This window comes from Trichosurus vulpecula, chromosome 4, assembly GCF_011100635.1.
Source record: "Trichosurus vulpecula isolate mTriVul1 chromosome 4, mTriVul1.pri, whole genome shotgun sequence".
Classification (NCBI taxonomy): domain Eukaryota; kingdom Metazoa; phylum Chordata; class Mammalia; order Diprotodontia; family Phalangeridae; genus Trichosurus; species Trichosurus vulpecula.
Genome location: NC_050576.1, coordinates 89991583 through 90063671, shown reverse-complemented (window position 1 = coordinate 90063671; position 72089 = coordinate 89991583).

The following is a 72089-nucleotide window of genomic DNA, read 5'->3' as shown; positions in this document are numbered from 1 at the left end:
TGTCTTAGTACCAATGGAGTAATCAATCTAGAATAGCACCAACAACAGTGTCCAAGGGATAGGCACTGGGTAAACAGATAAAAATGAAAAGTGCCTGGATTCTAGCTTTGGTTTTGTTGCTTGCTAATTATACAGCGTTGGGCAAGTCACTTAAAATACCTCCATTTTCTAATCTAATATATAAAGTTCCAAGGTTGGACTATATGACCTCTTAGGTCCCTTTCAACTTCAAATCCATGATTCTCACAAAAAACTATCAACTTGATTGACCTCTGATATCCCTTACAGCTTTAACTATATAATCCCATGAAAAGCCATTTGTGATTTTGTGAAAAAAAAGGCATATCCACAAGGAGCTTACATCCTCCTAAGTGATACAGCATGTAAGAATACAAATAAATGCAGAATAATTGGGAGAGAGAGAGGGAGGGAGGGACTGAGGGAGAGAGACACTGACAATTAGGGAAGTTAGAGAAATTTTCATTGAGCTGAGCCATGAAAGAAATAAAAGATTCTTAAGTGTCAGCGTCAGTTAAGTCAACAAGCATTTAAGATTAAGCATATACTATGGGCCGGACCCTGTGCTAAGCATTAAAGATACAGAGAAAGGAGAAAGTCCCTGTCCTCAAGGAGCTCATGGTCTAAAGGTGGAGACGATATTCAAATAATTATGTGCAAGCATATGCAGAAATCACATTTAAATGACAGAAAGAGTTGTCTTTATTTTATTCTAGAGACAGCAGGAACCCCTATTGATTGATGAGCAAGGGAGCAACTTGGTCACACCTGGGCTTATTATATAAACTTTAGAGATTATGTATCCTCACCTTTTCATTTGATAGCTGATGAAGGTGAAGATGGAATAGAATGGAGAGAAAAGAGTTGGAGGGCCTGAACTAGGTCAGTAGATGTAAGAATAATGGACAAACAGGAGAGATTTTGTAGATTGATTGGATGTGTGGGATGAGTAATCAAGTAGTCTAGGGTTACATAGAAGTTCTATATAATATAGGATAAGTTTCTGCATCGATGAGAGTTGAATAGGCTAGGTAGGCATGGATGGCTTGCATCCATGGATTATTGGGGTGGATTCCCAGATTGATGAAATCATAGATTCACATGACTATTGCATAAGATAAGCATGTTCAACTAAATGATTTCTGAGATTCCCACCATCTTTGAGATTTCGAGTTAGGTGGATCATAGATTTAGAAGTAGAAGTAGAAGAGATCTTGGAAGTCATCTAGGCCAAGCCCTCTCATTTACAAATGAGGAAATTGAGTGCCAGGGAGGTAGAGTTCATATTTTTTCTTACTTCACAACTTAACTGAAGGATAATCCTATATTGGCCATAAAAGTATTGTAAAAGGAGTCTTTATGGTTTTTGCATCTCTCCTCCCCTCTCCCCATCTCTGTTTCTCTGTCTCTCTCTGTCTCTGTCTGTCTCTGTCTCTCTTTCTCTGTTTCTCTCTCTGTCTCTCTCTCATCTCAGTTTCTCTCCTTCTTCTATTCCCTCTACCCCAAGTGGAAATTCCTTCTACGGATGAAGATTAGAAATTGATCTCTATTACAGTATTAGAGGTTTCCTGGAAAACACTGAGAGAGTTAAGTGACTTGTCATACAACTAGTATATCAATGGTAGAGCTTGAACTCAGGTTTTTCTGAATCCAAGTCCAGCTTTCCCTATCCACCATGCTATGCTACATCTATATTAATATTAAAACATCTAGGTGCCTCTAATTCCCTCTGGGCATGGATATTTTACTGTATGGGGAACAATTAATAGGAAGGGACAGAAAAGAGAAATGGAATGTGATGTGTGAGGAGATAACAAGGAGCTGCATAATAGGATATAGGAAGAGGAGTCACATGAGAGATAAAAAGGGTAGAAGGGGGCCAGGTTGTTAAAAGTGTTTTGTTAAACCAAGGTCTTTATATTTGATCTTGAAGCCAATTGAAAATCATTGAAGTTTATTGAGTAGTGGGTAGTATGTGCATACCTACACTTTACAAAAGTCACTCTGAGAGGAGGATGGATGTAGGGGTATTGGCAGTAAGATTCTATTTCATAAATAGGAAAGGATACATTTAAGAGACATTGGGAAAGATGAGTTCATTTAGTGACTAAAGTTGTGCATATTCTTATAACTAATACACCTCTGAATTACCTTTACTATTATAATTAAATTAAATGAATTTGTATTTTTGAAAGACTACCAAATTCCCTACTTATTTTTAAGCATGAGTTATTAAATACCATGTTTTGTGATGAAAACATTTCTGCTAAGGGTATATCAAAAGAATGCTTTTCTCTCTCTTCACAGAACTGCCCTGTACCATGCTTAGGAACATTAGGGAATATTCTAATTGCCACTGTCTTCTAAAACACCAATATTTTGTCATCTGTCAGAGGCAAGATGTTAGATTATACAATCTTCTTTCTCCCTCCTGGATACTTATTTTATGAATTCAAGGATATCATATGGAACATTTACAAAATTTTCCATGGCTATTATGTACCTTTCCCAGTTGAGGAATACTATAGGTTAAAAAAAAAGAGAGAACAAAGACAAATTAGACTGTACAAAGGAACTCCTTTCTGCAGTGTTATTTTTGGATCTTTCTTTGGATTTACTTCTCTTATTCACAATAATAATATTGCATTACCCAATGCAGCATGGTATGATGGACAGAATTCTGGGCTTAGAAGAAACAAGACCTGGGTTCAAATCCATTCTGTGACTTTAAGGTCACCCAGGGTAAGTTATTTTTGCCTCTGTGCATCTCGGCTCCCTTGGACCTAGTCTAGAAAATCATGGAAGTGTTATTATCCTTTTGCTGAAGGGGATTCCTCCAGTAGCAATAGTCACAGATCCTTAAAATGTTTCCATATGTGTAAGGGATCTGATCAAGCTCAGAAAATAAAAAAGGAAGAAAAAAATCACAGAGAAAATATTTTATTCTAAAGGTCAAGTTTGTCTTAGTATGGTTATTGTTATAGGGTGTTTGTATATTTGTAATCTGGAAAGAAAGGGAGTGACCTGGTCCAATTGAACATTTTTCAACCCTCCATCCTCTAATTTGCATAGTTATTCATATAGTATATGAAGGCACCCACGGCTCATTATGAGTAATGGCATTACAGTGAATAAAGATGAAAGCAATAAGGATCTGCTTTTTATTATTAAGTGTCAACAGTGTTTTTTTAATGCTCAGTGCCCAAAGTTGTAATTAGAGAACAGCAAGGATAAGGATGACTTCCTATTATGGGCTAGATTTTCATCACTATGCCTGGGGATTACAAAAGCCTCTGTTCACATAACTTTCTACCATTTCTGATAAAAACGCAGCCCTGGCATCAAATCATTATGAGTTTATTAGGCACTTGTCATAACAACACTAATTATAAATTAGTTCATTTTGATTCTCAAGAATAGAAGAGGTAATTCTATCAATGCTTCCATTAGGTGATGGACAGTTATAATGAGCTATATTTTCTTTTAAAAAAAAAAACCAAGGTGCATTGTGCTTTCATCTCTTAAAGTAATGTTAAGATATTTAGCTTCTTAGAAAATAGAGTTAAATAATAGGTATCTATAGTCAGTAGGATGAAACAATTTCTCTGTATGAATATTTGATGTGCTTTTTACTCATTAACTTTAATAATTATTTTAGAGATGTCAAGCCAAAGCATTATAATTCAAATATTAGGATTTTTTATTTCATAAATTTAGGAAAGAGAACATATATATGTATATAAGCACATATACATATATGTTATACTGTCACTCTGAATATATAGTCACAGGACCTGAATTTAAAACCCATATCTGTCATCCTTATCTCTGTGACATTGGGTAAGCCATTAAAACTGTGTGTACTTTGGTTTTCTTATCTGTTAAATATAGGGAAGAGTGGATGTGGTGACCTCTACAGACTTTTCCAGCTCTATATCTGTGATCTTATGATATTTAATTGGATACTTTAGAGTCACAACAATACTGTCCATTATAAAAGCATTTTCCTTTCAAAACTACAGACTGCAAAGTTTATATGTTGTTGCTCATATAACCAGCTCCCATGGATTCAATTGTCATCATTGTGCTGGCAATTCTCAAATTTATTTGTCCAGCTCTCACCTCTCTACTGAACTCCAGTGGCTTCTCCAACTGTTTATTCATCGCAAATTAGATGTACTATAGACATTTAAGACTCACCACATCCAAAATTAAACTTATCTTTCCCTAAAATAACCTTACTTAGGCTTGCAACCTAGTTATCTAATCTTTGACTCCCAACCCGCTAATCTTCCCTATCCAAACATTTTCAAGTCTTGCTGTTTCTACCTTTGTAATATCTCTGACATATACTCTCTTTATTCTTTTGACTCTGTTTTCACCCTGGTGCAGCTCTTCATCACCTCACAACTAAACTATTACAATAACTTATTTGGACTCCCTGCAGTGTCTCTCCTCAAATCAGTCCAAATGGACTTTGCTGTCAAAACAATCTTCCCAAATTGTAAAACTGTGTCCCTCACCTCTTTAATCAACTTCAATAGCTCTCTTTTGCCTCCAGGAACAAATATAAAATATCTTCTTTCATTTTTAAATCCTTTCCTAACCTGCCCTTCTCCTACTTTTCCAGTCTTCTTATACTTTACTCTCCTCCATATAATGTCATCCAGGAAGACTGGCCTCCTTGATATTCTTCACATACTCCACTCCATCTCCCAAATCTGAGCATTTTCTCTGGCTGTCTGCCATGCCTGGAATGTTCTCCCTGCTCATCTCCATCCCGTGGCTTCCCTGGCTTCCTTCATCTCTCAGCCACTGTCTCTTCTGCAAGAAACCTTGGTTTTCCTTAAACTTGAGGCCTTCCCTCTGAGACTGCACTCAAGTAATCTTGTATATATCTGATTTGTATATAGTGGTTTGCACATTCCTTTCCCCATTAGATTGCAGGCAGAGGTTTTTTATTCTGCCTTTCTTTGTATCCCTAGTGCTTAGCACAAGGTCTGACACAGAGTAGAGACTTAATAAATGCTTGTTGACTTGACTTAGCATCAAGATGTAGTGACACTTATCTTCAAATACAGGTAGAGCTCTTGAGGGAAAAGAATTAGACATTTTTATTTTTGACCTCAAGGGGAAGATTTATTATGCTAAGGGCAAAAATTACTAAAGACTTCGACAGTGAAGGGACTGTTTTCATAAATTGAAAGTAACAGCTTCAAAAAAAGAAACACAAATTTGAGACATGGACAACTTTTTAAGAAGATGGTATCTGTGAATAGGATTTAGGTTCATTGACCATGGCTTAAAGTATAGAAATGGCAGACTCCTGGTCGTGAGTGGAGAGTGACTAACAAGGGCTTTTAAGAATGCATAGCATTTTTCTGGAGTTTTGCAAATCTAATCAAAAGGGATTTAAACTCAAAAGAAAGGAAAGGGGGAAATGTCTATGTACATTCACAAAGGGGGCAGCTAGGTGGTACAATAGAGAGAGTGCTGGGCCTAGAGTGAGGAAGATTCAGTTTTCTGAGCTGAAATATGGCCTCAAACACTTGCTATCTATAGGACCCTGGGCAAGTCACCTAATGCTGTCTACCTCAGTTCCTCATCAGTAAAATGAGCTTGAGAAGCAAATGGCAAACCATTCTAGTATCTCTGCCAAGAAAATCCTGAATGGGCTTACAGAGAGTCACACACAACTGAAAAAATGACTCACCAACAATAACAACAACGATAAAATGTTCACCGATGACACAAATTGTAGCTACAGAATAGAAAAAAATAGTAAGGATTCCCAGAAATAAACAGATGATGAAATTCATGGGGGGAAATGAAAGCAATGAAATTTATAGCCTTAGGTATCTACATACCAATACACAATATATGGAAAACAAGAAAGGTGACCTAGCCATCTTAACGAAGAGGTGAATTTGACCTCATCAATCACACTAAGACTTAATAGAATGAAGTATATTACTTGAATATGTCCCTGGAAATGCATAATTTATTTTAAAAGAAGGCTTAAGTGTGAAGTGTTGTATTACATAGCAAGTATCACATAACACTGTATAATAAGAAGCTATATTGACGTAAAGAGACACAGGAACTATAGTAGAAGCATATTGGCGACAGATCTAAAGAATACAAAGAGTCATGACAAGATTTTCATGATATGATACAGAACATACTTCAGATCCAATAGAACAATATATACAATGACAATAATAATGCAAATGCAAAATAAAATAGCCACAAAACAATCAAAAGTGAATACTTTAAAATTACAAAGAACTAGTGTGGTCCTAGAAGAGGTATGAGACAACACCTGTCTCTACCCAATTCCTTTGCCAAGATGGGGGTTCTGCTGCTCTGGGTAAAATGCATACATTTATATATTGTAGATGTATTGATGAATTTTGCTGATTCTTCTCTTTATCTCTCTCTTATCTCTCTATTTAAACATACATTGTTATAATGGATGGATTTCTAAGAGGGAAAGAGGGGAGAAAAATTGGTAGAAATTTTGGTGAGGTAAAGAAAGATGTCAATAAAAACAGAAGGAATGTCAGACTAAAACACAAACAGGGCAGCTTCAGAATCACATATTGAATGTATTATATATTTAAAAGAAAAGCAAGTTGTATGTAATAGAGATCTGCAGGTTTATGCACAACTCTCTTCTCTTATACCATATATATGGAAATGCTCATTTCACTTTCAGTAAGTTTAGGATTCAAAAATACACTTTTCTGGAAAAGAAAAGCAAGAAATCATATGGCTTGCTGTCATGGAGTGAGAAATATAAATCAAAAATCTATAAGAATAAAAAGTCATCTGTTTGAAAAGAATAAATAATTGAAGTTTGAGAAACATGAGAAGTCTGTTAGAGAAACATTATATAATATGGATGGATCATTTCAATAATCTAATCCAGAATCCATTGCATTTCTGTCAAAACCAGAGTTCATAGTTAATAATTTTAGTTACCTTACTGATAATTTGATACTAAACTGTTTAAAATCAGTGAGCAGGTCTTCTATACTGAGGCTGGTTTTTTTAAGGGAAATAATTACTGGAATCAAAATCATGGGAATTTTGGTGGGAAATAACTACTCTGAGAATTGTGAAAAGAAGAAAGAAACATTGGGAACAATCTGACATGAATCCTAGAGTCAGTTTAGCACATTGCAAAGAGCTTTGGCATATTTTAGGAATGGAATAAAATTCTATAAGGGAAATCAGCCTTAAAGAGTTTAAAAATCTGTCAGGAATGACATTCTAAAGACAGAAAAGAAATAATTTTGATGAAATGGAAAAGAGGGAATTGTCTAAAGAGATGAATGTAGCAGAGTAGGCAACTCATCAATCAACTTAGATTCAAAAAAACAACAAATACAAAAGATGGAAACAAGGTTTGGTGATAAAAGATTAATACAGAAACCTCACATTATTTTCTACTAAAAATAGTGTCAGGAATGCTAAAGCTCATTCTGAGCTAAGGTTAAAAAGCACAGTATAAAAGAGGGTACATTTTACCTATATGTGCAAAAAGAGGAGGATGAACGAAGGGATATGACCTCTGCTCAGATAGATAGAACATTGATAATAGATGGTAGAAAGAAAACATGTGCTCGACTGCTATTATGAGATTGTTTTCTCTGCCAATGAAGACAGTCTTTGGATGAGCACTGAATCAAAATGGATGAGAGAAAAGAAATATTAAGCAGAGTAAGAAAGCACTTAACCGCCCTTGATGGCTGCGTGTCCAAGCCCCAAAGTGGGGTACATTATGGAGTACTCAAAGAATTCTCAATGACTTTTGAAAGGCTAGAGAACAGGAGGAGGGGGAACTGAGAAAAGTCTAATGGTCTGGGGAAGGTCTAATGGTCTGATTTTTAAAAAAGTAATATAATGATAATGGAGCCTGCCAAATCTAGAACAGTGAACTTGGCTTTGATTGTTGGCAAAATTTTAGAACAGATTATTAAGTAATTAAATACTTTTAATAGAAGCTGAATATGAAGATTTCATAGAGGAATGGAAAGACATATAAACTAATACAAAATGAAGTAAGTAAAACTATGAAGGCAATACACAAAATAATTACCAAAAATATAAAAAGAAAGCCAACAACAAAAATAAACCAAATGTTCCATGAGTTTAAGGACCAATATCAGGCCTACAAGAACATTGAGCAAGTGCCTCCTTCCTTGCAGAGGTATGGGACTATGGTTAAAGAAGTTTGTATATAACCACACACGGTTGACGTGTTGGTTAGTTTTGCTGAACTGCTTTTTCCCCCTCTATAAAAAAAATATTGAAGGATGACATGTCACATAGGCAAGTGGAAGGTTTCAATCAGAAATGAAAGCGATAAAAGTTTTCAATCAAAATAGGATTATTAAAAATAATGGATCTAAGTGTAAAATTTCCCACATATTCAAAAAAGCAATTTCACAAATTCAAGATTAAAGAGATATTTTTTATATAAAATTCAGGTTTTAGGTGATAGAGATAATTTGAATGAATGATACTTATGACAGTCAAAAAGCTAATGTAATTTAAGGTTATACTAAGGGAGCAGTTTGAGGTTACTCTTAACATCTGCCTGCTCTGCTTCTCATCAGTGGTTGATGCTGCTAGAAGTCACACAGTTATACTGAATGTGTATATCACAATTTATGCTGTCTAACCTCAACTGGCCACTCACTGAAACACAGGAGCGCTTTGATTCCCCCCTAACTGATTATTTCTCTCACTCTTCTCAAAACTTATTCCAACATTTCTCTTCCTTCCTCAAGCCTTTGACACCTCCCTTATCCTTTTCCTCTCAAATAAGGACCTCACCTTTTACTTTACTGAAAAATATGGAAACCATTTGATGTGACCTTCCTCTTTTCCAATTTTCATCATCTCAACTCCTTAAAGTCACTTCATATGTTCTATTCCTTTCACTCAGTCTCTGACAAAGATGTGGCTCTTCTTTACATAGGCCAACCACTATACATGTATACTTGATTCCATCCCCTCTCATCTTCAATAGAAGATTGCATCTTTAATAATCCCCTTTCTTCCATTAATCTTCAAACTTTTTGTATTTTTTTCCTTACTACTACAAACATGTCTAAGATGCTGCATCCTAAAAAAATTAATTCACTACATTAACCTATCCTCTCAAGATATTATCCTGTATTTCTCTTCCCTTTCTCAGACAAATGACTACATTCATTGCCTCTACTTTCTTTCCTCTCACACCCTACCTAATTGTGTAATCTGGTTTCCAAACCCATTACTCAAATGAAACTGCTCTCTCCAAAGTTACCACTAAACTCTTAATTATCAAAATTGATGGTATTTTCTAAATCCTCATCTTTCTTAAACAATCTGATGCATTTGACACTGTTGTCTACCTTTCCTTCTGGATGACCTCTCCTCTTTGTTTTTTTTCCCATCAAACTCCTATTTTTTTTTCCTGCCTGTCTCCAACTTGATTACTTCTCACACACCTTTGCTGGTTCATTTTGCTTATACCCTCTCACTCCCTCTCTCCATAACACCATCATGTCCCATACGTTGAATTGCCATTGCTACACTGTTAAATTACAGAATCACCCCCGCACACACACACAACTCCAGTTTCTCCCCTGAGCATCCCCACATCCCCAATTACCTATTAAATATATATCCTTCTGAATAACCCCAAAGCATCATAAACTTAACATATTCAAAACTGAACACAGCTTCTTTCCTTTAAAACTCTCCATTCTTCCAAACGTTCCTATTTTTGTCAGACATTGCAACTCTTCCAATCCCCCAGGTTTGTAACCATGATGTTATCCTTGGTTCCTCACTCTCAGTCACCCAACATATCTAATCAGCTGCCAAATCTTGTTGCTTTCACCTCCTTTCCGTCTCTCACACTTGACCACTTCTCTTTACTAACACCTATCACCTTAGTTTAAACGCTCACTACCTCTCACTTAGATTATCCTAATAGTCTCCTAATTGGTCTCCTTGTCTTAAATCTCTCTACTCCAGTCCATCGTACACACTACTGTCAAAGCAGTTTTCCTTAAATGCAGATCTGACTACGTGATTACCCTACTCAATCAACTCCAGTGAATGCCTAATGCTTCTAGGATGAAGTATAAACTCTGTTGTTTAGTTTTTAAGGCTCTTTACAACCTGGTCCCAATCTATCTTTCTGGTTTGATTGGACATGATTCCTCTTGTCACACTATGCAAATAAGTCAAACTGCCTGGCTGACTTTTTTTTCACACAAGACAATCTTTTCCTTTCAGTGCCATTGACTGGCCACCCCTCATGCCTATGATACACTCTTACCTTTACTTCATGGACTCTCTCTCTTCTTTTATGCTATACTTTAAGCACTTCTTGTGTGAATCCTTTTGAGATCCCCCAAATGCTAGTGTGCTCCTATCCATAGTACTTTGCATCTAATTTCTTTGTTGGTATTTAAATCCGTTGACCTCCTTGTCTTTTTATGTAACATGTATGCTTGTGTGTATATTTGTGGTTTCCTTCACTAGATGTAAGCTTCCTATAGGTCAGATTGCTTTATTCTGTGTACTTATTAAACAAGCACATGTGCTTGGCACATAGTAGGTGCTTGATAAATGTTGTTAGTTGATTTATTCGTGGAACTAGAGAGATTACACTGTACTCTGGCTTTGTCTGTATACATCTTTACTGTTGTCACTTCTGGGCAATATATTTAAGGAGAATGATAAGCTAGAGAGATCTCAGAGGTTATCAGTATGGTGAAAAGTCTTGAGATTATGTCACATGGGGATTGGTTGAAGAAACTGTGGATGCTTAGCTTAGAGAACAGAAAATTAAGGTCACGAATGATATCATTTAATATCTGACAAGCTGTAACATGGGAGAATGGTTAGATTTGTTTATTCCATTTCTCTCCAGAAAGAAGGAATAATATGGGACTGTACCAGAGGACAGAGGTCACTTTAAAGAAAAGGTAGATTTAGGTTTGACTTAAGGGAAAAGTTCCTAACAAACAGTTTTCCCAAAGGAGAATGGGCTGTCTCAGAGACAGGTAGGTGGCACATTGTAGAGTGCTGGACTTTGAGTAAGGAAGACCTAAGTTTGAGTCCTGTCTCTTATACTTACTAGCTGTGTGACTCGGGACACTTAACTTATATACCTCAATTTCCTCATTTGGAAAATGGGGATGATTATAGCTTTCCAGGGTTATGAAAATCAAATGAGATGACATGTAAAAAGCTTTACAAATTTTAAAGTGGTATGTAAATGATAGTTGCTATTATCACTATTATAATTAATGGGTTGTCTCTTATTGGAAGTCTTAAAGTAAAGCCTGAGTATCACCTCAGGTATATGGTAAAGGAAATCCTTGTTCACTTGGTGATTAGATTAAATAGCAACTGATTTCCTTCCAATTCTGCACTTCTCTGAACTAACATCCTGCTTAGAAGTTACAGAGAGGCATATTCTAGCTTAGACATTTACATGGCACAGTAGATAGTGTGCTGGGCCTGGAGTCAGGATGACTCTTCATGGTTTCAAATCTGTCCTCAGACCCTTACTAGCTGTATGACCCTGGGTAAGTCACTTAACCCTGTTTGCCTCAGTTCCCTCATATGTAAAATGAACTGGAGAAGGAAATGGCAAACCATTCTAGTATCTTTGTCAAGAAAAACCCAAATTGGGTCACAGAGAGTCAGACATGTCTGACCTGACTGATGATACTGCAGCTTGCTTCAAAGAGAAACTTCATAACTGTTGTTGTCTCAAGTTAAAATGGATTACCTTGAAAAATATGAGTTCCCTGTCACTGAAGACTGAAACACTTTAAGTGGAGCCCACATAAACAATTTTGAGGGATTTATAGAGTTTCATATCATGGTATATGTGTTGGGCTCTAAGTATATTAGACATGGGCAGGGGAGTATTGGAGTCAGCTTGTAAAAGTAGACATAAATTTTGTGTGAGCATTTCCACCTCAGAAATCAGTAGATGCTACAAATTAGGGCTTTTTTTTGATTGCCTAGACTTGAGAAAAACTTAGTAATGGATATTAAAATAAAAAATGTATTGTGCACTTTCAGATAACTGATTGTTAGACATTTACTGGAACATCCCCTCAGCCATAAAAGATGATCTCTGAGGTCTCTTTCAACTCTGTGATTTTGTGGGTCTGTGAAAAAGTGGGATCACGATATCATCGGATTTAGAGTGTGAAAGGATCTTATAGACCTTTCAGTATACTCCTTCATTCTACAGATGTGCAAACAGAGGCCCAGAGAGATCAAAGTATCTTCTCCTGGTTATATGGCTGGGAAATAATTTCCTGATTTTTGAGACACAAATTAAATAATCTACAATCTACAATCCTGCCCCAACAGACAAACTGCTAGTTTTGAGACAATTAAGTAGTAGTAGACATAGTGCGGACCTTGAAGTTAGAAAGACCTAAGTTAGAATACTGCTGCCAATATTTATCAGTTGTGGGATCCTGGAAAAATCTCTTAATCTCTCTCAGGATCAGTTTTCTCATCTGTAAAATGGGGTTAAAATTATTAGCAACCTCACAAGGTTGTTGTGAAGATAAAATTTTATAACATATATACATATACATGGATATATGCATATATATTTTCCTTTAGAAATCTTATCTCTTTATAAATGTTAAATATTATTATTTCTGCTTTTCTACCACTGAACTACTAATTTCCATCTTTGTTATTTAACTCTCTTGTGGCTCTAATGATAAAGATTTCTGATTTGGAATAGGAATTGTGGCTTGAGAAACTTACAGGATAGACATTCTGTGTCACTTTTCAAATCACACCATTCAGGGATGGTTGCTTCTACTGCCTACACACTGGGCAAGCTTTGTGCAAAAGCAATTAGCAGACATTATTAACAATGTTACCATGAGAATGCTATGGTCTTTTGATTTATTTTCAAATCGAATGGAAAAAAGTATTCTTAATAACCCCCAAAGTATACTTGACATTTATGAATTTAATGAGTTGTTTTTTCAGATAACGTAATCTTTTTTGTTCACTAGCGGGTTTGCAGTTGGTAACCACAATTCACAATGCCCTCAAACAGAATAGATACCAGAAATAAGAAGGAAAAACAATTGTTCATATATAACTACATATATTTCATATAAGTAAAAATAAGTGAATACCATGCAGAATGATTGATTTTGTCTTATTTATATAATAAAGGAATAATAAAATAAATTGGTGAAAAAACAGTTGAAAACCATGTGATTTTATGGGAAATAATGGCTTGCTTCAGAATAATCTCTTCAGAACACAATTTACCTTTGTTAGAAATTATAAAATTACATTAGAAATTATTTTAAGTGTTAAGTTGAGTCAAATCACAAATTTAAATATACAGTTAAATTAGAAATTTCAAGAAATAACTTTGAATCCTTCCCAATCCTGTGCACACCCACATAAACACACAAAATAAAATACCGTAGCTGATGCTAATATATCTTCCAATCTTAGAATATGTGATTTAGGTATGTCTCAACATTTTTTTGACCTCAATTCTCATCTTTTTTAAAAGATGAGATTCAGTGAGCTCATTTCTAAAACCCTATTAGCTCAATTGTTTTCTGAATCTATGTCTCTATATCCTTTATTTCATGATGGAAAAAGGATTTCTTTGTCAATCTTAATATTTTATAATGTCATGTCAGAGACTACTTGGAAGCGTCTCAGAATTCTGACATCCTATGACAACATATTGTCTGCAAATCTTTTCAAGTGTATAGGCAGCAGAAGTTTTCTTTTTTATGATATAGGTAACTCTTCCAAACTCGGAGGGTTTGATGAATTGGTTATAATATTTGGCTTTTTATATTTCAAATGTCATCATGTTGAGTCTTTGTAGCAAATTCATTTATATTACATGCCTTAAATCTCTTTTTATACTCACACAAATGCAGTGCAGAAAAAATCTCTTTCCTTCTCACACTCTTGATTACTTGCTTGTTGGTAAAAATAGATGGAGGACTCTCTAGTTCTTTTAGTTGAGTTGATAAAAGCTGGAACTTTCTTTATTTTGTCGTCCTGTCATATATTCTTCTCACCTACATAAGCTTCATATTGCAGCATTAACTTGCAGGTCAAGATTAATATTCAAACACCGTGGATTCCATTCCATATTAATTTTTTTTTTGTTTAAGGACTATATATCTAAAGGTTTAATGTAAGCAAAGGAGTAATGAACTGGAAAGAAAAATACACCCAGTCAGTCCACTCTCTTTTTGATGTCTGTGTGGTTGAAGGTTATTGCTAGAATCCTTGGATGCTCACATTATGAAGTCACCTGCCATGTGATATGGAAATGTGTTTTCGGCCTGAACCTTATGCAAATCTTTACTTTGTAACTACACTATATGGACTGAGGTTATTTGAAAAAAAAAACAACAACTTTTTTTTTTCCAAAGGCATCATTTGCCTGACTTCAATATGCCATAAATCCATTTGCATAAGGAAGTGAACATGTATTTTCCACCTATGTAGATTATATCCCTCAGTTTCCATACCCTCAAGACCCAAATGGAAAGACTAGAAAATATTGTACTTAAAATAAGATGGGATGCTGTTTTCTGTAATTTACACATAATCAAGAGCTAATTATTACTGCATAAGCACCATCCATAGCAATACATTAACATTCTCATTCTATCTACCAAGACCCTGAACAAGATTGTGGCCATATGTTTTAGAGGAAATAAGTGCCTACTCAAGGGAAAACGTGCGTCCATGACTTAATCCATTTAAAATTCTTATATTTAGTGGCATCCCACTGGCATCATTGAAGACAATAAGTCTGGTAACCTTCTGCCAATTTGGAATTTTAAACTTTGAGGTAGAAATGCTAAATAATTAGCTACATTTTTCTCTTATCTACCCACAAATGTGATACAATAAGTCAGGCATTGTGTCACCTGAATTTATACACAAATTATCTGTATTTTGTTGTATTATATTTGTAATTATGATTTAGTATATTAAATGCATATAAGTATTTAAAATGTATATGTCTAAACGCTGAAAATGCTTAAATTATTCTTTAACAGAAAGTATTTGTACTAATAATACAATTAAGTTATCAGCATATACTTATGACTCATTATCCACGAGCTTATTTTTGGTAATTCCTATATCCTCAGAGCTATCTGTGAAGTGGAAAGCAAAAGAGCAGGGCCTCAAGAGAAGTACCCAGTTTAGTCTTGCTGAAAATGTGGCCTTATTTTTTCCTCTACAAGGAAGTGCTTATTAAGCACCTAGGATGTAGAAGTCAAAAATAAAAGCCAATTCAATGGAATGAACTATGCCATCTATAGAAGCATTATAGATGAGTGTTAAGTAATGTAACCAGGTCACCTTTATTGGGAATAAACCTAGGGGAGACTGAATAGCTCAAGATATTTTATGTTCATAAGGAGGATAAAGTTGCATTTTTATAGAACTTAATGTTATTATTTACATATATAGTATAATTATTTTATATTAATTTTGGAAATGTTTGTGAAGTATTTTGTTACCCTTATGATGAAAATACCCTTCACCTGGGGAGTCATTGGTGATGAACTTCATTTGTTACTGTAGCTTTTTTGCCCTATAATTATTTCACTGACCTTTTAAGTGATGTCTTTTGAAAATCTCCTTTCAGAGCAGAGCAACTAGGATAGTGAAAAGCTTTGAGATCCTGTAATGAAAGGATTATTTGAAAGAAATGGGAATATTTATCTTAGAGAAAGAAGGCTTGGGGAAGCAGGAAATGATAATTGTATTTAAGTGTTTCAAGTCTGTCAAATTGAAAGGGTAATGGATTTGTTCGACTTTGTCCCACAAATCAGAACTAGAAATAATGGCTGGTAGATTCAAAGACAGCATTTCCAAATAATTAGTTACATTTTTTCTCTTATGTACCCACAAATGAAATGCTGTAATTCAGGCAGACATTATATTAAGTGTAGATTTGAGTTAAGGAAAAACTTCTTAACAATTAGAACTATTTAAAAGTTCAATGAGCTATCTGGGGAGGTAGAGTCTTCCCCATTCTCTGAATGTTTTCCAGCAAAGGCTGAATGACCAACCACTTATCAAGTTTGTAATTGCTTTAAGAAGACATAGAATCAAAAGTGAATGAGCTCAGGAGTGAGGGGAACTGGGTCCATAGCTTACCTGGGTAACTGGTCAAGTTACTGGTTATGGCTAGTCTTCTATTTCTTCACTTAATAAAACAAAAGGGAGGAACCAGATGGCCTTTGAAGCTCCTTTCAACTTTCCTGCTACAACTCTGGATGTTCACTGAGGATCCTTATGATTATGTGATTCTAATTCTAGCTGTTTTAAAAGGCCATCATATTCTATATGATCTGAGCTTCAACTGCTCCTCCCTCTGGGATTTTTTTACAAAGTTACTATACCTCTAAGAAAGAGGGAAGGTAATCTTGACAGTATAAATGCCATTATGGAAGAAAGTCTGTGTGTGGCCCCAAGAGAGGAATGACAGAACACCATTCCTTAAAATACCTGAACAGTAAACTGTCAGGGAAAAAGTCTGTGAGAAACTTGAACTTGTACCTTTAATAGCCCCTGGAGGACAAGTCTATGTGCAATTATGGGTTAACTGCCATCATTAGGGAGTGTCTGTTCAAGTCACTGAGAAAGGATGAATAAAATTGTCATTCTTGAGGATACTCATAGTTGACTAACACTGGAAAAGTATGTGAAAGATATGGGTCATTAACTGCCTGTGGAGAAGACATTCTGTGGATAATTCCTGAGGGGAACTGACTAAGTTTAACTTTCTTTCATTCCTTATGAGAATTGAATTGAAATAAATTTTATTTTGTGAAAAAGTAAACTGACATTTATGAGGAGCATTGAGCAAAATGTTATTCTGAGAGACACTTAGTTAATTATATTCTGAAGAGAACTGATTTGTTGGACTATGGTTCTAGTGTTTTGAAGGAGTTGGCAGTTGATGATGGGTGAGAGGAATGCTAATTAGCAATTTCTTCTCTCCTCTGCTTTCCCATAGCAAAGAAATGACTTTGACTGTGATTCCTATCCTAGCCATCATGTTAAATCAGTCAGCCGATCAATCAACAAGCATTTATTAAGCAACTGCCACGTGACAGACACTATGTTTGGCATTGGAGATCCGAGTTCCAAGTACAAGGAATGAAAGCATATGTTTATGTATGTGTGTGTATATGTATGTATATGCATGTGTATTTGTACACACATACATATATACATATATGATATAGATATTTATATATACATTCACACATACATACATATATACTTTTGTGTATGTATGGGTGTGTTTGTGTGTGTTCGTGTGTGCATGTGTGTGTGTGTGTGAGAGAGAGAGAGAGAGAGAGAGAGAGAGAGAGAGAGAGAGAGAGAGAGAGACTGACTCCCTATTAGAATTTAAGCTTCTTATGAATAGGAATTCTTTCATTTTATATATGTCTCTTTAGAAATATAGAGACATATATAGACATATATGTATGCATATATGTGCATTTATATGTATACATGCAGCACAAATATTAGATAAACATAAACTTATATAAAATAGTTAGTACAAGATAGTTTGAGACAGAGGGCACTAGCAGTTGGCAAGCCTGGGGTGGGTCAAGAAAGGCTTTTTGTGCAAGATGATATCTGAGCTGTGTCTTAAAGGAAGGTCTCTGTGAGGTAGAAGTAAGAAGAGTCCCTAGGTATGTGGAGCATCCATATTCTTCTATAATTCTCTCTTATTGGGTCCAGTTAATAAACAATATGGCCATTATCAGTGATTTATAGTTAATCCTAAAAGTTCAGGGTTTGAGATAGAGAAAGGAAACTTAACTATGAGAAAAAATTTATCCGTGTTTTTATTAACATGAGGTCTCAGAGAAAATTTGTTAATGAAATATTTTCAAATTTGAAATCATTTCCAAGGTAATTTCTGAAAATATCTATTCAATTGCCTTTAAACACTATAAGAGTAAAATCATGTATAACATAATGTGCCAATAGCACACTAGGGTATCAGGATTTGGAGTGTTTGTCCACTTGAGGGGGATCATTCATTTCTGGATATCCTCAAACAGATTTCTACATGTGGGATCTTAAGTATTAGATTGCTACATGCAATTATTTCAATTCTGCCACACCTATAAAGTCATTACTACATAAAAGGATATTATCTCTAAATGCATCCTAATTTTTTGGCCTTCCTTCCCAATCTTAGAAATATTTTTAGAGCAATGAAACTTAGGAAATAAATTTAGAAATCTATATTACAATACAAATTGGAAGTAAATATGTGAACCTGAACCTAAAACCAAATAAAAATTTAAAAGTATAGGTATCAAAGGCAAGTAAGAATTTCATATGGGCCAAAAGTTTGATTTAGGTTAAATAATACAAAAATATTGTCCCAAAAAAGAGGAGCCTAAAAGCAGTGTATTCTTGCACAAGATAATAAGAGATGGAGAAAACAGGCATCAATTCATAGAAAAAAATAGTAAAATATTAGGAACCTAGGCAATAATCAGTTAGACTATAAAAATGTCCCAGAAATAAGGATGATATATATTATGACAGAGGATTTGACAATGGAAATGTCCAATGTGGAATTGATAGAATTATACTTTCTGTAGATGTTGTAATCTCAAAACATCATTTTTCAGAGTTTGTTGGAAAAAAGTCCAGGAAAGAAAAAAGATAGAGATTGGAATCTCCACAGAGGTATAGTTTACCCAGGGCTATAAGCATTGCGAGGAAAATTATAAGGATAAATGTATGTAGCAATGTATGTGGAAAAACTCTGAGTTCCTTGGAAGATAAGTCATATAACAACATAATATAATGCTGTTTCTTACTGAGAATGCAGAAGGTAGAAAAATCCTTACATGAACGAACATGTTCAGAATTTAGAATGATATGAAATATGTTGAAAACAGAAAGCCTGTAAGTGTAAGCAGAAATGTAGGATCTATCACTTTTAAAGACTTCTTTTAATAAATATAATGTTCTTATTGGAGCTGCTTTTATTTTTTAAGTTGAGTAGTTATTTTTAATGCTCATATGTATGAAAATGTTATTTAGTTCTGAAATTTTTAAGTAATGAAGTAGAAATTGTTCAAGAAAGGAGAGGAAAGATTGTGTAGTGGAGAGAAGGTAGTCTTAGAGTCAGGAAGACCAGGCTTCAAAACCTGCCACTGATAAACCAGAAAAGTGATTGTAAACCAGTTACCTAAACTCACACTAATCTTGGCACCCAACACTACAAATTACAGACAAATTATAAACCTCCACAGGTGGGAGCATTTTAAATATCAGGAATTTCCTACAGAGAAGAAATTAGAGATATAAAATATAAAAAAAAGAAAAGATGGTAAAATTGAAAAAAAAAGCATAAAGTCTAAATTATTGTGGAAAATGTATATGTGCCTGTGTGCATAAAAGAGGAACTATACGTATGTGTACATGCAACCAAAAAAGCTGATAGATATATATTATTGTAACTTATTTTTATCGCAAACTCAAGCAACTGTTTTAAGGGAGGAAATTTTTCAGAGCAATCTGGAAAGGGGCTGGACAGGGTATGTGGAAGAGATAATAGCAGGAAAGAGTAATTATGACTGCCTTTGGATATCAAAAAGGAAATTAGCCTTTGCAACCTAGAGAGCACCCTGTGGAGATGCTGATTAAATGTTTAGGTCTTAACAAACAATGTAAATAACTACATGGTGACTTGGTCAAACTAATGTCTTTGAAACAAACCAGAACTCAATATTTTGCACATTTCTTAAATATGTCATCAGTAAAGTTCTGGACTGAATTGGTGTAACTCTCAAAAAGGATTGCTGTTATAATTATATATGATTATTACTTTATATCTCTATAGAAATAGATGATAAATTAGGCAATTATTTATCTCAATGATGGTGGTTCTGTGTGTGTTTTTTTTAATTTAATAGCGAGAATAATGAATCTTATATGAGTCAGCTGTGGAACTTTCAGAAAAAAAATATGAACCCAAAGAACAACTTTACAATTACAAGAATATTAAAATGCTAGGCATTTGGGTGGTATCATGGATAGAACCCTGAGCCTCTAGGCAAGAAGACCTGAATTCAGTTCTGCTGTTAGGCACTCACTAGAAGAATGACCCTGGGCAAGTCAACTAATGTCTGACTGCCTCAGTTTCATTGTTGTGCAGTTTGTACAATAAAAGCACCCACTTCCTGGGTTGTTGGGAGAATTAAATTAGACATTTGTAAAAATGCTTTGCAAACCTTAAAAGTGCTATATGATGGTAGATATTACAATTATCATCATTATTTTATTATGTGTTTGATCTTTATGTAGGAAGAGGAATAACAGGTTGCTGCTGCTGCTGTTGCTGCTGTAATCGGCATTTCACTTTAGCGAGCTGCACTTCCAATGGCACTCTAGCAAATGTAAAAACTAGTAGAAGTTTCACAAGATAACAGATAAAAGACATCATGGCTCTTAGTTCCTGAAGAGATGACCAGATTCTTTATCTTTCACTAGATCTCTCTATCTACTTATTTATCTGATATTATATTTGTAAAGCACTCAGAATGATGTCTAACACATAGTAGATGCTATAAAAATGTTAGCTATTATCATTATCTGTTCATCATGCATTCATGTATTTACCTATCTATCTATGTATCTATCATCTCTTTATCAGTGATTTATTTGTTTAACAATCTATTGTTTTTGAACACTGTACTGGGGTCACCCCAGAGATTCACTTTAGGCTATTATCTGATCCTGGTAGGTGAATTTACACTTCTTTTTGGACTTTTGAAGTATAGGAAAGTGTTTGCTATATTAAGACTCTCTGCCTAGATGTATTTTGCTTTGTTGAGGTCATGCAACCCTCTTAAGAAGTATATGTATATGTAGTCTAGGAAGCAAGTTTTCAAAAATACCAATACTGGAAAATGCTCTGAATTTCCCTGAAGATATAATTCACTAAAAGAAAAATAAATAAGGATGACTTAATTAAAGATGTAAGAGAAGATATTTATTTTTTTAAAAAGGATTGGAGTTGATGGAATGCTACCTACCATTAATTTACAATTCAAAAATTAAGAAAGAAACCCCACATCCTAATTGTCTTATAGTTACAAGAGTATATTCTTAATCTTTTTCAAACCACAATAATGTATGTCCCATTAATGTAGGATAATTCTGTAGAAAAAGGAAAGTTTATGTGTTTATTACTAATAACAAGGAGTTGTATATTTTGTGGGGTTTTATGCCTGTATACTCACAATAGCTTTACTTGGTTTTGGCAGTCAAAGAACTATTAATTAAATTAAATAAATTAAATGGGGTCTTATAATGTGGTTATTTAGATCACAACTCTCTGTTTGAGGGCAACTAGGTGCACAGTTGATAGAGTGCCAGGCTTGGAGTCAGGAAGACTCATCTTCCTGAGTTGAAATCTAGTCTCAGACACTTACTATCTGTGTGACTCTGGTCAAGTCCCTTAACCCTGTCTGCCTCGGTTTCCTCATCTGTAAAATGAGCTGGAGAAGGAAATGCCAAAACCACTCCAGTATCTTAGCCAAGAAAACCTGAAATCGGGTCACATAGAGTCTGATGTGACAGAAAAATGACTGAACAACATCTATTTTTTAAAAAAAATCCTATTAATATCTAGCACCCATTGAGTCATATCAATCATTTTCTGAAGGATCATTTCATTTGTCATGTTGTTTTAATTTTCCTTTAATTAAGGAACACCATAAAGGTTACCAGCTAATATTCGCTCCTTAAGGGAATAGTGACAATTCTGATTTTACAATCCAAAATTAAAGTTTTTCCCAGTGAGTTAATTTTTCCTTCCTTTTTTCTGTTTGACCAATAGATGTCAGTGGTTGACTATATTCATGAAATGTATTATGCTGCATTTCATCTTATACTATTTTTAAAAGGCCATGTCATAAAGAAGTTTTCCACTTTTGTTTTCTCACTTTGACAACTAATAATTCCTTATAAGATAAAACTTTAAATTGTGACTTTTAATAGACTCTCTAATTCATTAGGGATTTCAAAATATTTAAGATATTTTATCAATATCTATATTACAAATTAAATCCTTTAAACTGTATTTCCCATGCTTGATTTACACATTATCTTTTTTCCAAAGTTGACAATTTTAAAAATAAATCTAAATATGCAATTCTGCGTTGTACATAAGGGTGGTTTCTTACAACATTAAGACTATGTATATTGCAATCTTCTTTTTTAACTTTAAGTTACTTGAAATACCTAGTGTGTATTCACAATTAGTTATCCTCCTGGACAGCCCAATAATAACATTCATAACTAGTCATGAAAGCATTGATAAAAACACTTGATTCCTGAGTTCTTTTTTTTTGCTTTAACATTAGTGATGCCTTTGTGGTTGTTTGTCTTTCATGCTCGAAGAGGACCATGGCATCAGGAAGGTCATGCCGTGACTTCCAAACAAATTGGATTTAAATGAGGGAGGGCTGTGCAGTCATCATTCTCACTCTTTCTTCCAGAGCTATCTGGATGCAGTGGCAAGATATAGATCAAGATGACTGGAGATGACACCTTTACATTTTTATTGTTTCAAAACCATTCCAATTTTTCAGCAAGTAAATTAAATTTTACTGAACTAAAATGTTACTCATTTAAAGCCAGATCTGTAGAGCTAAAGACCAAACGAATCTTCAAATTTGGTTATGATATTTTGCTTATATATTACCAATGGTGAGAGTATTTTTCTTACACTGAGATTTGGTCATTATCATTTAATCATTTACATGTCATAAAGTTGATGTAAATCTTGGATTGAAATATTTTCATTCTACAGTTTTAGAATGATGACATGAAGCAGTTGTTAGCAGTACTCTATTATTTGACCCCCTGGCTCTTCTTCTTGCCACTATCATCACTATCTAAAGGGGTTGGCGTGCTAAGTCCAACACTGATATATTTTATAGACATTAATATCCTGAGTTATGTGACTTCCAAAAAGCAATAATAACAAATTCATCTGACACTATACTACTCGGCAGAGTTTTCATGGGTGCTAAGCTGTTACTTCTTTCTTTCTCTTCTTTGCTCAAACTTGAAAACAAAAAATGTACAAATTACTCCACTTTGCTCAAGATGATTCCACTCCCACTAATATATTCCAATGATGTGTTTGAAAGTCTAATAATAGTATCATAAGCATGAGTTTGAAAATTTTTTGAAAAAAACATCCTACTGTTGCTGTTCAGTTGTGTCCAACTCCTTATGACCCTGTAGACCATACTGTCTATGGGGTTTTCTTGGCAAAGACACTGGAGTGGTTTGCCATTTCCTTCTTCAGTAGATCAAGGTGAACAAAGGTTAAGTGACTTGCCCAGAGTCACACAGCTACTAACTGTCTTAGGACAGATTTGAACTCAGATCTTCCTGACTCCAGGCACAACATTTTATCCAATGAGCCATCTAGATACCCCAGAAGTATTCTACTAGGCCAATGTAATTTCTACATGAAGAAAGTAACATATTAACATTCATGTTTTCCTACCATACTTGCCCCTTGTCAAGTTAAAACTTGAATATATAGGGGCAGCTAGGTGGCATAGTGAGTAGAGCACCGGTCCTGGAGTCAGGAGGACCTGAGTTCAAATCCTGCCTCAGACACTCAACACACTTACTAGCTGTGTGACCTTGGGCAAGTCACTTAACCCCAATTGCCCTGCCTTCCTCCCTGCAAAAAAAAAAAAAACTTGAATATATGTGTATGAAATAGTAATACTATTAAATGTAACCCCATCAAACCATTTCAAAGTGCTGTGATTTTATTTGGTTAATTCTCCTTCAACAAAAGTACCTCTTTAGTCCCTAAATTCTATCAATGGTGGCCAGCCTTCTGTTGAACATCTCAGAATTTTGCTAGACTTTTCCTTGGGTCAAATAAAGCCCATATGGGAAGCCTTTTAGGCTTTGTATAATTTGCAAAGTTTTTAATTTTCATAGATTTCATGTACTTAGGGTCATCTATACCATGATCAGGAAAAGGGTAGGACTTTAAAGACTTCTTTCAGAATTTTGGAAATTGCAAATTATTTTGCATCACAGGAGCTGATCTTTCTATATAATTTCCAAAAGTGTGGAGGCATTCAAAACTTTTAAAAAGTTGAGCCAGAATAGTGACTGAATATAGGTGGTTGTTTTACCTGTTTTTAAAAACTCCCTTTAGAAAAAAGATTCATTCTTATGTTTCTGACTAATATTTTGATATTTTCTGGAAAATGCCTACACATAATTCAATAGATCCATATGATCAAAAGCAATAAAAGACATGATCTGAATAATTCAGACTAACCCATATTACTTGGGCAATACATGTGTCACCTCTCTGTGGCTCAATTTTGTCCTCTATAGAGTTGGACAAGTTGATTCCTAAGGTTTTTCACCAAACCAAAAACAATATTTCAAATGTAGTCCAACCAAGGCAGAGTACAGTGAGCCAGCTATCTCAGTTGTTTTAGATACTTACATTAACATAGATGAAGATTTCACTAGATTTTTGACATACATTTCACTTGTTAATAATTTAAATTGAACTTGTGGTCAACTCAGACCACAAAGTCTTTTGAACATAAATTACCATGTGGTCAAGTCTCCATTATTACATGCTTGTGCATTGATGTTTTAGACCTAAGTGCAGAACATAGTTTTATCACTATTAAGTTTCACCTAGTGAGTTTGGTATATCCCCCAGCCTTCCAAAGTCTTTCCAACTCTGGACTTTTTCCAAAATGTTGCCCATGATCCTAGCTTTCTGTTATCTCTAAATCTGATAAGGAATATCTTCCATATCTTCATCCAAATCACAGAATTGCAGTCTTAAAAAGAACCTAAGGGCTATTAACCTAAATCATAAGGTCATATTTACTTCATTTCAATTTGATGTACATTAGTAAGCATGTAATATGGTGAAGGTATTATCATAACTATTGAAAGAAATATAACAATAAATAAAGCTTAATTCTGGAACTTAAATAACTAGTAAACTATTAAGGAAATAAAACTTATATAGCAATTGTTTTATAATAAAAAAGTACATTTTCTTCACTATCAGTACTGACATTGTCCATTCACTTGATTGTAGGCATTTAAAGTCATATATGTTGCTTTTAAATTTCTAACTTGTGAGTTATGGAATTAATCCTCTACTATCCTTCTCTGTAATTATCTTTCACTTATTTTTCATATAGATAATTGTTTCCACATAGATATCAAAATCATCTCTGTTTTTTTTCCTGTTTCTTTTTGTTTTTAGGAGGGAAGGCAGGACAATTGGGGTTAAGTGACTTGACCAAGGTCACACAGCTAGTAAGTGTGTCAAGTATCTGAGGCTGGATTTGAACTCAGGTCCTCCTGACTCCAGGGCTGGTGCTATACTCACTGCTCCACCTAGCTGCCCCATTTTTAAAAATTTGCTTTTATTCCTCTTAATGACAAGTATTGATTGTGTACCACATTCTTTACTTTTCATCTCTGTACATTTTTTGGAGGGGGAAGGCAGGACAATTGGGGTTAAGTGACTTGCCTAAGGTCACACAGCTAGTAAGTGTGTCAAGTATCTGAATCCAAATTTGAACTCAGCTCATCCTGACTCCAGGGCCAGTAGTCTACTCACTGTGCCATCTAGCTACCCCTTTCCTATTTCTTTATGTCAATCTTTCTTTTCCTCAAATTTCAGTATAATATTCTGATCTCATCAAGTAAATCACCATCTTACTATAGAGATTCTTTTTATTCTCCCATGAGATTTGCTTATTGCCTTTAGAACTCATAATTTTGCTCTAGAAGCAGATCTTTAGAATGGAAAGGGACTTCAGAATTTATTCACTCCAATTCTGTCATATTACATATGAGGAAATGGAGGTTCATAGAGTGATTTGTCCAAAGTCTCACAAGTAGGATTTATACCCAGGTCCTCTCCAAATCTATCACACTTACACTGCATCATGCTGCCTTTTATTGATACCCAGGTTCAAGTTCTGTGCCTGACATTTGCTAGGTATATGACAAAGGACAAGTATTATGAAGTCTGTAAAACTGCAAACTGCAGTCAAGTTCCCAAATTTAGGAGTTTCCTGCACCTATGAAATCGGAGGTCCCCCCAAACAAAAACAAAACTTTTATAGAATTCTTTTAAAATATTTCCTAGCTACGTAAACTATCATCTATTCAAGTGACAGTGCATCCTCTCCTTTCCTTCTTCCCATGTAAAAAGATCCAGCTAGAGGTTTGCATATTCTAATTATACTATTCAAAAACAACACAACTATTAAAATAATAAATTACAGATACATCCCATTTTGAAAATGTGTAACATACAGATTTTTGGAGAGAATAATGTTATTCGAGCAGTGAGAGCAGCAGTCGTCTTGTAAGGGAGTGAGAATTAAAAGGGACATAAAGAAGTGGAGATGAAAGAATATGGATATTTCTTTAAAGGCATTAGGATGTGAAATCAAGACAATATGTAAGTTGATATCCTTCTATTTTAATTAACAATTCTTGCTAAACAGGTGCTAAGTAAGCCATCCATTACAGATGGGTGTGTCTGACATGGTTGACACACTTATCTGACATTCTTCATGCTGAAGGTGGGTAAGGCCCAAAGAGTAAGACAGGTGTGGGATCCTCCTCTGAGGTACAAGATGAGAATACCTTGACCAGATCCAGGGTGGGCAGATGCCAGACCAAGTGGCCTTTTCCTCACTATATGCATGGGGAAGAGTCATAGAAGGAAATACATTTTCTTAAGCCAAGTGTGTTTTCTCTTGGTTTCCACAAAAGTCCTAGGGAAACTATCTCTTCCTCTTTTTTAAGGCAGTGTCCCTGAGAGGATCAGAAAAGAAGTAGAGTGTAAGCATCAGGAAATCTCATTCTTAGACACACCTTATCTAGAACCAGGGACAGAGTTGGAGCCTAGCACAGAGCTTTAAAGATGGAAAATGTCCATTGTTTCAATTTCCACTCCTTCCTTTTTGCCTTAGCTTGTGTACCACTGAAAATCAGCATACCTGTGTAAAACCTCACTTTTTCCCCCATAGTGATAACTGTATATGGATCCTCAGATAAATTGAGAAAAGAAGGAATTAGAACCCTAGATTTAGAGATGGTATAGACCCTAAAAGTCATCCTTGCTAACTCTTTCATTTTATAGATGGTGAAACCGAGGCCACAGAGATTAAACAATTTGTTCAAAGACAAACAAGTTTTAAGGTGCACAGACAGTTGACTTCAAATTGATCACCCTTTCCACTATGCCATACTTTCTCCCAGGAGCAAGAGAAGGATAATCATGTATGATGAGGCCATGAAAATCTTGTATATATTTCCAAGAAACAAGTCACAGGATCATAATTCATAAGGCTTAAATGTTAAATATAAAATGACTTGTTTCATTGTCATTATCGTTCCATCTAAAGAAACATTTTATGATTATTGTCAATTATCACTTTGGCTCAAAAAATAGAACCACTGAAAGTAATTTTTTTTTAGGAATGGGAGGGTGATTTATATGTATTCTCTTAGATTTTATGATCTGAAATTTCATTTCTTCTCAGAATTTGTTAGCTGAACACATAAGGATTTTAAGTACTATAGGATTGAAAATGTAAATGTTTTTTCTTCACATTATCTCAAAGTACATACTTTATGTCTGCAATTGAAAGGAAATGCTTGGGTTGACTAGAGAAAGAAAAATAATTTTAAGCTGAATATCATATATGTGCATTGCCTGCCTGCCTGCATGTGTGTGTTTGTTGATAACTATGGTTGGGACTAATACCAGAATGACCAATTGGGTATTCATAATATTTAGAAGATTTTACCACTTCAGAAAGCTGAAAATTATATAATTATAAAGGTGTTGGATTACTTGCAATATGACATAGCTATATAAATGCAAAGAAGAAGAGAAATGATTCATGCATAGCTACAGAAAATAAGAGCAGGGAAGATAATTACAAAAATTTGTATTTCATTTTCCTACTCTGAGTTTATGAAATATTTCTTTGTCAAAATGTCCATACATGTAACAAAATAAAAGCATGTAAGCAAACCACTTTTTTGAGTATTTAGTCACAGTCCTTGGATTTTATTCTAGAAGTCAATGAATTTGGCTGCTGTCAGAAGGGAAAGAGAAGGTAATTTCAAAGGTCAAGTCATTGCCACAGAAAATATACTTGTTTCAGCTCTCTAGAGTTTAACCTTGAGTTTTTTTTTCTTTTGCACCATGCAAAACAATGACTGTTGAGTAAACAAACTGTAGAAAGAGAATCTTGAAAGTAATGCACACAGAAAGTAATGCACATATGTCTATCTATAAGTATCATTTTAGAAATCTTTTTTAGTCATTTCATCTTTTTAAAATGAGCAGATTAGAAGCAGATCAATTCTATTATGTCTTTTAACTAACAGTCACAGAAATGTTTACTTGTTTACTCTATTAATATTGAACTTCATTGAATATTGGTCATTTATCAGAGATATTATTTTACAATCATAGATTATATCCTTAGTAACAGATAACTTTTTTGAATATGTCCACTGCTGGGCGTAAAGAGGATGTGATCTAAAATAGTAAATGGATGGGTCAACACAAATCTATCAATGTTAATCACATAAGCTGTGGCATCTCTCATATTGAAAATTCTTTCTTTCCTGTACCGGAAGCACTATATATTATCTTAAAATTATTTTGGCAAATTCTCTTCTTGTAGATGTTTTGAAGACTAATCCTTGAACACCTTTAAATTTATTTTGTCTGCAACAGAAATTTCTTCTTAAGTTGTTAGAGTCCCAATCAAAGGATTCAACCAACAGAACTAAGGGAAATGAATAATTTCTCCATAAATATCCCTCAATCTCTAGTTCTATAACTCACGAGCATTTATTTTGCATCTACTATGTACCAAGAACCATGCTAGGAGCTGGAGATACAAATATAAAAGAAAGACAGTGTTCATTGAGGGCAAGGATTGTCTTTTGCCTCATTTTGTATTACCAGCTCTTAGCACAGTATCTGGCACATAGTACGAACTTAATAAAAACTTAATGAATTGAATTAAAAATCAAGAAGCTCACATTCTTTTAAGGGAGTAGAATGGGTTCACTGATAATTTTGTATGAGGTACATATAACATAAATAAGGTAAATATAAAATAAATAAAAAGTGATGGAAGTCATTAATCACTAGGCTGATGAGGAAAGGCTTTTCAGTTAGGTAACATGTAAACAGAACCTTGAAGAAATCTAGGAGGTATCAAGAGGCAGAGGTGAAGACAGAGAGCATGCCAGGCATTTGTCTGTGCAAATGGAGGGAGGCAGGAGATGGTAGATTGTCAATGCAGCATAGAAAGTAAGTCAGCCTGGCTGGAGAAACAAGTAGTTAAGAAGTAATGATGGGTAATTAGTCTGGTAAGATAGGCTAGAACCAGATTGTGGAGGATATAAAAAGCCAATTATTCTGAACAAATAAGTTTGACTTTGATTTTCTAAGGTAAAAGAGTGAAATGAGTTTAACCTACATTTCAGAATATAAATTTGGTATATATATATATATATATATATATATATATATATATACATCAAAAATTAAATCTACATTTATTTTGATATCTACATCTATGCACACAAATGCATGTGTTCATGTCTGCATCCATCTATATTTAGGCCTATGTGTATCATCTGTAAAGGAGTGATCATTTATAATACTGATTCTTTACTGGTTTAAAGAGATAGGCATTTCTTCTTGATATGGGATACTTGATGGGGTCTGTACTCAATCTTCTCCCTCTCCCCCAACTGCTTAGTGCTCTTTCTTCCTCACCCCACTGTATTATGATGCAGTAATGGAAAGATGAGACTTAGGATGAATGAGATGGAAGTCAAGATTCTGGTGATAGATTAGATGTAATTAGTAGTCGAAAGTGTTAAATAACTTTAGGTTTCTTGAGCCTGAGGTACAAGGAGGACAATACTACAACTGACATAAATTTAGAAAAGTGACAATTTTAGGAAAATGATGAATTCAATTTTCAACATAATATGTCTCATATGTTGGTAGAATTCCCAAGTGGAGATATCTTACAGACAGCTATACATGTGAAAATGGGAAGAGAATGAAAAGTCATCCTAGTTAGTATAAAAACTTTATCTTCAAAAATTGAAATTTCAAATCACGTGTGGATGAGCTGTCAAAGAGAGTTGATATAAAGCAACTAGGAGAAGAATATATGGATAGTCTACTAAAACTATGGACCACAGGTAATTGGGGAGGGGACAGAGGTGCCAGGAAGGTGGGAAGAAAAGGAAATATATAGTCATATCAACTAAGAAGCTTTTCAAGAGAAGGCAAATGCTCCTTAGTATTAGATGAATCAGGGAAATCAAACTAAGATTACCAAAGGGCTTGAAAGAAGAGAGTTCACCGGATATTTTGTAGTTTTATGGCAGTATAAGAACACTCACAAAGCTAAGGAGAGAGGTGGCTATAGAGATAGGGTGGCAATGGGACTAAATAAACCATTCAAAAGCCTAGTTATGAGAGAGAGGTGGGGGGGAGGAGGGATGGAGGATGGCAGGTTAAATGGGTAAGTAGATCAAATGAAAGTTGGTTTAAACATAGTAAAATGTAAACCTACCTACAAGGAGAAACAAAGGAAACAGGGGCAAATGAGCTAAATATGCTTAGTTTCTTTAGTTCCCTTGTCTTTCCCTTTCTTTATGATTATTTCTTTAAGTAAATCCTTTTAATAGAACATGGCAAGAAGAGGTGATCAAACTTTCTTCTCAGAATTCTTTTTGCTTAAAGATGCTAGAGAAGAAAGGAATTATTATACAAAGAGACTTTTCTTGATCATTCAGGAAAGCATGGATTTTGTTATTCTCACTGTCAGGGCAGTAATGGGTAGAAGAGGTACACGCATTTGTTTTTCCTACATCTCTCAAATCACACTAGATATTGGTAATAGCTGACTGCTTTGACTATCTAGGGTCAACTCTGAAGTAGAAAGCTGAATTAACTAATCTCATGTAGATATTCCTCAATACATGATGTTATAATTCTATGTATAGATGACTAAGGATGGCAGATCATAGTATATTCTTGATGAAATCTTCCACAAAGGTCCTGTGATTTCAACAGTGTGAGAACCACCATAGACTTCTGTGTGAATTCTCTCCAAGACACTCTTTCCAACAATACAGACCATAAACCACTTCTTCCATTAGACAAGTTCTGTGGTGTTTCCTGAAGCCCATATAAGTTAAATGATTTTACTGAGGGTCACCCAGTGTCCATCCAGCTAGGCCTAGCATGCCTAGCATGCTCTTTATTAAACCAAGATCTCTCTGTAAAGCTGAGCATCTTCTCTACGCTTTAGGTCCAAAACCATTGAATATAAATGTGGAAAGAGCATTGTTGAAACAATAAAATGTTCCTTGGACAAGCAATGATATATAGACATGTCACAGTACCTTATATATTATTGGTGTTCAATAAGTGAATATTGATTGAAGTGATGATAATGTGGCTACATTTCCTGAAGAAAACATTTATTGGATACACACGCAAACACACACACATACACACATACAGACAGACAGAAATACACATATATTTTGTCTCTATTAGTGCAAGTTTAGAATATTTATTCATGTTACTCTCTGTATTTTCATGTTCGAACTCAGGATAACATTGAGTATTTTATACAAATTCTGAAATCCCAAACTGGTCTAGCTATTCATTATGTTATCTTCCTTATCATAGACCACAAAACATTGGAAATATACTTTAAATCATCAAAGACCAAAAACTTCATATGGCATGCTTTACAACTGCCATCAAACATAAAAAATAACATGGAAATAGATGCTAATTGGAATTGTATGAATTATTAAAATATAGGTAACAAATATTCAGAAACATTGCAATCAACTTACTAGTAAACTATTGTTGAAAAAATTTCTCAATCCTAAATTGTTAATAATTGGTAATTTTAAGATTTCAAAGCATTTCAAGACTGTTGTTTAAACTCAAGTTTTAAAGTGTGTGTGTATGTGTGTGTGTGTGAATGTGAGGTTACCTTAGAAATGAGCCTCTAAGTCGAAAAGTGTGTCCATAATTTGTTTTTAATTTATTAGGATAGGTATTGAACGTACACATTGCAATTATTCCACACAATTTTTTAGAGAGAAAGTGATATTTAACTGTGGTTTCTCTAGGCTTTTTTTAGTTAACGTTTTATAAATCAGATAGTAAGAGGTAAGGTATAGATATTTTTTTGGTGTTTAAAGGTGTTGATGTTGAAATAACATCTTTTAAATGAATTCTAAATTCAATAATTAGAGAGACCACATAACAGTGTTTGAACTGAGAAGCTTTTTAAATGTATTACTCATTGCATTGTTTTCAATGTCTGCAAAGATTTAGTAATCTTGGATTTTTAGAATAGATTATATATAAGAAATTAAATTAATAGGAGAAACTAATCAAGTAAATTACTTATTCATATTTAGAAATAATCATATATTGTAATCTTATTTACTTTCAAATGTTAAAAATGAAGAAAAATATTCTTTAAATATTTTTCTTTATTTAATGGACATGTTGAACACCATACAGGGCAAGATAGAGAGGAAAATAATGAGGAAAAGATGACTAGTATACACAATTTATATACAGATATGCATATGTTATATACATATACATGTATATGCATTTAAACATATTACATCTAGTTCTATAAAAATGTATTTGTAAATTCCAATGTGTATGTGTATGTGTCTTTTTTTTTGTATTCCAAGCATTTAGCATGGTGTTTGACACATAATAAATGTTAACTGAATACTTATAGACTTGATTCAACCTGAGCTACATCCCTGGACTTTCATATGCAGATGCAATTGGCCAACCTATTAGAAGGATTCTGTGGTATAGATGGCAGGGATATAGATACTATATTTGTGAAGTTGATTTTTTGAGCCCAAGTGTAATCAATGCTGACATTTATCAGTAGAAAATTTTGTCTTCTTAGATTTGATCTAATGTTTTAACCTGCCAAGATCTTTCTGAAAGCTATTATACATTTTGATTATCTTCCTTAACCTTGCAATTTCTGAAAATTTGACAAACATTTCATCTACCTCAAAGAGATGAAATTCAATTAATCAATTAAAAAAGGCAAAATGCCACAGAGTCAAGCATAAATCTACGGGAAGTTCATTCATTTATTCATTCATACACTCATTCCACAAACATTTATTGAGTTCACTTTGTGCCAGGCACTGGAGGTAAACCTTTTCTCGTGTCTGAGTATACAACATTGAGGTAAAAATGCTCCTAGCCTTCAAGAACTTACATTTTATTGTGGGAAAACAGCATATATTTGAGATAAATAAATACAAAATACATACAACACTTATACAGTCATCAATAGAAGAGAATACTAGCAAGTGAGCAAATAAACCCTTTGTAGGAGTGGCACTTGAACTGATTCTTGAAGGAATCTAATGATTTCCTCTGTTTGGGTTACAAGTCCTTCATAACCTAACATTCCTCCTTGCACCTGATTGTAGTCTTCTAACACCTTAACTATCACCATGTACTCTAATCCAATGACACTGACTCCTTGCTGTTCCATGAACAAGACCCTCCAACTTTTGGCTTCGGACATTTTCTCCATGCCTAGAATGTTGAGTGACAACTTAGAGACTTGATTCAACCTGAGCTGCAGCCTTGGATTTTTATATGCAGTTGCAGTAGGTCAAGATATTACAAGGATTCTGTGGGACAGATTACATCACAACACTGGCTAACTTTCAAATAGAGTAGATTTAATGTTAAAATTTAATTCACTTTTTTTTAGTTAATTAGTATTCCATAGAGTATCTTCCTTTTCTTCTCCCTTCTCCCCCTCCTCCTCCTCCTTCTTTTGCCTTCTGCACCTCCATGATTAAGCTCATCACCTCTAATATCATCACCTTGCTGCCAACTGAAGCCTTGATAACACCACCTCAGCCCCCTCTCCTCTCTGATTGGAGCCTGCACAGCAGAGTACCAAACTCCTCCCAAAGCCTTCCTTCATAGCAGGTAGAAATTAGACTTTTGTCTTGCTCCACTATGTATCTGCTTCTCTGCCTGGTTTCAGCTCCATAGAATAAGATGCTCCCATGCCAGCTACCCCCTGGTCTCTTCCCTTCTACCCCCTACCTTCCTGTCTCCTTTCATGTGTTTTTGCCCCATTAGATTGTAAGCTCATTGAGGGCAGGGGCTATCTTTTTTCTTAATTGTATCCCCAGTGCTTAGCACAGTACCTGGCACATAGTAGTTGTTTAATAAATGCTCATGGGATTAGGCTGAATTTTTTCTCCCTTTTCCCTTCCCACTGGTCCCTCCTTCTCTGCGTCCTTCTCTTCCACACTTTCCCTCTCCTTTGTAATGGTCCTCATTTTCTTCTTCTTTTTCCTCTTCTTCACTTTCTTCTTCCTCTTCTTCACTTTCTTCTTCCTCTTCCTCCTCCTCACAGCATGTTATAGTGAAAAGAATCCAGTGCTAGAGGACTAAGCTTCAAACATCTTCTCCCTCCTACCTTCTACATCTATGATGTTGGTGGGGCAGGAAGAGGGAGAGAGCAAGAGAGAGCGAGAGCAAGAGAGAGAGAGAGAGAGAGAGAGAGAGAGAGAACTACATTTGTGGGCCCTTAACTGTGGCAGAAATACAATCGTATAATCAATTAAAGTCACCAAAAATTCACCTATCTTTCCTTACCAAATGAAGCTGTTAGTTAAGTTAGTAAAGCATTTTTGAAATATTTGTAGACCTGCACAGTTTACCTCCCAAGCATCTTCTTTTGATCTTTTCCACTTTTTTGAAAAAAAAATATTGCCTAACAATTTGATCTTACTCAACTATTTTTCTTTTGTCCTAACAACTTTACAGCCACAATCTACTTCTTTTCCTGTTTATCACTTATTTCTTTTTTTGTTTCACTACTTACCTTTTCTTATTTTCTTTGCCTTGGTATCTACTTACTCTTTAAATACTTATTAGGACCTTACTACATAATTTTTTAATTTCTTTAACCTCCTCTCACAGAGACTAGAAAGACTATCTTGACCAGACAACTCTTCCTGCTTCAAAATTACCTTAATTTCCTTTAATTTTTTAAAACTATCCAAATTACCTTCATAACTAGATCTTTTTTCAGCTAGAGTCTTTCTTCTGTCCCTTCTTCTGCAGTAACATGAAGTATACCCCAGGGAGTTTGGTCTTTATAGAAAAGTAAATGAACCTAAACTCAATGAAAGCACTCAGATTTATAATAAATTGAATACAGGACAGGCTTTATTTACCTTAACAAAAAAGTGAAGATATGCATATGCATCTGAGTCCATTAACTAAATGGCCACACTAGTGATTTCAAGTCATGGACAAGGAGGAGAGCATACATAGCAGTGAATGTACAGGCATGCACAATCCACACCTTACTCTATACTACTACCAGGTACTCAGGGAAGGAGTCTATTGGACCATCCTATCTTCTCTAATGTGGATGAGTTTGGGACCAGAGGGTACCCAAGAAAAGCTGCCTCAACTGGTTTTCCTGAACAGTAAAATTAAGGAACAGTGCTCAGGAAGGGTCTGTGACCCTTAACCAACCTTAGTCGTATCACAAAAGGTCAACTTTCAATGCCCTGATGAAAGAGGATTGGACTGGGAGCCAAGAGCTCTGGATTCTAGTCATTGGTCATTCACTAATTCTGATTCTTTCTCTCCTCATCTATAACTGAGGGGTTTCAGTAAGGTCCCCTCTATGGTTCCTTCAAATTCTAAATAGTCTCTGTATGAGATTTGGATTCTATCTGGCTCTTAATCAACTCACTCTCAAATTAGTAACAGTTGATTTTTAGTGGATTACAGAATCATAGTTTTAGTGACATTTGAGGTCATTTTATCCAACCCTAAATTTTAGAGAAACTGAGGCACAGAGAAGGTAAATCAATTGCCAAGGTCACATAGATGATAATTTCTAAGGCAGCAATTTAACTCAGGTTTTCCTAACTCAAAACCCAGCATTCTATCTACTGCATCACCTAGCTACTTCTATAGGAATCTACCTTCCCTTTGTTTACCAAAGCAGGGCTCTCAATTGGAATGATGCATTATAATTCCATGCCAGGATTTTACTTCATTAAAACTGCCCCCAAAAAGGAATCAGACAGCAGTGACATGCACAGCTCTGGGCGGCTGTACCAATCTGCTACAGCTGATGTTTGTTTTTACTCCTGTGACTTGTCTGCAAGGCAAAATGGCAACTGGCTTGGCTTGCTTCATTGTGTGTGTGTGTGTGTGTGTGTGTGTGTGTGTGTGTGTGTGTGTGTGTGTTTCCAGACAAATCAAATAGCAAAAGAAAATAGGAGAACAAATAATTCTGCCATGATCCCTGGTAGCATTTTCCACAAAGAAATACTTCATATTGCTCATCCACTTGACATAACTGACATGAAAAAAAAATTCTTTTTTAGGGGGTAGGTGGCAAGGGGAGTTGGAGGAAGGTTGTCAGTACAGAACTCACTGAAAATGAGTATGAAATTTGGCAATGGAGAGTGGGAGGCTTTTATTAGGAAATGGCAGCATGATTCCTGATTGACCTTTCCCTTTGTTGCCCTTGCAGCCCCATGAAGATTTGGAGGGTAGAGCAACCACAGCCTACTGGGCACTAGACATATTCAGACTGTGACAATAATCAGCATTAGCCATTTTCTGTTTTCTCATGGAGTGATCCTGGCTAGAAATGTTCTATTCCTGAAATGCCTGTGCCAAAGTAACTCCATACACCACTGGTTTATATCCCATCCCACCCACTTTTTCTGACTATTCTGTAATTCAGTTCTCATCTTTTAGGGTATTTGTCTAATGGAACTTGGAATGTGTGTGTCTGTATGTATGTATGTATGTGTGTGAATGTCACCTATAAAACAATTTATAGTGTTTGATGCATTGTGAGGAAGTCACCAATTTCCTGTGAATGATAAGGAAGTATTTTCTTTTTATAGGACTTTAAATTTCATTGATGTCATAGTCCCATTGACATCTTTCCTTTGATTAATAGTGATCAAAAGTATAAAGCATATGAAGCATCCATCCCTTGTTCTTGTTCAGGAAGAGTAATAAAATCAATAAATATATTGCTACTGGAAAAGTCACAGTTATTGGCTGTATTATGGATCCATTAATAATCCCTCTAACTCACCTGACCCAAACTACTTATCCTGGTGACACCCTTTCCTGCATCTCCCCCTTTTAGAATGTAATGTCCTTGAGGGCAGGCATCATTGCACTTTTGAAGTTGCATGTGCAACATCTACATTGTTATGCAAATTATTTGGGACAATAAATTATTTTTACATGATTTCATTTTGTGTCCACAATGTTCATACACTTATGCCTGCCACTAGGCTGACTTAGAATATCTGACCATGAGTAGATGAAACCAGACTGAATTGGTTATTCTACCATTAATTCTCAGTCAATTGAGAGCTAGATTATATCCTATGCAAGTGGGTTTTTTGTTCCCCTTTTTTTATTCTGTGGTGTCAAAAACTGAATATTATTCCAAGGGAACACACAAAAGTTGCAACTCTTAAAGAGCACACTCACATGCTGTTGATTGAAACTGAAAATAGTACAACTGTGTTAACTAGGCTCATTGGGCCTTCAGTTCAGCAAGACAATCTTTTATACCTCCCGACTTGACTTACCATCCCACTCACCCCAGTTGCTTTCATCAAACTTCCCATAGCTGCCTCTGCCCCAACACTTTCAATTGAGAGCCTCACCTCATATTTCTCTGAAAAAATGGAAACTATTTGCCAAGAGCTTCCTGTTCTCCCTTCTTCCTCATCTTCCAACACTCAGATGCCTTCTGCCACTATTTCCTCCTTCATTCCTGTCTCACCTGAAGAAGTGGCCTTGCTCCTTACCAAGGAAAACTTTTCTACATGCATGACTGATACCATTTCATCCTATTTTCTCCAGCAGATTGAAGCCTTTATCACCCCAACTCTCACTTATCATCAGTTTCTCCTTGTGGCTATATCCCTACTGCCTACAAACACACTGGTATCTGCCCCATCCTCAAAAAACCCCAGCAACTTCATTTGATCTATCCACTCTCTCTAGGCATTGTTCTACCTCTTTGATCTTTTGCCACTGTGGTTTTGTGGTTAAACTCCTTTTTTTACTATTTACAATTGATTCCTCTACTTCATTTTCTTTCATTCTCTTCTTAATTCTCCAGAGTCTGGACTCTGACTTCATCATCCAATTGATACCGCTCTCTCCAAAGTTATTGTGATCTCTTAGTTGCCAAATCTAATGTTTTTTTTCCTCTTAATCCTCTGTCTTGAAGCCTTTTCTGAATTCAAATCCAGCCCAAGACATTTACTAGCTATGTGACCTTAAGCAAGACTGTCATGAGAATAAAAAGAATTAATATTTGTTAAAGTGATCAGCATAATGCTTGGCGTATAGTAAGCTCTAAATAAATGTTTGTTTCCTTTCTTCTCTTTCCTTCTCTTTGATACATTCTTCCTTCTAGGTTTTTTGTGACTCTTCTTTCCTGATTCTCCTTCTACAAATCTGACCATGCCTCAGTCTCCTTTTTCAGACTTTCATTTGGGTCACATCCGCTAACTGTGGGTGTCTCTGAGAGCCTACTTTTCTTTCTCTGTACTATTTCCCTTACTGATGTGCATCATCAGCTCTCATGGATTAAATTATTATTTCTATGCTTTTCAGATCTAACTGTCCAGCCCTAACCTCTCTTTTAGCCTCCAGCCTCATTTAATTTTCTTATTCCACCTCTTGGAATTTTAGACTATGTCCCTAAAATATCTTAAAGTCAACATGTCCAAACATGAACCTATAGTCTCTCCTAAACCAAATCCTGCCCTCTCCCTGACTACCCTGTTACTGTCAAGAATATTACTCAGTCATCTAGGCTCAAAACTCAGATGATATCCTTCATTCTTTCTCATCATTCCCCCCATATCAGATTTGTTCCAAACTCTATAGATTTTACCTTAATAACATCACTTTTGTTTTTGCATGCCCTCTTTTCTCCTCAGAGCCACCACCCTTATCATCTTATGCCTTGACTATTGAAATAGCTTTCTTAGTGATCTCCGTGCTTCAAGTATCTTTCCATTCCCATGCATCTTCCATGCAAGTCAGAGCATGTTCCCTCTTTGTTCAATAAAATCCAGAGGGTCCCTATCACCTCCAAAAACCAAACAAACAAAATAAAAAAGAAAACAAAACCAGAATCCTATGCTTGACATTCAAAGCCTTTCATAACCTAGCTAGCTCCTACCTTTCCACTTTTCTTACATAATGCACATTCTCACATATTCTGCAATGCAGTGATACTCCATCTTCTAGCTCTGCAAACTGCCTCTGGCTGACCCCAATTTCTGGAATTCCCTTCTTCCTCTGCCTCCTGGCTACTTTCAAGTCCCAGCTAAAATATGAATGTCTACAAAAAAAAAACTTTTGAAGATTATTCTTAATCCTTGTGCCCTCTCTATGTTGATTTTTAATTTGTTCTGTTCATATTTTGATTGTACATAATTATTTTCCTGTTGTCTACCCCATTAAGCTGTGAAATCCTTGACAACAGGGACTGCCATTTTTTTTCTTCTTTTTCTTCCCTAAGGGCCTATCATAGAGTCTGGAACATAGTAAAAATTTAATAAGTATGTGTTGACTCAGTTCCAAATCATGTAAAATAAATGATTTCAGCTCAAGTAGCACTCACTGCATATTAATCTTTTTATTTACAAAAAGATTTGACTAATTGTATGTAAATAAATTTAATTATATTACTCTGTCCCAAGTAATTATCATGCCAATGTAGCACAGTGCCTAGCATATAATAGGTGTTTAATAAATGCTTTTTCATTTATTAATTCATTTAATCTTCTCAAGTTCCATTAATAAAAAGAGCCATTAAGTTAGAAGATAGTCCTAAAAAGCTATTGTTCAGGGGCAGCTAGATGTTGTAGTGAATAGAGCACCAGCCCTGGAGTCAGGAGGACCTAAATTCAGCCTCAGATACTTACCAGCTGTGTAACCTTGAGTGAGTCACTTAATTCAGATTGCCTTAAAAAAAGCTATTGTTAAAATTACTTAATGGGATATTTGCTTAAAAATATAAAAGATGGATTATTTTGAGAAGATTTTGGTATAGTTTGTGAATTTTTTCACATTTTGAGGGGAGGGATGATTAGATTTGAAGGAAAGGCTTGTTAACAGAAATATGTAGTATGAAAAGTTCAGGGAATTTAAGATAAATGAATGTAGATAATTCTGTTTATTTGGCATGAGGTATTTTGGATAAATTATCATAGGAAGAAGTCACTGAAATAAGTTATTTGGCTACACTGATAAGTAGAGAAAACAATTTTTAAATATGATTCAGACTTTATCAATATCTGTTGAATATCTGAATTTAAATATATGTTTAATCACCCAAAGATATCATTCTTATGATGTAAAACAGCTTTATTTCAGAAAATGGCTGGATGACTGCCACAGTTTTTCAGTTTTAACATAAATATTGACTTTCATATAGACAGAACCAACCATAAGTGTAATGACATAAAATGCAGAAAACATTTTGCAGGGGATAGAAAATACTTTATTTTCTAGTAATCACTATTTTCAATGAATGGCTGTTGCCAAGGGTAAAGTTTTGAATGAGGAAAAACTAGCTAGTAAATCAATTTCAGTCTTTCTATCAATTTTCTAGTTTGTCATTGGCAATTTTTTAAATTTTTTAATTTTAATTTAATTTAATTTTTTTATTTTTAGTTTACAACACTCAGTTCCACAAGTTTTTGAGTTCCAAATTTTCTCTGCCTTCCTCTCCTCCCACCCCCCAAGATGGCATGTTATCCAATATATATACGCCTTCATATTAAACTTTTTTACACAGTAGTCAAGTTGTAAAGAAGAATTATAGCTAATGGAATCAATCATAAGAAAGAAGAAACAAAACCAAAAAAGAAGGAAAAAAAGAGAGGAAATAGTTTGCCTCAATCTGCATTCAGACTCTGTAATCCTTTCTCTGGATGTGCATAGTTTTTTCCATCATGAGTCTTTTGGAGCTGTCTTTGAACCTTGTATTGCTGAGAAGAGCCATGTCTGTCAAAGTTAGTCATCACAGATACAGTATGTCTATAATCATGTATAATGTTCTCCTGGTTCTGCTCCCCTCACTCTATTTTTTTTAATAAAAAGTTTGTGTTGTTTTGAGATCATTCAGTAAATGCGTTTGATTCCAGATTTTATCTTAGCGTTCTATGCAAGTCCTTACTCTAACTGAAGCATTACAACAATGCAAAATTAAGTGGATGGCATATGTATAGTGTGGAAAATATTATACTATTTTATATCATTTTTAATTTCAAGTAGACTCGGAGCCTGATTTAATGAGTAACTGGATGAAGATCAAGGACCTGGGCTTCTTTGTTCTCTCTAAAAGTTTGCTCAGGCAATACCCTTACCTCTGTCAACAAGGCCAGATCATTAAGGACATTACCCTAACCCCAAGAGAGATTACCTTGCTTAATATTCTACAGGTATATACTATGTTATGGAATGTAATGAGACACAGAGACGCTGGGCTGTAGTTTAAACTGACTTTTGTCAACATCCTTTACAACTCTATTCCATTAAGGAAAATCCTCTTCTTGTATCATGGTTAAACATACATGGGGGTCATAAAAAATGAGGTAATACAGGCTTGCTAGCTCTGCTAAAATAAGGTATATAAGTTTTCTCATTGCTTTGTTCAGGCAGCCAGAGTTTATACTCTGACTCCTTGTACGTACAAGTAAGCTAGCTCCGCTATGCTTTAAGGGAAAATGATAAACAACATGGATTTTTCTATCACCTAGCTCTGTTGTTTCCTTCAACCAAATTTTCAGGTTTAACAATAGGAACTGTGAAAATAAATGTTTAATTAAATATTTGACTTAAAAATAATTTATTAACATATTGTGTTTTTACATCACTCAAACTATTTCCTTCTGTGTGCTTTTCTCTCTTCCTCCCCTATGATAAAGGATATTTAAAAAAAGAAAAAGAGAAAAAAGTCAAGAAAACTGCTCAATTCATAAAAACCCTGGAAGTATATTCTATATGCCACATCCACATATTTTCTTCTCCTGTCTCTTCCTTGGGTTCATGATTATTCTTTGTGGTTTAACAATATTCACTTTCAGTAATTTTGTGGTTTTTATTCTTTCAGTATATATTGTTGTAGTCAGTGTATATGTTGTTTTCTTAGCTCTGGTCATTTTATTCTGCACATGTTCACATAGATCTTTCTGTCCCCAATTCTGATATTTATCACTTCTCAGAGCATAAAAAGCCAACAATATTCATGTGTCTCAATTTGCTTAGCCTTTTCCTCATCAACAAATGTTTACCAAAATAAAAATGCTGCTTTAAATATTTTGGTGTATATGGAGATTTTCTTATTATGTATGATCTCCTTGGGGTATATACCTAGAAGTAGTTAATCTAGGGTGGGAGGAAGGGAAAAGAATAAGGATGAAAGAACATGGTCATTTAGTCATTTTATATGTATAAATCCAAATTACTTTTCAATAAGGTTTTTACTGATTCTCAGTTCTATCAACAATGGACTAGTGTGCTTATCTTCCTTTGACCCAGGTGATACTATTTCCATCTTTCATCATCTTTGCCAATTTGCTCAGTATGAAGTAAAACCTCAGCATTATTCTGTCATCTATTTCTCTTATTTTTAGAGATTTAGAGTATTCTTTCATATGTTTCTTATCAGTTTATAATTCTCCTTTTGAGAATTACTTGCTTATAACTTTAACCACTTATGTATTGGACAATGTTGACATGTTAAGTGGACAATTTTACTCATTTTGAAGAAGTAAAAAAAAATATAAAGCATAATAAATTTCTGAGTGGACCTAAGATGTCAGACTAGGAACAGGAACTCATCTGAACTCTCCCAAATTCCCTTCAAAAAGACTTTAAAATAACACCTCAGATTGAATTCTAGCAGAACCAACAAAAGGTTAAGTAAAATAATTTTCTACCCAAGACTACTTGGGAGCCTATAAAGATAGATCTAAGGTGCTGGCTGATCTAGAGTGAAGTGCAGGCCGCAGCACCAGCAGGAGGCTTTGGTGGCAGCAACGGCTATGGGAACTCTCAAGCCAAAGACAGTAAAGGGATCAGACAACCAGTCAGAAAGAGAATACAGGGGACCCATTGTTAGTGTTTGTTTTAGGATCCTGCTACATTTCCCATATGCAGTTCTGGGTTGCAGTCCCAGGGAGAAGAAGAGTACTAGTGCTTGTTACCATAAGGGAGCAGGAAACCTGGTCACAGTTTTAGGGTTAAGAAGAATTTTTTGTGACCATTCCCAGAGGCATAACGGACCCTGGTCTCAATTCCAAAACAGAAAGGAGAACTAGCTTTAGGAGCTTTAAAAGAGCAGGGGACCTGGTCACAGTTCCAGGGCCAAGAGGAGTGCTAGCACTTGTAACTACAGGGGGATAAGATCCATTCCTAGGTAAAGTCAAGAGCACAAGACAAAAGAGCAATGACCACATATCTCCTTAGATCATATCACCTTGGAAGTACTAAAAAACCTACAGACCTTCAGAACCAGTTCTGAAAACAACAGTACAAAAATCCCCAAGTTTGGGACAGTGTCTTCCACCACAAAACAGAGTCCAACTTTAACATAAAGCTAAAAGTCAAGAAATAGCCTGGAAAATGAGCAAGCAACATAAAAGAACCTGACAATAAAGTTATTATGGTGACAGGGAAGATCAAGACACAAATTTGAAAGAAGAAAATAATGTCAAAATAGCAATAAGCAAAGCCTCAAAGGGAAAAAAAATGTACATTGGACACAAGCTCAATAAAAATTCATTGAAGAGCTCAAAAAGGATTTTAAAAATCAATTAAGGGAAATTAGAGAGATGTAGAGAATTACGAAAGGAAAATTAACAGTTTGGTAAAAGAGGCACAAAAATATTAGAGAAAATAATACCTTAAAACCAGAAATGACCAAATGGTAAAAGAGAAAAAAAATTCAGCAAAGAAAAGAATGCCCTGAAGAGTAGAACTGGCCAAATGGAAAAAGAGGTACAAAAGCTCACTGAAGAAAATAATTCCTTAAAATTGAGATTTGGACTAGTGGATACTGATGACTCCATGAAACACCAAGACATAATAAAACAAAATCAAAGAATGAAAGAAAAAACAGAAGAAAATGTGCAGTATCTCATCAGGGGAAATAACCTTAAATAGATCAAGGAAAAGTAATTTAAGAATTATTGGACTACTTGAAAGTGTTGTTTAAAAAAAGCCTAAACATCATATTTCAAGAAATTGCCAAGGAGAACTTCCCTGTTAGCCTAGAATTGAGGAGGCAAAAGAAATCAAAAGAATACACCAATCACCTCTAGAAATTAATACCAAAATTAAAACTCTCAAAAATACTATAGCCAAATTCTAGAGCCCCCAGATCAAGGAGAAAATATTGCAAGCTGCCAGAAAGAAATAATTAAAATATTAGGGAGCCACAGTCAGAATGACAGAAAATTTAGCAGTTTACACATTGAAGGAGTGGAAGGTTTAGATTTTGATATTCTGGAAGATAAAGGTGCTAGAATTACAACCAAAACCAAATTAACCAATAAAACAATATAAATCTACAGTAGAAAATAATGGATATTTAATGAAATAGAGGATATTCAAACATTCCTGATGCAAAGACCAGAGTTGAGTAGAGAATTTGAATTTCAAATACAAGACACAAGAGAAGCATGAAAAGGTAAACAAGAAAGAGAAATCATAAGGGATTTAATGAGGTTAAACTGTTGACATTCCTATATAGGAAGATATTCATTGTAATTCCTAAGAACTTTATCATTATTAGGGCAGTTAGAGTATACCTAGATAGAGATAATGAATTTGAGTTGACAATGATAGAATGATTTCAAAAAAAGTAAAATTAAGGGGTGAGAAAGAGGGATACCTTGGAAGAAGGGGGAAGGGAGAGGAAGAACAGGGGTAATTATTTCACATAGAAAAGGCATGAAAAGAAATTTTACAGAGGAGTGAAAGTTGGGGGTGGCAGACAACACTTGAACCTTACTCTCATCAAATTTTGCTGAAAGATGGAATAACATAAATACTCATTTAGGTATAGAAATCTACCTTACCCTACAGGGAAAAAAGGAGGGGAAAAGAGGAAAAAAGGTGGGGGGCTGAAAGAAGGGAGAGAGAATTAAGGTAGGCAGTGATCAGGAGCAAAATGCATTTTGGAGGAGGGACGGGGGAGAGAGAAAGTGAGTGAGTGAGAGAGAGAGAGAGAGAGAGAGACAGAGAGAGAGAGAGAGAGAGAGAAGATAAAATGCCAAAAACTTTTTGTAGCAGCTTTTCATGGTACGGAAGTACTGGAAACTAAAATGAGTGCCCATAAATTGCAGAATGGTTAAACACATTATGACCTATGAATGTCATATTGTGGGGATCGAATGAAATAATATTTAAGTATTTTGCGACCATAGATTCTATATAATTGTACTCTTAAAATAATGATGAAGTTAGAGAAGAATTTTAATTTCCTTCCGACTTCAAAAATTGTACTAGGACTGAATTAATTATACCAGGATTAATATAGGTCAGTGACTGAATGCTTAATAGTTAATCTTTCTTTGAAGATAGTATCTTCAAGAAATATGGATAGGTTCTTAAATATTTTTGCATCTCTTATCTGTTCTGTCATTCACACACTGCCAATATTTTTCCAATGCCACCTAGACTATGTCACTCACCTGCTCAAAATTCTTCAAGGGATCTCTATTGTCAATGGAATAAATTACAAGCTGGGCATGCAGATCAATACACAATCTGGCTCTATCAATTGTTCTAGTGTTATTTCACACTATTTTGGATTCTAAATTCCAATAAAATGAAACTAGATGTTTAATGTAATCATTATATGTTCTTATGAATCCATGGCTTCATATGCAAACCTCTATACCTACAATGCACTCCTATCTCATTTATGTTTAAATGATGCTCTTCCTTAAAGGCCCAATGCTACCTACTAAACTGAAAGCAATCTCTTTATCTATAGATTTTCTTAAACCACTTTACTTTACTTCTATTTTACATCTATAATCTTCTACCTTGAATGCTCCTTTCTTGTGTATTTGTCTAATCCAGGGGTGGGGAACCTGTGGCCTTGAGGCCACATGTGGCCCTTTAGGTCCACAAGTGTGGCCCTTTGACTGAATTCAAACTTCGCAGAACAAATCCCCTTAATAAAAGGATTTATTCTGTAAAATTTGGACTCAGTCAAAAAGCCGTACCCAAAGATCTAGAAAGTGACATGTGGCCTTGAGGCCACAGGTTCCCCACTCCTGTTCTAACCCATTAATAAACTATGTTATTTGAAGTGAAGAATTTTTTTTTCGTCTTTGTACCACCAACACTAAAACAATGCCTAAAACGTAGCAGGAAATTAATAAATGTTTGTTGAATCGAATATGCACTAAAATATAATAGCTCCAAATATTTAGTGTTTTACTGTGTATGTTGAATATATTCTTTCTTTTCATAACTATTTCTAGTCATGCAACCCCTCCATTCTGCCAAGTCTCAGTACACCTTTGTTGCATTTACCTCTTTGCATTAATATCTCTAGTTCATCTTGTCACTTATTCTTCATGTATTTGGGTATAGATATCTAGGCTATCAATTTGCAGTTAGTTCTTTTCTAATATTGTCTCCTTTGAATTACTACCAATATCTGCTGAAATACTTTTTATCTTGTACTTCTCTCAATTCTCTCTTCAAAGATTTATTTGGACAATTTTCTACCTCACATAATTTTCAGATTAAAAGTGTTAACTGGACATGTACATTTAAAGGCAGTGTACATTTTATGTGACTCTTGGTTAAATGCTTTCTACACGTGTTCTCGAGTCTATCATTGCTATATTTTACAAGGGAGTTCAGAAATCTGACCAGATTTTCACCCCTTAATTCACCATTATCTTCTGAAGCCTTTACCCACACTCAGAGGACATATATAAAAGCTGTAATAAAGGTGGAATTGACAGGCCTTAAATGTTTGGATATGGAGGGGTGACAGAGAATGATGAGTCAAAGATGACACTTAGATTGCAAGCCTGGGTGACTAAAAGAATGATGATACTCACAAGAGTAACAGGGAGGTTAGAAAAATGTGAGAGGTTAGGGGGAACAATAATGAATTCAGTTTGGACATGTTGAGTTTAGGATGTTTACAGGGCATTGAGAAGCCCAAAAGACAGCTGGAGATCTCGGCAGAGCGTTTAAAGCTAGATAAGCATATTTGAGAATCATCACCACAGAGATGATAATTGAGTCCCTGGGAAGTGATAAGATCATCAAATGAAATAGTATATAAAAAGATGAGAAGAGGATGCTGCATTGAACCTCAAGGGCCCTCCATGATTAATGAGTGTGAACTGGATGAAGATATAATAAAAATTAAGACTGAGAAGGAATGGTTGGATAGGTAGAATGAGAAACTAGAAAGAAGAAAGTATTAAGGAGAAGAGGTTGGTAGTCTTAAAGGCTACAGGATTAGGACTGAGAAAAGGCTATTAGATTTGCCTTTAGAGAGAGCAACTTAGGTTGAATGATGGGCTCAGAAGCCAGACTTTAGTAGAGGGTTAAAAAGAGAGTTAAAGGAAAGGAAGTGCACTTTCAAATTTGGGTTATGAAAGCTTCTAGATAGATATGAGGCAAATGGGAGGCCCAGAACAGTGCCAATTCCAGAGGCCTAAGCAAGATGAGGGGGACTTCCTAGAGGAGAGATAACCCACCACAAGAGAGCTTAGGGCCAGAAGACCAGATGCTTTTCCAGACTACTAAACATACCTAGAACTTCATGGTCCATGGCAATGTTTTGAATGAATGGTGGAAGGACAAAATTAATGAATAAAAGAGGAAAAGGATTTATTATTCCCTTACTATGTGACACACATTGTACTAAATACTGGGAATACAAATGAGACAATCCCTTATCTCAAGGATTCTAATTGGCAGAAACAACATACATGAAAGTGTTCATTAGGGTAATATGTTTTGACCTGGTTACTCATAGGGATGGTGAGTTGAGCCACAGGGGGTTGCTTTCTTTCCTTTCTAAATATAATGAAAGTACTTTTTTTTTATTTTCCTGAGCTAGAGATGGAAATTGTCAGCTTCCTTCATTTCATTCTTTTAGGCTAACCTTTAAAGGCATCTCAAACTTAGTAAGTTCATATCAGAACTTATTATATTTTGCCAAAAACTCACCCATCTTCCTAACTTTTTTGTGTGTGGGCAGTACTTTCAGGCATCTAGGTCTGAATCCTTATGGTTTTCCTCAATCCTTTAATCTCTCTCACTCCTTATATCCAATTACTTGCTAAATCTTATTGTTTCTGTCTACACATCATCTCTCAAATATGCCTCCTTCTTTCCATCAGTCATCAGCCTAGTTCAAGTCATTATCTCTCTTCTGCACTATTGAAATACCTTCCAATTTGTTCTCTTTGACTCAATAGATTATAATCCATCAAAAGAGGAAGGGAAAGGAATAAAAGGGAAGGAGCAGCCAGACCAAGAGCACAGGAGAAAGAAATGTATTGAAAATGCAAAGAGGGGAGAGTATCTGAGAGGAAGAAGTTAGCAAAGATACCAAATGCTGCAAAGTGGTCAAGAGTTATGAGGATTCTATGTTCTTTTCAGCAAAAATCTTTTGACATTACATGAATGAAGAGAAGTGGAATTATGGTTGTGGATGTGTTGAGACTCAGGATGGAGTCACTGAAGGCAGGTTCACTGATAGTAGACAACTTTTTGAAGAATTTCAAATGATACAGGGGAGTCTAGAGAAGGGATTCTAGTCAACTGGTTCGATTCAATATAAGAAACAAGAGGAAGGTTTTTTTATTTTTATTTTTTTTAGAATTGCAGAGATGTGGATCTGCTTATAGGCCAATGGGAAGAAGCCAAAGTAGGGATAAAGATCGAAGGTCCATGAGAAAAGTGATGAATTCTGGAGAAGGAAAAAGCAAAGTAGGCCAAGCTGTACATGTAGACAGATTAGCCTTAGCCAGGATGGAGGATATCTCTTTTTCTGAGACAAGAGGGATGAGTAAGTAAGTGAATAATGATGCTGGGAATTTCTAGGATTAGAGAAGAGAGTTTAAGAGAATCCTTGGCAGATGCCTTCAGTATTCTCAGTGAAGTAAGAGGCTATGACATCTGCTATAAATGTAGGGAATTAAGGATAGGAGAAACTTTGGAACTTTTACTGTAAAGCATGAGATGGGTAATAGGAGCTGCTAAGTGGGAGTGTGAATTCATCCAAGTTTACACATCATAAATTTATCATTAAGTATTTTCTAAAATAGGTAGCAGGATTTATAAATACATTTTTGGTTGAAAAATTTTAGCTACAATGTTTCCTACTATCATTATTGTCAGAGCATTTTTTATAGCCCAACTAAATTGTGCCCTGAAGGATCACACTTAAGAATATATATTTTATATATAAATATATATTTAAAGTCCAAATTAGACTTCCATAAAACTGAAGAGATTGGCACAGTATAAGTCAAATGTCCCTGTGTGCCTTTGACAATTCTGTTAACACCAGCATTTTCTTACATGATGGGGCATTGTGAAACTTATCCCTGGTGGGTTTTTGGGTAAAATAGTACAAAACAGGGAAAAAGATTTCTAATCAATAAGCAACTGACAGGAACTTAAGTCTTAACTTCATTTCTCAGTCTTTCTATCCCCAAAACTTTGGAATTATTATTTGACAGCTCACTATGGTTTACCAATTTAGAAATGGTCATGTAAAAAAACTAAAATAAAATATAAAATCCTTGATACTAAGGGCTGCTAGATTTTTCTCTGTACATCCCTAGCAAATCAAATAGTACTTGGGCCATAAATGCTTTTTGAATTGAATTGGAAGGTAACATGGTATAGAGAAAAGATTATTGAACCTGAAGTTGAGAGATGTGAATTGGAATCCCAGGTCTGCTACTTGTTGCATGTGAGACTTTGAGCAAATAACCTTACCTCTCTGTGCCCAAGTTTCCTCATCTACAAAATAGGATTAAAATAGATGCTATCTAAGGTCACTTTGAGTTACAATATTCTATACATTCAAATTATTTGGTAAGGGGGGAAATGTGGAAGGAAATAAAAATGCATCCATTTCCCTTCCCTTCAGGCTGCAGGCAAGGGAGGGCAATTGGACACATGGCTGGAATGAAGAGGTGACTGTCTGTTCCCAACAGGTCAGGACCTTCTTCATTCTGTGATTATCTGTTTCTTTAAAAGCAACAGCAACCTCAGTGACTCCTTAAAGCAGCATGAGGCTTGAAATATGGGAGGTATGAATTTGCCTCCATACTTAAAGGAAGGTCAGCAGAGGCTGTTGAGCCTCTAGGAATATTCTTGTGCCTGGGCAATACTGCAGAAAGGAAGTTGGTCATGACTTCTCATTGCTCCTTTAGATCTTTCTGTCTCTGGCTCTCTCCTCTCTTTCTCTCTCTCTGTCTCTCTCACTTTCTCTCTGTGTGTGTGTGTGTGCATGTGCACGCGCACACGTGTCTCTATTTGTCACTCTGTCTCTATCTGTCTCTCATTTGTACTTTTTTAGAGGCATTTTTACTTCATTTTTTTAATACATATGACAAATCTGATTGAAAATTATTATTGAAATGATGTACCTTTTCTTTTGGGGGTCATTAAGGAAAGTTTTCAATTTCCTGAAAGCAATTCAGTTCACTCTTCTTGTTTATATTGAGATGTATACTTATATTGTACACATAAAGATTGTATGTGTATACACATCTTAATATTATTTTCATTTCTTATTGTATACAAATCATTATTGGTAAAATGTAGCAGCCTAAATACCTAATCACTGAGTACATTTTAAAGCAGCTTTGAAAACTTGATTCATAAATAGGTTCAAATTCAAGATAATGGTGGAGAATTAATATTTATAACTTAAAAATGGTTCCTAAAGTGTATAAATATTTTTTACATGAGAGAAAATGATAATTTGGTGCAAAAAGATATCTACATGGTTACATTAACTTAATTTTCCCCAAATATGTAACACTTCCATAATATTAAATATTTTTCTTATTAATATGATGTATAACACATATACATAAGTAAAATACATAAATAATAGTAACACTTAAAGAATAATTTTTGACATGGAAAACAATGTTAGTAGTATTTCAAGCGTGCAGTCTTTGTAAGTGTGATAGTGAAGTGTCTTTTAGAACATTTAGGACACATTCTCAGTGAACTTGAGTTTGAAGGACAATTCTTAATAGACTTTCAGAAAAACTATATTTACTTTTAAAAGTAAAAAAGAATTCAAATTTATTTAGTTTCTTTATGTAGAATTAATTTGTAATTGTCAAATTGTCAGTGGAAGAGAAAATCTTTCTATAAGTTATTTACATTAGCTTAATAATTTTTTTAATTTTAAAAATTTCTATCTATATTTAAATACATTTCTAATTATTCTATCAATGTATCAATCAATCAATCTATCTATCTATCTAGGAAGTTAGGTGGCAGAGTTGATAAACACAGGACATGGAGTCAATACGTGAGTTCAAAGCCTGCCTAAGAATCTTAATAGCTGTGTAACTCTATGTAAGCCTCTCTTTGACACAATGTCTTCATCTGGTCCAACCACATTATCCCCCCACTCACCTTCCAACACCCACTAAATTCCAGTGTTTATAACCTCTAGAATCAAATACCAGACCCTCTGTCTGGTGTTCAGAGCCCCTCATAATCTACCCCACAACCTTTACAGTCTTCTCACAGTTTTTTTCCACCCTACCACATGCTTTTTGATCCAGTGGCATTGTCCTCCTGAATCTTCCATGAACAAGACACTCCAACTCTCATCTTTGGATATTTTCTCTAACTTTTCCCCATCCCTGGAACACTGTCCTTCCTCATGTCTGCCTTCCTTCATCTCTGCCATCATCTTCCTTTCCAGGCTGCTTTCAGTTCCCAACTTAAATCCAACTTTCTACAGGATGCCTTTTCCAGGGCTTCTTAATTCTAGTGACTTCCCTGTTAATTAGTTTTATTGATCCTAAATATAGCTCATTTGTACATATCCATTTGTTTCATGTCTCCTCCATTAGATTGTGACCTCCTGGAGGGCAGGGACTGCCTTTTGCCTTTCTTTGCATCCCCAGAACATAGTACAGTGTACATAGTAGGAACATAATAAATGCTTGTCGAATGACTGATCTTATGTTTTTATATTACCAACTTTTATGAATATAATTTTGTACCCTCTTCTAATAATTTGGCTATCCTTCACAAGGACAAAAGAGAAAAAAATCAGCAAAATCAAACAACACATTAACCAAATCTCACAGTATTTGCAATGTTCCACATCACCATTGTCTTCCATCTCTCTAAAGGAGGAAGGATTTATACTTATTCAGGGACAAATATTTTCATTATAATTAAACAGAATTCAGTTTAATATTGGTTTATAGTAGTGCCCCTGCTCCGGATGTAGCCATTCTAAAACATTGAGGGAATTTTATACTTTTTACCCCCTTTTTAAAAAAACATTTTATGAAAATTCTTTCAAAAATAAGGAAAAGCATTCTCAAAGTTACAAGAAAAGAGCATGAGTGAATTATCATGGGTTTGTCTTTACAATTATGTGTTCAAATGAACCAAAAAATAATCCTGAACTAGAGGAGAATTAATTGATTATCCATTGACCTATCTAAAGTTAACATTGCTTTATTTTTCCAATAAAGTTACTTAGCAACTTTTTCCTATATATCCCAGTTATTGGTGTATATGTAAAAGTAGGAATCATAGGTAATATTTCTTTTGTAGGAGAATTTGAAGCTGCTTTTTGCTATTTAGCCACTTTATATTATCCTTATGTATTGCTTTTATAAAGACACATATATCATTTGCAAGCTTAAAGTGAACATCTACAACCATAGTCTGCTCCTAAAATGATGTTCAGATGACCAGATATGACACAGAGAATTGTAGTGCTAAAACACACTCTATAATTATAGATTTAATCTTATCCTGATTGCTTCCTTAGAATTAATTATTGTATATTTCTTTTTCATTGAATTATATATTGAAGCAAAAAACCCCATCAACCTGCAATTATTTATTGAATTCCTACAGTGCCCCATTACTGTGCTATACCATATTATTAAATGATCTATTATTTCATCACAGCACATGATAAGGTTTTCATGGCCTCAATTAGTCATCGAGTCCAATATCTAGCTTCTCAGCAGGTCCATTCCTAATACAGAAAACAGAGTTATTTAATGTAGGTTTTAAAATTTCAAGGACTGTACTGCCTCTTATGGTAATCAATAAGTGTCTCTTTATTTTCATTAATTAAATCATTTACTAAATATTCATAGAGATGGAGTTTTGACCCATGGTAGATAAAGAACTCACGAAAGAGCACACACATGCTTTCACTAAATTCAGTATTTAGACATAAATGAATTATAAATTGAGGCAATGAAATAATTTGCCAGTAAGATAAATGAATCCTTGTTAGATGTCTTTAAGGAATGTTGAACATTACAAAAGATATCTGAAGACTGATAATGGACAAAACAGGTAATAAGATACAATAAATCTATTAAACATCTATTAAGCACCTGTTATGTGCCAGGATATGCAGATACAAGGAAAGTCAAGAATAGTTCTCGACTTCCTCCAGCATTGTGCAAGCTTATGAATATGTTTAAAGAAGACTGATGTTAGGAGTAATCCAGGCTGATGTTTGGCAAAGTGTGATTTGATAATAAGACACAGAAGCAAGGGATTCAATGGAAGCTGAGAGGGTAGAATCAAACTGGTCTCAAACTGCTAAGTGGGTATAATAGAAAAAAGCTGATCATGTAGCCAGTACAAAAGTGATAGCCTGGGAAAGTATTGAGAGATAAAGAAACTTGAGGTTCCTATGATGATGAAAGTAGGATTGTGGTTATAACACTTAAGGGAATATGAAATCAATCAATAATCCTTGATAAATATGATCAGATAAAGGAATTTTAGAGTTCATGATAGAGTATGTATATAAAGTATGTATATAAAGAGTTACGATAAAGAGTATGGTAATCTTTGTATGTAACTGAGGTGTAATGGAAGAGTAGAACCTGGGAATTTAGTAAATAGAATTGGGAAATTAGAGTATTTGAAGGAAAAATAAATACATATGTATGTGTATGTATTCATGTATATATGTATATATCACATATAATATGTATCAATACATATTTATTTGTGTTGAGATCTCTTATATGAGAGCAGAAGATGTTGTGAGAAAAAATATGAGCCAAGTACTGATCTCATCCATGAAAGAGAGACAATGAGCTAGAATTCAATAGATAATAGCCATCTGGATTTGGATTAAGGGATGAATTTGAATAACATGAAACTCAAAAGAGGAGAAGTACCTGAATGATGGTGAAAGAATGAGAGTTGTGAAGTTTCAGTGAAGAGTGAGGAGTATTTTTAATCACTCATCACAACCAGTCACTTGGTAATATGAGAGAAAAAAATGTAGTCTGTGCTGGAAAGGGTTTCCAGGGAAGTAGTGTAGCCAGAAACTAGGAATGAGAAAAGATGAAAATTTAAATGAAAGGTAGTTTATTAATGATGGCTATTCATTAGAGGACAGTAGGAATTATTGCTTATTCTGGTATGTGACATTTGGGTCTGAAGTGCGAGGTAGATAAGAATAATTGACTAAACAACATAGGTTGAGGATTGGGTTGATTTATGGCAGATAGGGTTTCAGAATCATTGGGATGTAAAAGAAATGAAATAGAAATTGCTCATAGATATGGATGGGAGTTTCCTAAACATCAGTAAATGAATAAAGGCATATTGTCGATGGGGAATGTGGTGATATGTTGAGGGAGATAGGTGACCGGAAGTTAATTCTTGGAACCTGACCTTGTGGTGGGTGTTATGGTTGTGCCTTTTGAAGCCTAAGGGGTATACTTCACAGCAAGTAGGAATAGTACTACAGATGGCCTGAGGAGTCTGGTAACCACATCAGCTGGCAGAAGGTGGAAGTTTGAGCTAGCAGTGGAGTTTGGTGGCAGGGTTTGAGTAGTATCATCAGTTTATATTCACCTCAAGTGGCATCCAAAAGGTAGGAGGAGGATGATGAATTTGGAAGACACCTTAGAGATCATCAGCACCCTCAATTTACTGGTGAATAAAAACTGAGAACCAGATTAATAAATTAATCAATAAACATTTATTAAACACTGACTATGTACCAGGCACCATGCTAAGAGAGATTAAATGACTCACTTAACTTCGGGTAATGATTATTAAAATTATCATTAAACATCCGCTTTGAGAGATAGTGGATATGATGACTGATTTAGAATAGGAAAGACCTAAGTTGGAAATTGACCTTTACTAATGGTAGGACCATGAAAAACAGCATTGCATAATGGACAGAATGTTAAACTCAGGGTCAGCAAAATTTGGGTTCTCTTGGAGTCAGGAAGACAAGACTTCAAATCTTGCCTTAATTCCCAGCTTTATTACCTTAGGCAAATCACTTAACCCCTCTTGGCCTCAGTTGCTAAACTGTAAAAACTAAGGGGATTGGACTATGTGGCCTCAAAGTCCTTTCTTACTCAAAATTTATGTATGACCCAATGATCCAAGGATAATAGCCAAGATGCTTAACCTGTGTGCAATTTAGTTTACTATATAAAATGATGATATAAATAACTCTAGTACTTACCTTACAGGTTTGTGATGAAGTTCAAATAAGATAATACAGGCAAAGTGCTTTGCTAATCTTAAAGTTCCATGAAGTTCCAGTTATTATTAAGTTCTCTGATTCAATGTCCAATATTTCTTTTCACTATATCTTGCCACCTCTGTATATTGTGATTTTCAAATGGGGAAAATGAATTCTGAAACTGTATATCTATGAGCTTGATGTTGATATGGGACAATGTTATAGAGCCATCTATTAAGCAAATGGATACTAAACACCAAAATATAAATGGTGATGGCCAGATTCTAGAATGGCTTCACTCAGAAGTCATGCCAAAGTACTCACATTTGCTATCTCAACATGATAACTACTCAACTTGTAACTAAGGCAAATGCTGTAGGTGAGAGATTTTGTGGAGACAAAATTGGTAGTACTGATTAACTGATTTCATATGATAGATGAAGAAAAAAGGAGATTTTAAAGATTAAGTTAGAATTCTGGGGTTCTATTCATGTCTCTTCAACTTGCTACACAGGTGAATTTGTTCTTCAATTTTCCAAACCAACCACTGTTTCTTCAACTTTAAATTAAGGAGCTGGAAAAGGGGATTCCTAAGGTCTCTTTTGGCTCTAAAAAGATGACCTACATACCTGAAAGACTAAGATTTCATCATTGTATTTGACAGTATTTAAATATATCTACGGATGGATTGAAGAAACATTGGCAAGATGAGAATACAATTGAGTGACTATATAGTTGGGTAAATAACTATATGTAAATAGTGTAGATGAAAGAGTCCATTTTAAACTAAAGAAGTATAAAGAGTTCTGTCCTTGGTTCTGTCTTCTTCAATAATTTTATCCTTGTCTTACAGATAAAGACTTAGGGAATTACAGGCTTGAAAGGAACCTCAGTGACTATCTAGTACAACCTCTACGTGAAAAAGAAGCTGCTAGACAATGTGCCCATATCATCATTCGATCTCAGCTAGAAAATATATCCTTTGATGGGAAAGTCATTAATCCTTAAATGCCTGATATAATTAAATAAAGTTTGCTAGGTGGTGGATGAGAGAGAAAATTTAAGTAAGAGATATTCCCTACTCTCCTAGTAACTAGGTTATAACAGATAAAATTAGGAAATATTATGCAAAAAAGCAAATAGTGGAATAGATCAGTTGGGGCAGTGGTTGTAGCGTAAAGGGAGCAGCTTTTCCTAATATTTTGTACATTGATACTAATCAAAAATCAACTTCCCCAGTCTCTTTGGACTCTTCAGAACCCTTCTCCTCATTTTTCCATTTCTAGTTGAGATAAAAATATCTCTACAATGACAACAACTTATCCTTTAAGAATGCATGTAGCATTTGTTTTGTAACCTTCTATTACGCTTAATGCATTGTCTCTATATTAGTGATTCATTCCCTTCTTAGATTGTAATCTCTTTGAGGATGGACTGAGTCTTATCTAAACAGCTCCCCAGCCTCTTGCATAATATTCTACAAATCACAGGTCTTTAATACATTTTTGCTGTTGGTTGGTTATATCCTAACAACTGTGGTGTCTTTGCTTATTTTGGAAATTTCTTTCTCCTTTCCACATCAGTGATAATCAAGGGATGAAGTTTTCACAGCTTTACCTCCTCACTTCTTCAAGATGAAGTATAGCTTGGTTGGTGAACTTGTGTTTTTACAAAAGCATCTTCCAATACTGCTTCCATGGAAATTGTCCAAGACTACTAGTTTGACATGTTCTTGGATGTAGGAGATGGATCATTTTTCCCCCTTACAAATAAAGAGTTGTTGGCAACTAAAATTTTTTCTTGCTAAATATTATAAATTCACCAAGAAAGATCTGAATTTTATTGAAGTCTGGATATACTAGAGCACATTACTCAACACTCAGAATAGTTCTCCTGGTCTTTACTTTTAGGACATTATGGTGACAGAAGAAATTAAAATTCTTATCATTTAGCCCAATGTGATCCCAATAAAAAGGAACATAACATCCCCTTGAAAATTCAGGTTGACTTGGGAAATGTTGACAGAATCCATTAATTAGATGGCTAATATATTAATGCCACAACGGATCGTTAACATAGGTCATTTTACGATAGAAAAAGATTTAGTCTTCACATTAAAATATTATACAGAGCCTTTTAAATTATGGGTCACTTTTTATAAAGACATTGTGGTAGATTGTATAAAATGATAGCTGTGGGAGTAAAGATGACCTCAGTTCAGATCCTGCCTCTGATACTTAAGAACAATACACATAGCTTACACAAGCAGGTTAATTAACCAATCCAAGGCTGAGTTTCCCGCTCTGTGAGGAGGAAGTGATGATGCCTATAACACCTACCTCACAGAGTTATCATCAAAATCAAATGAAATAATGTTTATAAATCACTTTGCAAACCTTAGAGCCAGAAGAGTCAACAGTTATAGTCACTAATTTTAAATTAGCTGTCACTATTCTGCTTTCTCCTGTACAATTCTTTCCCTTGTTCCATGTACCTTCCCCCCACAGGTATTCAAAGTTTTCATGTTGTCAATCTAATCATGTTGCCCCAAATTGTCTTGGCTTGGTGGAAAGCAGTTTGATAACTTTCACTCTACAATGTTAGTGTTTTAGTTTACACTTTCCAACAGTATCTTCCTTTTAAAAGAGAACCACTTAATGTGACTTAACACAAGGAATTAAATGCTAATAGTGATGGTTCAGGCATCTATTGGGTAAATATTGGAGGTAGAAGTTGTCTCACATGGCTGCCAATTCTGCCCATGTAGAAGACTAACCCTTCCTACAGGCACCGTGCTTCTTCATTTTGCCATCAGTGGCCACACTGGTTCACAGCTGTATCTGTATTATATTCTAGGTGTTCAAATTTCACCAAGAATCCTTTTTTGTATGTTAAAAACTATGCAACTTTAATTGAATTGGTAAGATTTCCATGTTAGGGTATAGGCTTGAAGACTGTGAAAAGGAATATTTGTGTATGTAGCTCATAAAGTGAAGTTATTTAAATGGTCAAACAATAATTCTGGAAGTACCATGACTAGGGTTTTGTCATTTTCCAAAGCTGGGTCCTCTCAAAAGACACCTTCAGCAAGTATCTATAATGAATACTGTAATAAGGGTCATGTTAATTCTCCTTTAATCCACCTTAGATTTAACTCAAAGGTTTTTGTGTTTCTGTTATAATTGTATGAATCTACGAAATCTTTTCTTTTCTCTTTCATGGTAGAAATTCAGAAGAGAAAAGGAGAAAAAAGAAATAGAGGAATAATTGTTATTGTCTTTTTGTTTACTTTTACTTCTTTTACATGAAACAAATCTGTCATTTGTGGGGAGAAACATACTTTCAAACTAAAAATTTCTTCACTCCACAGTCTTTGCCTTAGCAGGAGGTGGGTAAGAGCTATTTGAAATATTGTAAAAAACAACAACAACCATGCTTCAATTGATTACATTAACGTTGTAGTTTAGTTAAGAGGACAGAACAAGATAGGACAGGATAGGATGGGATGGGATGGGATGGGATGGGATAGGATAGGGTAGGTGTAATATCAATTAAGTTGGGCCTTTCTTACTGTTTTAAAATGATTAATTAAGTGTCTTTGAGTCTTACTGGGTGCTAAGCCTCAGGCCCAAACCCCAATTAGGTGCTAAACCTATGTGCATGTGAATTGGTAACCAAGGTGGGGCCCCAGGTGGGGCTAACTAAGGGAGGCCTGATTAGATCTTTGCTCCTAAGTTTGCCCCAAAACCCCTAATTACTAGGTGCTAAGCCTGTGTGGGTGTGAGGCTCCCAGGATCCTAAGGGGAGGGGCTAATTCCAGAGCCAATCATAGGAGTCTAAGTTCTGGTCACCCAGATGACATTTGATGACGTCTGAAACTGTACGAAAAAAGGAAGACAGAGCCATTTGCTAGGGCTTTCACTCTTGGTGGCACACTGATGTGGAGACTCCAGGCAGCTGTAGTTAAGAGCCTTCCAGCTTGCTCAGATGTCCTGACTTGGTTTTCGTGGTAACTATGAATTGTATTTGGTCTGTTTGTAATTTGTTTGTATTTGCTCTGAAGTTCAGGGTGCTGTCTTTTTCCTCTGAACTAAGTGAGTGATGTTTGTATGGTGGATTAAAGTAAACTTGTCAACCCCTTAACGTTGCTTTCCTTAGTAAAGCAGATCCAAAGAACCTAGGCTTTGGCATCATTCTTGTTGTTGGGCTGGTGTTGGTTTTTCACCCCCATAGCAGCTGCTAGCCTGATTGTTGAAACAGTAGGATAGGATAGGATAGGATAGGATAGGATAGGATAGGATAGGATAGGATAGGATGGGATGGGATGGGATGGGATGGGATGGGATGGGATGGGATGGCATAGGGTAGGGTAGGGTAGGATAGGATAGGATAGGATAGGATAGGATAGGATAGGATAGGATAGGATAGGGTAGGATAGGATAGGATAGGATAGGATGGGACAGGACAGTACAGGATAGGATAGGAAAGGAAAGGATGGGATAGCATATGGTATAATAGAAAACAAAACATTTTTATGAAGTGTCTACTGTATATAGAACTTAGTGTCGAAACAATCTATAAGGAGTCAATTTGTATTTCTTCTCTTTGTTTCTTTTGGGGTTTTTTCCTAGTTTTTATTAAACATGAATTTAGCAATATCCAGTAAACATAAAAATTTCAACATACAGAGAACAAGAAAGAAGAATATATGACTCTGTGAACTTCAGTTACATATCAGGTTTTTAAATATATATCAAACTTAATAACAGTGTCCAAATTGCTCTATTTATGATTCCTTCTGCACATTAAACAATTTTCTTCTATAAATTATAATTATATATTGGTTATCTTTTTTTTTGCATTTCTTTCATTACCCACTAACTCACTTCCTTCATCCTCTACCTTCCCCAGCAGAAAGCCCCTTATGTAACAAATATATCATTAAGAAAAATATCACCATATATGCAGAAATACATTATTTTTCTTTCTAAGAGGAAGGTTATGCAGTGGATATAGAACTGTACTTGGAGTTGAGAAAACTGGAGTTCAAATCCTACTTATTGGATACTTGCCAACTGCATTATCTTGTTCAAATAACTTCAATTCTCTGTGTCCCTAATTTGTAAAATTGTTCCCTATTATACATGGTTTTGGTTATCAAGTGGGGCAACATGTGTAAAGCATATTGTAAACTTCAGATTACTATAAAATACAAGGTATTATTAGCATTATTATTCAATTTTACCTGATTAACAAACATTTGCTTCAGTACCATCAGAATTCCATTTCTGGGCAACAGAATATCACTCAGATTCACCTAATTTTAATGGCCTTTTGTCTTTCAATATTTGAACAGTAGAAAAGAATCAAACTATTTCACTGAAAGCTTTAGCTGACCTTCGGTAAATTGCACAGGTTTCCAGTCTTTTACATCTAGTTTGGAGCTTTAGATCCTCAGAAGACAAGGGGTTATTGATTTCACTAGAGTTGTAAGTCTTTTTTTTTTTTTAATGCAATTTGTTTATTTAACATATTTGGTTTTCAGCATTGCTTTTCACAACAGTTTGAATTACAAATTTTCTCCCCATTTCTGCCCTCCCCCCTCACTCCAAGATGGCTTATATTCTGGTTGCCCTGTTCCCCAGTCAGCCCTCCCCTCTATCACCCCCCTCCCCTCTCATCCCCTTTTCCCTTCCTTTCTTGTAGGGCAAGATAAATTTCTACGCCCCATTGCCTGTGTATCTTATTTTTTAGTTGCATAAAAAAAGTTTTTTTGTTTTTGAACATCTGATTTTAAAACTTTGAGTTCCAAATTCCCTTCCCTCTTCCCTTCCCACCCACCCTCCCTAAGAAGTTGAGCAATTCCACCTAGGCCACACATGTATTATTATGTATAACCCTTCCACAATATTCATGTTGTGAAAGGCTAACTACATTTTGCTCCTTCCCAACCCATCCCGCTTTATTGAATTTTCTTCCTTGACCCTGTCCCCTTTCCAAAGTGTTTGTTTTGATTACCTCCACCCCCATCTGCCCTCCACTCCATCATCCCCCTGCCTTTTATTTTTTTATTTTTTTTTATCTTCCTCCCTCTTCTTTCCTGTGGGGTAAGATACCCAACTGAGTATGTATGGTATTCCCCCTCAGGCCAAATCTGATGAGAGCAAGGTTCACTCATTCCCCCCTCACCTGCCCACTCCCCTCCTCTCCTAGAACTGCTTCCTCTTGCCACCTTTATGGGAGATAATCCACCCCATTCTATCTCTCCCTATCTCCCTCTCTCAGTAAGTTACTCTCTCATCCCTTAATTTCATTTTATTTCTTTTAGCTATCTTCCCTTCATCCTCAACTCACCCTGTGTCTGCTCTCTTTCTTTTACATATATATATATATATACACATACATACATATACACATAGATACATGCATACATACACATTCACTTATATATATACATAAACATATATATATGTGCATATATATATATGCATATTCCCTTCAACTACCCTAATACTGAGGTCTCATGAATCTTACTCATCATCTTTCCATGTAGGAATGTAAACAAAACAGTTCAACTTTAGTAAGTCCCTTGCAATTTCCGTTTCTTGATTACCTTTTCATGCTTCTCTTGATTCTTGTGTTTGAAAGTCAAATTTTCTATTCAGTTCTGGTCTTTTCACTGAGAAAGCTTGAAAGTCCTCCATTTTATTGAAAATCCATACTTTGCCTTGGAACATGATACTCAGTTTTGCTGGGTAGGTGATTCTAGGTTTTAATCCTAGCTCCATTGACCTCCGGAATATCGCATTCCAAGCCCTTCGATCTCTTAATGTAGAAGCTGCCAGGTCTTGGGTTATTCTGATTGGGTTTCCACAATATTCAAATTGTTTCTTTCTGGCTGCTTGCAGTATTTTCTCCTTGATCTGGGAGCTCTGGAATTTGGCAACAATATTCCTAGGAGATTTCTTTTTGGGATCTATTTGCGGAGGCGATCGATGGATTCTTTCAATTTCTATTTTGCCCTGTGGCTCTAGAATATCAGGGCAGTTCTCCTTGATAATTTCCTGAAAGATGGTATCTAGGCTCTTTTTTTGATCATGGCTTTCAGGTAGTCCAATAATTTTTAAATTATCTCTCCTGGATCTATTGTCCAGGTCAGTGGTTTTTCCAAGGAGATATTTCACATTGTCTTCCATTTTTTCATTCTTCTGGTTCTGTTTTATAATATCCTGATTTCTCATAAAGTCACTAGCTTCCACTTGCTCCAATCTAATTTTTAAAGTAGTATTTTCTTCAGTGGTCTTTTGGACCTCCTTTTCCATTTGGCTAATTCTGCCTTTCAAGGAATTCTTCTCCTCATTGGCTTTTTGGAGCTCTTTTGCCATTTGAGTTAGTCTATTTTGTAAGGTGTTGTTTTCTTCAGTGTATTTTTCAGTATTTTTTTGGGTCTCCTTTAGCAAGTCATTGACTTGTTTTTCATGGTTTTCTCGCATCCTTCTTATTTCTCTTCCCAATTTTTCCTCTACTTCTCTAACTTGCTTTTCCAAATCCTTTTTGAGTTCTTCTATGGTCTGGGGCCAGTTCATGTTTTTCTTGGAGGCTTTGGTTGTAGGCTCTATGACTTTGCTGTCTTCTTTAGGCTGTATGTTTTGGTCTTCTTTGTCACCAAAGAAAGAATCCAAAGTCTGAGACTGAATCTGGGCGCGTTTTCGCGTCCTGGCCATATTCCCAACCAACTAACTTGACCTTTGAGTTTTTCAGTGGGGTATGACTGCTTGTAGATTACAGAGTTCTATGTTCTACGTTTGGGGGGGAGGTGCCAGCTCTGTCAGAGCCGCACTCCTCCTTCCCCAAGGACCCCCAGTCCAGACTGGGCTCAGATCTTCGGCAGGCTGTGCACCCCTGCTGTGATCCGCCACTTAATTCCCCCCACCAGGTGGGCCTGGAGCCGGAAGTAACAACAGCTGTAGCTGCCCCACCTCCGCTGCCCCGGGGGCTGGAAGCTGAATCGCGAACTCCTTCCACTCCCGCAGCTTTTCCCACTAACCTTCTCCGCAGTCTTTGGTGTTTGTGGGTCGAGGGGTCTGGTAACTGCTCACGTATTCAGGGCGCTAGGGCCCCCTCCACCCGGCTTCTGCTCTGGATCGTCCACGCCGCTCAGGCTGGGCTCTGCTCCACTCCGTTCCCAGCTCCCAGCTCCCCGCTCCCAGCTCCGTGTGGAATAGAGCTCACCCAGAGACCATCCGGGCTGTCCTGGGCTGGAGCCCTGCTTCCCTCTGCTGTTCTGTGGGTTCTGCTGTTCTAGAATTGGTTCAGAGCCATTTTTATAGGTTTTTGGAGGGACTCGGGTACGGAGCTCACTCTAGTCCGTGCTTACCAGCCGCCATCTTGCTGTAAGTCTTTTAAAATATTCATAAAATCCCTTTGAGAACTAGGATGACAAACTAAAGAAATTAAAAATTATTCATGTGATGGGAAACTCATAAAGTGATCAGGTAATGGGTCTTCATTAGAGCTGAAATGAACCTTTGACTAAATGAAAGACTCATTATCCAACTGTATTCCCAGATATTGAAAATCCTTATTTTTGTAGCTTTCCACTTTAAAAAATATGTATCTTAGAATTTTAAGAGAGGCCTGTTTGAGAGGTTTTATATTGATGGCAATAGTCAAGTTGGGCTCCTTAACGTTTTCTAGTAGTTCTTATGTTGAAACTTAGAATTTTGTAGAGTGCTGTAATTCACAGATTATAACAAAAAGAAAAAAAAAAGTATCCATATTTTGACACAAAAAGAAGTACAGATTTCTGAAGTAAAGCCCTGAAAGTCAGGAAATTCAATTTAAGGCACAATATAACTGTGTGTCTTCTACCACCTTGTCAAAATGAAGCACCATCTTTAAGATTATTTCATATCCCATTGTGACTCAGTACAAAAAAATATGTTATTGTAGCTTTCATTCTTATCTTTGAGTTTCATTCCTCTACTTGGGTTTGGGTCACAACCTTAAAATACTTTCAATGTATTACCTTAGAAGGAGAAAGGCACTATAAATCTAGAAGGAAATAAAATACACTAATAATGGCTTCCTTGGTTGAATGGAAAGATGTCCTGAGAAAGGTAAACTGTATTCTAGGCACCTGTCTTTTATGAAAAGTTTCTGTTATGTTCTTCTTTAGACCTTAATGCAGGAATTTTTGAGTTTTTCATCTTCAGTCACAATATGCTAGTATGAAGTGAGCTAATCTTTTTCTTTTGGACATTTTACATGGCAATTTCTGACATTTATTTACGTACTCTATATTGCATCCTTTGTATTTATATGTTGTTTCTGAGGTCTAGATTTATTGTGTTGTTACTCATTTCAGACTTGCACTCTGAAGAAATAATATTTATCCCCTTATACCATTTTAACCAACATATTTGGAGTAAATATGAATGTTAATGCTGAAAAAAATTATGTGAAATCAAACTCCATTCAATTGCATAGCAGACATATCTGCTTTCATTTTAAATGAAGTAAAAGCTCCTTCTGCAAGGAGCCAACTAGTGATGTCATCCACCTTTAACCTTCCCCATCCCAACCACTTTGTTTCCTCATGGTTTGGGTTTTATCTAAACTTTGTGTTATGAAGTTATTCCCATGAATTTTCTTTGTTTTGGACATAATTATATTTAGCAAAAATCTTTGAAACACAATGTGATGGACAATGAATAAATGGAGGATCATTGTCTGTGATCTAATATGAACTAGGAGAAAGTCTGGATTTCTGATTCCATTGATTTAGGGAGCTTGCTCTCAGATGAGAAAACTCCCATTATTAATATAGGTTTTCAGCTTCTCTGCAAGTTAAAGTTTTAAAGTACTTCCTAGAGCACTGAGAGTTTTAGTGTGTCATGTTGATGTTTTAAGCAAAAGGGTAAACTGAGGCAGATCTCTGCACAAGATAACATTTATAAGCAGGGGAATGCCACCTGCCAATTAATAGGTCAAAAATTTCATCCATTTATCTAAAGACCTTGACCATAAGGACAATTTCCCTTTTAGAGGTTTTGGGGAATGCAGAACAAAAAACAGAACAGTATAGGTGACATCATGTGGTTGATGGCAACATGATTGGTTACACAGCTGAGGCAGAGGGAACAACATGATTGGTTGGAAGTTTGGCCATGGGGACTAACAACAAACTCTCTTTTTTTTCATGAGACTAAGAAGTGCTCATTGTTTGAGCCCACGTGTGAGATAGCAGCACAGACTTTTGAACAGCAAACCATACATCGTTGAAGATGGCTTGGCAGTGTAAAGATGTCAGGCCTGATGCCCTTTCTCTTCACGTACATTTGCCAAAGCCAGTTATATTTCTTAAGCAAGAGAGCTGAATATTTTAAACTTAACCCATTATAGCCCAGCTGAACTCTGAACTAAATTCAGACAAAGAACTGTGACTCAAGCAGTAACAGGATAAAATCAATTAATTGTAAATAGGATCAATAAGAACAGGATATGGGATCAATCTTAATCTTCTCAAGTGACTTGTCCACTTGACTTGCCCAGGGTCATAGAGTCATAATATGTCAGAGGTAGTTCTTGAAGCCAGAACTTGATGTCTCCAAGGCTCCTACACCATGCTTCCTGTGATAGACAATAAAATCATGGAAAGAGCAAATGTGTGTTCGTGTGAATGAAGTGAATTATAGCAAAACTCCAACATATGGACCTTGGATGGAGGTTGACTGAATAATGTTTACAGGCTATAATGGCAAGAAGGGTGGGATGTTTTTTACTGCTTTCTTTTTTGGAATGCTAAGGCAATCAAGTGCCTTTAATGAGTCTTGCCTTTGAATCCTGCAGGTAAAGTGGGACCTTTTGTCTTTTGTTTTGGAGTGCTTCTCAGCACAGAAGTAATCAAGTACCTTTGAGCTTTGCCTTTCAAATGTAATGGTAAGCAAAGTGGGACTTTTTGCTGTTTTTTTGAGTGCCTCTCAGCACTAAATCTACTTTGAGTCTTGCCTTTGTTTCAGTCCAGAGGTTTTGATTGAATCAGGAGTCTTTGATGCCCAGATGTTGGTGCTTCCCTTTCTGGTAACTGTTTATGTATTGCTTATATTTATGTATTGCTTGGACAGACAGCTAGAAGCCTGTCTGCTGATTTGTGTTATTTTGCTCTGTTTATATAATTTCTGCTTGTAATATCTGTTTGTGTTTTCTCTGAAGTTCAGGGTGCTGACTTTTTCCTCTGAACTTTCCGCTGAATTTTTTCCTCTAAGTGAATGATATATGTATGTTTAATTAAAGTGATATTATAAAGCCCTTAAAGTTGCTTTCCTTAGAAAATCAGATCAAAGAACCTATGCTAGTAACCCTCCCATGACCTAGTGTTGTTGGTTGTTACACAGGCCCACAATAAGTCTCTGCACACATTATGATATTTCCAATATGACGAGATAAAGCATTAATTTATTATTCCATCATGTGAGGAGACCTGGGAAAACTCAGGCAGAGATAGGGTCAAGAGATTTATGTAAGTTGTCTTTGTTAGCCTATTGAAACAGCTAGTCACAACTTAGGTATAAATTACAATGTGCTACAAATCACTACATGAGAAAACTTTACAATTATTGTATTTTTTATTTATTGAATGATATACAACACCAAGCAGAAATCGGCAGTTTCATGGTCCATTTCTGCTAGTCCAGAAGTGTCAACATCATTGCATAGCTCTACTGGTCTTGAGTCTCAGCTTTCTAATCTGAGGCCCTACTAATCATAAATAGGTGGTGACAAACAAGTCATTTTTCCTAAACATGGGTAAGACCAAATGTCCCCCTAATTAGAAAAAGGTTTTTTATACCTTTATTAGAACAAATACTACATAGATAAGGTTTTTTTTTATTTGAGACTTGTGTGATATGCAAGGACCCACAATATGGTAAAAAATGATTATGGCAGAGGATTCCCATCTGATTCGAGAGGTGATATGATTCCCAGATTTATGGTGCCTCTAAGTGTGTGACTGATGGGCTGGGGTAGGGTCTAAGTTTTTTTTGGGGGGGTGAGAAAGAAATCTACAAAGCAGGAAATATAAAAAATGTGGTACATGGATGTAGGAGAGAAATTAATTCCTGGAAAACCAAAACTTAAGAAGAAATCCAAAACATAAATACTAGCATATGACTAAAAAAAGGTAATCAATCAGAGTTTGTAACAACTGCTATCTTCTGTGGTCACTAAGGAAACCATATTGAAGTATGAGATATTTGTGGTGCTTTGACCAAATTGTGTTTAGATTATGAGTCACCTAGGGACATCATGAGTCATCTAGTCCAAACTGCTCATTTTGCACACAAGAGCATGAGACTCATGGAGGTTGTGACTTGTCCAAGGTTACAATGATAGCAACCAACAGAGGGAATTTGAACCTAGGTCTTTCAACAGCAGAGTCGGTGTTCTGGCTCCTGTTCCCTACTCTATGTGTTCAGGTTCACTGGATAGACTGAATTCTTTTTAAATCAACTTAATTTTGAGAATATGTTCAAAGACCAAAAATTTCTAAGTACAAGAAAGTATATATTTTATTTTCAAATTTATACTAAATATCTGATTCGATTTTACCATGGAGTTAACTTTAGCCTTTAATTTAATTTAATAAATTTAGACTTATCTTAATTCACTTGGAGTTAGTTGTTTGGCATTTGTGCTGTTTTGAACCTTCTGTTTTCATGGGTTTAAGCCCCATAGACTCTGGCTTTAGAGGTAACCTAGCAATTACTCCTTCATTAGATTTTGCTTGTCAGGTACTGTAACATGCAATTTTTGTGTATGACAAAAGAACGCTTTAGAGAACTATGCTGACTTTTAATTGCATTGTTGATTCAGGGTTAAATGAAGCATACCACTACATAAAGGACTCTAAATGTAACCACATGTAGTAAGTAATATTTCACAATAAGTACTATGTAAATTTTTAAGTCATATTTCAGGTAAACTTATGATGACCAAGTTGGAGTCAGGAAGACATGGGATTCTAAATCTGCCTTGGATATTTTTTAGCCATGTGACTCTATAAAAGTTACTTAATCTCCATCAGCTTCAGTTTCCCCATCTGTAAAATAAATATAATAAGAGCATTAACTTCACAAGGTTGTTGTAAGAATCAAACAATTTAACAAATATTAAATATTTTTCAAACTTTAAAGTACTACATAAATGCCAGCTATTAAGTATTATTTTCATTTAAACTCCTGTGTTTTATAATATTGACATAACTTCATTCATTTTAGCATTCATCTTAAAATCCTTGTGATCTATAAGTTTTTTAATATATCAATTTATTTATTACTTTTCCAAAATAACTTGATGAGAGTAATATAATTTTAATTGCTTTCAAATTTTGTAATTTTGAAAAACAGTTAATTTGGTTTTGTTATTGAATGAACTGTGGAATGTTAAAAAAAATGAGTCAAGGATGAAAATAAAACGTAGAAAATAAACTAGAATGAGTAGAAGAGCAGGGAGAGAATGCCAGTAACAGCTCCAAGGTGAACCAGCATATTTAATGAAGTTTTTTTTTTTTATAAAATGGTATGTAAACATGTGGAAAGGGTTAAGATACTGATGTTAAAATACATATGGCAACAAAACATCCATTATTACAAAATTAGCTTTATCAATAAATAATTAATACTACAATGAGAGGCAACACAGAATAGTGGATACAGTGCTTACCTTTGAATCAGGAAGAGCCAGATTCAAATTCAGCCTCTCTCTCTCTCTCTCTCTCTCTCTCTCTCTCTCTCTCTCTCTGTATGTATATATATATATATATATATATGTATATATATATACATATATATATATATATATATATATATATATATATGCTGTATGACTCCAGACAAGTTGCTTAGGTTCTTAGTGCTCTGACAACTCTTTTAAGATTAAAAATTTCAAAGCAGGTAATTATATGTATTGCTGGAGGATATTTTTTCATCAGAATTTTTCTATACCAATAGGTTATAGGTTCATGCAAAAAAAAAACACCAAGGAAAGATAGCATTATGTATTGGACAAACTGCTAAGTTTGCAATCAGAACATTTGGGTCCAAATCCTCTTACAGCTTTATAATCATGGGCAAATCATTTTAGCCTCTCTTGGCCACAGTTCCTCATCTATAAAATGTGGGGGTGGGGTGGGGAGAGAAAGTTTTCTAACTAGATGGCTTCTAATATCACTTCCAACTCTAAATCTATAATTCTATTACCTTCACACATAATTCAAATTAAAATTTAAAACCAAATGCTTGCATTTCCAATGTAATAAAGAAACCTATTATCTCATCAAATAGAATGAGGATGCTTTGTAGTACCTGCAAATGCTCTTATACTTTCCATATTTAATACTCTTTCATTGTGTGTTACTGGGTTTCATGTTCACTCCATTATTCTTTATCCTAATGATGAATATTGCATGTTTCTCCCTCCTCAAAAAAGTATCCTGCTGTATCCTGTCTGCTGGTTATTCCTGACTTCATAGTTCACTCCCTCAATGCCCCAACTCAAAACCTATGAAATTGACTTTTAGAGATTGGCATTGACATGGCTTTGTCAGGTCCTCCAAAACATATCCACAAACACAGCTCCAAATGGCACCTCTGAATTACTATAGATTGCATTCTTTTTTTCTGGACCTCCTGCACTTAAAAGGTCACATTTTCTCTCTGAGGTCAGCAGGTTACCCTCAAGAGCACTTTTCCCACAGGTGTTACTCACATGACTTGATCCCATGTTGAATACTTTTGTTTTCTTGGAGCAGATTCCATTTTCATTTTCCTGAATGTAGCTGTTACCACTTGTCAGGTTTCATGTAGCTACCTAGTCTTTAGAGTAAAGATACACTTTTTGAAAACAAAAACAAAACTCCCACCCAAAACTCTGTATAGGCCCCTTCAGTGGTTTGAGTTTAGAATCTGTCATTGCAAAATCACATGCTTCCATCTCATTCTCTAGCATTTATAAGAAGTGCTATATCACTCAATCAATCCTGGTTTTTTGGCAGACTTTTATGTGACTGGACTTTGTTTAATTCTAGCATTCCCATGTCTTTTAGCATGAAAGTTCCCAGTTCAGGTCAGTTTCCATAGTTCTTTAAACATATTAACCTTAACTAAACATCCCAGGTCTTTTCTCCATCAGCATACAATGGATGTTTCAGGCTAAATTAAAGATGTAGAAGAAAGAGGAGTACAAATTTTATAAAGGGGAAGGAAGAGTGCTATACTATTTCACCTTTAAAATAAAGATACGCTGTACTAATTTTAAGTTTAGTTTTAAGACATTTAAATTTAATCTTAAGATAATTTTAAAATCTGGCCACAAACTACTTGTTATCATTTATTTGTTTATGTTTTCTCACTTTTTTATTTCACTGACATTTCTTATCACCAATGTGGCCTCTAGCTGTCCCTTATATGAAAGAAAAAACAAGCAAAACTCATGATGCATTGTCCATGTTATCAAGTACTTTACAAGCTATAGTTATGAAATCCAATGTATGTTAATTTTTTTCAGATGATGTGCACATATCTTCATAGTATACATTTTTTTCTTAGACTAGAGGTCAAGACTGAGGAGAGTTGTGCTCCAAACCAATCAATCAACCAACCAATCAGCAAACATTTATTAAGCACCTACTGTTACGAGATACCCTTCTAAGTGCTAGACATGCAAAAAGAGATACAAGACAGTCCTGCCCTCAAAGAGCTTACAAACATAACTTCAATAACCTTTACTATCTCAATTCTAAATTCACTTGTTTACAGTTCAATATTCATTCCCCATAGAAATATTGTCCCTAATGCTAGGACCGTTGAACTCCCAGTGGAAATTCTGAATTCTGTAGCAAAATTACTCTGGTTCTTTGAGTCCAAGAACCCCAATAAGTACTGTTTAAAATTTCCAGATCTTCTCAAACTTCCTAAGCCTAAAATT